Source organism: Convolutriloba macropyga, chromosome 12 (assembly GCF_964194025.1).
Source record: "Convolutriloba macropyga chromosome 12, txConMacr16.3, whole genome shotgun sequence".
Taxonomy (NCBI): Eukaryota; Metazoa; Xenacoelomorpha; order Acoela; family Convolutidae; genus Convolutriloba; species Convolutriloba macropyga.
This window is the reverse complement of record NC_134479.1, coordinates 43,240,085-43,312,173: the sequence shown is the minus strand read 5'-3', so window position 1 is coordinate 43,312,173 and position 72,089 is coordinate 43,240,085. Positions and strand designations below refer to the sequence as shown.

The following is a 72,089-nucleotide window of genomic DNA, read 5'->3' as shown; positions in this document are numbered from 1 at the left end:
AGTCACTAAATTGTCACAAAAAGGTGACTGAAGGAAAAAAACAAAAAAATCACACCGAGAGGGACTGTTCCTTGCAATAGTTGTGTTCTCAGTCACATTCTGTTCTCATTTTTCTCTCAACCGTTTTCATTTTTAATCATAATGTTCACTTGTTCAGCCACTGTTTGTGCTTGTTTGCGAAAAGACGGAAGCAAGCAGAAACAGTGGCTGAAAAAATGAACAATAGGATTAAAAATGTGAACGATAAAAAATTGGGAACAGAATGTGACTTAGAACGCAACTATGGCGAGAAGGGGTTCTTCTCTGTGTGCCTTTTTCTTGTTTTTCCCCTTCAACCAACTCTTTGTGATGATTTGGACACTTGTACAAAGTCAGTACTCTTTTTCCCACTGTCAATTAAAGTTCCTTGTGTCTCATGTTGACTTTGGCAAAACAAGTTTTTGCTTACAATCAAAAACACTGTTTGCCAAAGTCAAAGTGAGATACAAGGAACTTAAATTGACAGTGGGAAAAGGAGTACTGAATATGTACAAGTCTCCAAATCATAACAAAAAAATGGCTGAAAGGGAGAAACAAGAAAAAAACATACAGAGAGGGACTGTTCCTTGCAATACTTGTGTTCCCAGTCATATTCTGGTCTCATTTTTCGTTCTACCGTTCACATTTTTATTAATTTCGTTCATTTTTTCACCCACTGTTTCTGCTTGTTTGCGCAAAGACGCAAGCAAGCAGAAACAGTGGCTAAAAAATCTACAATAGGATTAAAAATGTGAACGAAAAAAAGGAAACAAAGGAAAGAAAAATGAGAACAGAATGTGAGTAAGAAAACAACTATTGAAAGGAACAGGTGTGCGCGGATCTTTTCTTCAATTTTGTTTCTGTGATAATATGAGTTTGGACATATTCTGTGCTTTTTGCTTCATTTGGTTTCGAGCGCTGCATCTCCTGCTAATTTTGGCCGAACATGTTTTGCCAGCAAGCAAAACATGGTCTGCTAAAATGAACAGGAGAGACAGAACTTGAAAAAAAAAATGAAACAGGCACGGCATATGCTCAAACCCACATAATCACAGAAATGCTGTTGAAGAAAAGGCAGGCACGCACAGGAGTGTCGTCCTTTCCTGAACAAAGAAAAATCAGCTTTCAAGAATTTAAAAACTTTTGTGCAGTGCGTGATTTCTTTTATCTAGTATTAATCAATTTTTTATCTGTTCAGGAACACGGAACTCCCTAACCGTTGTGACAAACAGCAAAAATCCGGCAGATGAAATTTTTTCTCAAATTTATGAGGCTATATTTATGTGTCCCTGACAGAGTACATTTTTTTCTTTAAATATGAAATTTTTATTTTTCCGCAACATTTATTGAACGACCTTAAGTTTTGACTTCTTAAATGCAATCTATGGAATTACGGTTTTGGTTTAACTTTTTTCGAATTTTTTTCATCGAGGACCCTATTTTTTCAATTTTGAAAAACCAAAAGACAGCTTTTACGACAACAGTACTTCCAAGTTTGAGGAAAATTTTTGCTTTCAATATCACATAAATTTTGATTGTCACTTCTTTCTTTTATTTTTCCAGAGTAAATACTTTTTTAACATCTTTTAGTCAAAATCTATCAAATTTTTGGAGCCAAATTTATGTATCCTTGACAGAGGCCATCTTTTTTTCTTTCCTTAATTTAAAATTTGGCTACGAAAGTTGTTTTTCCGCACGAATTATCGAACAATCTTAAATTTTGACTTCTTTAATGCGGCATATGGAATTATGGTTGTTTTGGTTTATCTTTTTAATGAATTGGTTTATCCTATTTTTTCACTTTTTAAAATACTTAAAGACAGCTGTTACGACAACAGTACTGCCAAGTTTGCGGAAAATTTTTGTTTTCAATCTTACATAAGTTTTGATTCTCGCTTCTTTCTTTCATTTTTCTAGAGTAAATACTTTTTTTTTAATCTTTTGGGCAAAGTAAATAATATATCTGATTATAATATTTCCACATCTTTTTTGTTTTTGTTATTTTTTGTTTTTTTGAATATTTTTTTTACTGAAATTGCTAAATTTTTCAACGTAAGGAAGAACTTTTATGGCTGTATAGAGTACTGGAACATCAAAATTTTTTTTGCCTTTTAAATCTTTTTTTGTTTCTTTGGCTTTTTCCTCTTTTTTAATTTTTTGAAACAAATAACATAATTAACTTAAACGTGATGTAACGGAAGCAAGAGAAAAAATAATTAAATTTGGATAAAAATCAACAACATCAATACTTTTTCTGAAGTGTTTGGAATACAAGGAAAGCAGCTAGAGTTTTCACATCCGGGTTTCACAGATTCGTAGGAACAACGATAAGACCCTCTTTCGTCCATCAAAGTTTAAGTGAGCTAAATCACGTCGACCCGGTACAAGGAAGTGGTTGTGGTGGAGTTTTCGGGGCCCGACATATGAGGAGCCACAAAAGTTTTGCATATACCAATTTGTTTCCCTAACCAGCTCCTAGCAAACATCGGGCCTTGGGAGTAGACCGACAATCTTTACTTTGAGGGGTGGTGGGAGGTTTTGAGGGGGGGTTGTGAAATTATCCAGCGTCTATTCGGGTGCCTCGAGATGTCATTATTGCCCAAGAACAAAATGCAGCAGTCAAATGGAGAACAGATCACGACATCATCTGCTTCAAGATGCGCCGCCCTAAAGCATGGCTGGCAATGTAGGGTTATTTTATGTTTTGCTAAAAGTTTGTCTTGGTAGACTTGATCCTCGAGACGGACTAGAATCGAGTCCCCGACAATGACGAGTGTTGACGTTTGGCTGAAACAGGAGAAATATATGTATATCATAAAAAGTTGTGTTTATAGACTGGCCCTGTCAGCGCAGTTTCCTACTTTTTATTTATAACATTACAAGATTTTCAGTTGTTTTATTGTTACAAGAACAAGACAATTAACAAAATGACAAAGTTTCTTCCTCCTAATTATGCTCAAATCCTTCCCTCATTAAACTTATTACCAAAAGTTTTTTTTTGACCAAAACCACAGACATATAGCAAAGGTCGGAAGCAATGATTTTTTCCAAGGGTCCAAGGCCAAACAACTCATTAAAAAACCACAATTTGGCATTTTCTCATCAAAAAGAGGGCTTTTACGACTTTGGCGGATTTGCGAACAGCAAAATTACCATCAGATTTTGAAAAAAAAACGCTAACGCGAAAAAATCTCCCGTCTTTTAATTGAAACAAGCAGTCTCCCAGATTATTGCCTAGCCTGGAATACGAAAAGATGCAAAGCCTTGACCATCCGAGCTAACAAACCTGGAGAAGCTTTTCGCAGAATAGTTTTACTTCCGCGTCAACATCTGTCAAACCTTTTAAACATTTTTCTGTACTCTCAAATATTGCAGAACTTGCAGCTGCTGGATGTTTTACAAAACGCTCAATTATGTTTTCTGGTTCCTTGATGGTACCCTGGACTGCACTAAGCAAATTGTGGTTTGCCGACTCAAAACAAAAAGCTGATAAGAGCCAAAGCGGTCCATTACGTCTTACTTGTTTGCCGAGATGCCGCATTGTGTGGAATTTGAAAGATTGAGATTATTCAATGTACAACTATACGAAATTTTGAAAGAAGTCGTGAATTAAATTTTCTGCGCTTTCAATTTTTGTGTCATCTATAATGATGTCCGAAAGAAGTCTGACCGCTGCACTTAGAAAACAAAAACTGTGCAAAATTATTTTAGGCACCGGAAGCTGTCGAAAAATTAGAGGACCGCTATGAAAAAAAAACAATTTAAAATCAAACGCCTTCCAAAAACTTATTTCACTTAAGGCTTTGGGTTTATGTTTTACATCGAACGGCACTTTTAACCTTTTGATCAAATTTTCTGCTGCCATCAAGGTCTCTCCTTTTAACAATGAAATCATCATTTTTGTCAAACCTTTTCCAGTACCCAAAAAAACCTGATGCATAGGATCAACCGGACAGTCCCAGGGTAAAGAAATTAAGCTGTTAAGGGGTGTAGAAGACTTAAAAACACAGCATTTTATTTCGTTTGTTCGATCAGCATACCAGCCGCAAGCTTTAAAATCAAGGTTTTCTCTGAGCTTAAATAACTTTTTAAATAAAAATAACATTCTTTGGTTACTGGAGAAACCATTTATATAGCAATGAGGGCAAGATGAGTATCCGTTAAACTGGATCATACAAGGAACGCAAGCTGTGACTGGCATATCCGCAACAATCGATCGCACTCCAAACTTAATGGCCCCTAACCCTTCGATGACAAGGTTTGCATCTCGCAGAGTTTCAATTTCAAAAACCAGAGCAGGAAGTGGTTTTTAAAATCTGGCTTCGATTTGCCGTGCCACAGTCCTAACAGCATTAAATTGGAAAACGCACTTCTCAATTTAGGTTGAAGGTTAAACATTTGAACCCAAATAGGCCAAACTGAAAGTTTTGAAGACTTAAATACAGGAGCACCATCTACGTTTAAAACAATCTGCACTTCATTAATTTTAATCTGATCCCAACGGGTTGCCCAAGAGCAGTTTTGGCTCCAAGACATAACTATCTTAGCGGCATTTTTGGCCAAAATTTTTTCCATCTGAGTCCCAATGTCCATTGTACAAAACTTAGCATCCCCAAAAACTGTTGTAACAATATCAGGAAAAAAAAGGAACAGCTAGCTTAGAGAAAAGATTATTTGGAACTGGTAATGCTTTGGAAAACAGCTTTTAAAAGTCCTGTCGAGATTTCTTTAATATTTCATGCTTATCAAACATTCCATCAGTAGTTGAGCTGGCGCCAGAAAAAAGAATTGTCCCGTCTTCTTGAAACAGAGCAAAAGGTTCAACATTGTCCCTTGTGTTTTCAATTTCTTCAGTTTCAAAATCTTGCAATCAAACAGGAGTAGAACTAACAATATCTGTCGGTTCAAGCAATGGTTCATCGGTTTGATCATCATTTGGTTCAACAGGCGACATTGATAGAGCAAGTTGCTGTGAATTTAAAGGCTTGCTCGTTTTGACTGGACCTAAAACAGCATCAGTTTCACCAAACACAGAATCATATGAAACGTATCGTTCTTCATAATCATCTTTAGTATTGCTAGAACTATTTGATATATCATACAAAGCACGTGTTGTTGGCAATCTTTCGATAAAAATTTTCCTGAGAGGGGTTTCTAAGTTCAGTATAGTTACATTACCTCTTGGCGGAGTTCCAACAGCTTCCTGTGGAGAGATCAGTTTCCGCTTTTTTGCGGCCTTGAGTGCTGTCGGAAATGAATCCCCATGCACAAATTTGTGTGGACACAACCAATCAACGTTAAACATGCCAAAAAATGCCTATTGTAGAAAACTGTTAACTCTTGCCCCATTGAAATGTATTTTATTGCAACGCAATAAACAATTCTACCCTTTTGACGATACTCAATGTTTGATTTGCACGACGCGTTAACGAAAGAAATGTGGCCTAGCATTAACCATTGCATATCCCCTAACCTACTACAAAGAATGGATACATCATTAAGGCCTGCAATGATTTCATCATCCCTAATTTCAGCCAACACACCAATAACGCCCACTATTATTCTACCCTTTGTTATGTCGTTTTTAGCAAACATCTCCAGCTGCAAAAAAAGAATCACTAGGAAGATAACTAACAAGTTCGTAGCTCACTGACTCCAGACTCTTGCAGTACTCATTGCCAAGAAATCTACTCACCTCGAAGTTTACTTCATTTTCCGGCAACAAATCATCAACGAAAATTTTATGACTCTTTTTACCTTCACAATCTATCCACCTGTCTGTAAGTTTTGCATCAATTTTTGCTAACATTTTCCAAATCAAAGCCAATTTCGAGAAATTTCTACCGGTGGTTTGATACAAATCTTCCAAAGCTCGGGACATTTTTGTGAAAGTCAACTAATTTGCCAGAATGATATTAACATTTGCAGCGCCAAATTTAAAAAAAATTCGAAGAGGTAAACACAAAAAAGAAGCATGAATGTCTTCAAAAAGATCTTTATTGAGAAATTGTGAAGACTTGCAGTAGACATAAATTTAATTGAACTGGCCAGCATCCCTGACAGAGCACTAACTATGTTTATTAACTTGATTACCAAATTCACTGCATATAAAGATAGTTTGAGAAACAGCAAAATCAATTCTCTAATCGCTCGTTTTTCTCTCGAAGACCTAGAACGTTGGCGGCATCCTTGACACTTCTGAGCGCGTACAAACTGTCACCGCAAAATCTTCGAGCCGCTTCTGAAACAAGAAAATTCCCTCCTTAGAAATAAATAGTCCGGTCAATGAAACTAGGAACCACAATTCAAGTGCAAAGGAAAACCAATAGTTATGAAATAAACATGCAAGAATTTATCATTTGAAAAAGTTTGCAAAAATTACAAGAGGATTAAAAACTAAAAAATAGTTTACCCCGAAAATAATTTTCTTCTTCCTCAGGAGCCGCCAATCGACCTTTCCTTGTTGTTCTTTGGGAAAACCCACAAAATTTTACTCTTTCCTCTTTGGTAAAGAGTGACCTGGCGAGGAACCTCCTGTATCCCTCATAATCGTCTAGGGCACCAGTGAACGAGAGGAGATTGATTTGGTTATAAATGAGAGGCACCGATTGCGAATCTCTCCTTTTTTCAACTCCTTTTGCATTCTAAGAAAAATTTTAAAAAAGTTATGAAGCTCCAATTTGTTGTTAGTAAACATAACATCCAATTTTACTTACAATTTGACGCAACGTTTTTGATATCCAGAGCATCTGGTTGCGGGCTTTCACCTCCGTTTTATTAGTCCTTCTCGAGGCTTCTTCCAAAATCTTTAGGCCCTCGACTTCTTTTTTGCTGACTTTAAATTTACTTTTCTGGTACTGAAAATTTTCGATGGCTCGTAGTCTCACTTATGATTTTCTGATTCATATCTGAAAATCATCTCTCAGCTGTTATACAAATAGGCGTATCTTTAATATCCTGAACATATCACTCAACACTCATCAAAAACTATCCTTTCTCCCGTTTTAATTATTATATGAATCACTTTTCAAATACACAGTGAAGAGAACCATATGAGCTAAACATAACCGAATAACGTCAGAACAATTGCTCTCAAGTAACAAGTCGCATTCATAGAAACTTAAGGACTAGTGAGCCGTAACGTTCTTTGAACGACAAAAGACGTAATTTTACAATACAAAAATGTTCAACCATAAAATCGCATAAGAAAGACAGCAGGACTAATATTATTGCTACAAATATTCCTTGCGAGCTTTTAAAACTAATTAAAATTACTTAAAGAAGACTCTTAGATACTTGGAGACTAGTGAGCCGTAAGGTTCTGAGAGATGTTAATGTCCTTATGCCTTTATTTGTATAGCTTGCTCTTGGAAACGAATTTTGAAAAACTTTAGAAGACAAAAGAGGAAGTTTTAAACGACAAATAATTTTAAACGAAAAAAAAATGCATAAAAAGGCCGCAGAACTAATATAATTGCTACAGACTTCCCTTTCGAGCATTTAAAAAGTAAAGCAACAGTTAAAAGTAATTTAAGTTACTAAGAGAAGTATCTTAGATACTTAGAGAACAATGAGCCGTAAGTTTCTAAGGGATGTTATTGCACTCATGCCTTTACCTGTTTAGCTTGCTTTTAGAGACGTATTTTAAAACACTTTTAATGACAAAAGACAAAAAAAGAAATTTTTAAAGACAAAAACTGTTCAAACAAAAAATCCCAAAAAGCCCTCAGGACTAAAATAATCGCTACAAACTTTGCTTGTAAGAATTAAAAAGTACAGCAGCAGTTAAATGTAGTTTCAACATTGTTTAACGCAAAACTGCGTGTCCCTGACAGAGCACCGGCTTTATTTTAAATACTGGTTATTATTTTCATCGGCGCGAGCTTTTTCTTTCTCAGCTTTTTGTCTTTTCTGCAAATCTACGCCCTGTTGATTTACGTATTTCAATACATCTCGGTATTTCTGGACAGTAAAGTTGGCCCCAAAAACTTTCTCCATCACTTCATGGAAAATCTCAGTCCGCTCTTTGTCTGCAGCTTTTTCTGTTCCCGGTCAGAGCTTTCCTCGGATCGATACAGAGCAACAGCCTCTCCTCTTCAGACCACAAGCAGTTTGCGATATTGATAGCACGCTCTCTTGGAGTACTACTAGAAAAACTTAGCAAGTTTTTTCCGCTCCACAAGAACTCCTCACTATTGCCCTCAACATCAACTTCCTCGCCTACGCCCCCATCAGTCCTATTAGACTGCGAATTTTCGTGCAGGCGATTTATTTCGTCCATCGCCCTTTGGGGAAAGTAATGAATTGAAGAGCAATTTCGTTTCCAGCGTCCAGACGAGATTCAATTTGGCCCATTAAGTGACGAAATTGTTCCCAAGTAGCATCCTACAAAATATCACAATAAAACAAAACCAAGCAGTTTCGAGGTTTTAATTTTTAAAAAAAAAACGTTTAATGAACTTTGCGTCTAAATATGCGTCAGCCATAGTAAAAACCACATTTTCGAATAAGTCAACCATACTATGTATATCACAATCATTGCAAATATGGGTCAACTATAGAGTTAATTCAAGTTTTGAAAAACTAGGAATGGCAATCTTTCTTGCGACTACGATTGGTAGAGTTAACATAAAGGAACTCAAAGTTCATCTGAGTTTCCGACGTCCCTGACAGAGCGCCCGAATCATTATATTTTCAAGCACCCTTCTTAAGAAACAGAAGCAATAACCTCATCTGAACTACTTGAAGGACCTGAAGATGTTGCAGCTTGTGAGTTTTTGTTTTTCGCCTGATGGTAGTCCAGGAGCACATTCAATGTTCGGGTCATCAGCAATTTCCGGATCATCGATTTCAGGGAACAATTTGGGTTTCTTAGCAGTCTGCGATCTAATTTCGGGGCTCCGATTCTCTCGCTCAAAGCAATTCCTATCATAATCATCATCTTCAGGGAGATTCCGTTTATTGTAGTTTTTGATGATGTCGCTCGCATTCAAATGGCTAACGTTTATTCCATCGTTCTTTTTCACACACATATCAGAAATAACGAAGTTAATCTTCTTTTCAGTACCAACCATTTTGAACTCACCATCCAGGGGAATGTTTTTAGGGCCACACTTGATCTTAACTCTATCGCCTTTGTTCAGTGAAATCTTGGCATCATTACTAAAACCTTCAGGCCAACGGGGGCTATCAGGTCTTACCCGACTGAACGTTCCATCGCATTCAAAATAGAACAAGAAAAGCCAATCAGTCGGAATTTCTGTAACTTCGATGGCTTTTTTGCCAAGTTCTCTTGCACTCTCGACGATCTTTTTGGTTGGAAAGAACTCATATCTAGGAGAAAATTTTCAAATTTAAATCTATGTTGGAGGAAGAATCTTTGTCTTAGCATTCTACAGGTTCAATTTCAGAGCCATATTTACCTTTTTTTTATGCTGGCTGGAAAAATTAAAAAGAAGAGATAAAAACTGAAGAAAGCAGTTTTAATGGTTACAGATAATGATAAAATTATCGGAAAATTTTTTTAAGCCACAAATTTATGTGTCCCTGACAGAGCACATAGATTTTTTATTTTGCTAACATTTACACGGCTTTTTTCATGTGCATACACAAAAACGTCCTTCTTCGTGGATACTGCTCAGAGTATCGGTATATTAAAGTCAAATTTTACTTAATTGCCTCTCTCAATTTTGACAAGCGTTATCCTAAACGTAGACACTGCTAGTTGTTTCTTGTTTTTGGCCAGCACTGATGTGCCTAGAGTGGCTGGCTGTGATGCCGAGAAGGTCACTAGGTCTAACGGGTTGCGTACAAGATGCGTCTTTTGAAAGAAAAGTCTTGAAACAAATTTTCGGTTATCATTTTTGTGTTTTTACTCTTATCTTTTGAACCATTCTTATCAGTAGACTTTTTTCTAACTGACCAAGTATAAGGCAGAAAGGCAGTGAGGGCATGAGTAGAATGCAGGGTAAACACTTAGGCCCTAGCGAATGCTTGGGGTGAACGAACAAAGATTAACAATGTAAACTGGAAACAAATTTTCTACTTGATCTTTTAATCGCATTGTGTCTTAGTCTTCATCATCCCCGAGTCTCTTCTACTTTCACTGTGATAACTCCACCGTCAGTTCTACCTTATACTTGGTCAGTTTGAAAAAAGTCTACTGATAAGATTGGTTCAAAAGATAAGAGTAAAAACACAAAAAGGACAACCGAAAGTTTGTTTCAAGACTTTTCTTTCAAAAGACGCATCTTGTACGCAACCCGTTAGACCTAGTGACCTTCTCGGCATCACAGCCAGCCACTCTAGGCACATCACTGCTCTCAATGCTGGCCAAAGACAAGAAACAACCAGCAGTGTCTACGTTTAAGATAACGCTTGTCAAAATTGAGAGAGGCAATTAAGTGAAATTTTGACTTCAATATACCGATTCTTTGATCAGCATCAACGAAAGCGCACCACCTGGAACGCAGAAATTCTACGTAATTGAGTAACGAGCTAGAGGATTGATCATTGCTTTTTTACCTGATTTAGAACAAGGTTGATGTTGTCTGGCTGGTGTTGTCTGGGTACAAAACTTGAAGGATTAAAACAGAGAGATCTTAAAACAAGACTAAATGAGTATCACATCAAGCAGAGCAACTATTGTTAGCCAGCGTCAAATTAAGGGACAGTAACTAGCTTGTTTATGTTAATATTTTGACTGAGGTGGTTATGAAACGACACAAAATGAAAATTTCGGGCGCACGTCATGGCCCGAAAATGGGCGGTATCCGTTATTGTCATGTTTTCAACAACCTGTAATCCTATTGCAATGACACTTTGACATGACCTTGGAAACCTCACACTGGGTCTATTATAGCACAATATAACATTGGTATAACACTTATATGTCTCTCTAGGGCCAAAATGATGGGGGGTCACAGAAACACACATTGTTCCCACAAATTCTTGCACGTAGCACCCTAAAATTTTAACACAACCTAGCAGACAGCAAACTGGGTCTAATACACCCTTATGTAATATCGAAACAACCTTTTTAAGTAGTTTTACTACCCTGTACAGGGGAGTTTGACACTAGAGGGCCAAAATGGGTGCGGTCATGGATACACACTTTTTTTTCAATAAATCTTTTACATGGCTGCCTGAAACTTTGACACAACCTAGGAGACATTAAACTGGGTCTAATACAGCATAATACGACGTTATAACAACCTTTATAAACAGTTTTACAACTCTGCACAGCTGTAGTGGGGCCAAATAGGGCCAAAATGGGCGGTTCACGAATTCCCCATGTTTTTTCGAAATCTTATACGTAGCTTACTGGCACCCTTGGAAATCCTAGGAGACATCCCAATGGGTCTATACCACCATAAAACAGCGTTATAACAACACTTATAACCGGTTTTACACAGCTGCAGCAGTAAGGGGCCAAATAGTGCCAAAATGGGTGGTTCATCGGATGTCCCATTTTTTTCCGAAATCTTACACGTAGCTTCCTGGTAACCTAGAACATCCTAAGAAACATCCCATTGGGTCTATACCAGCATAAAACAGCGTTATAACAACACTTATAACCGGTTTTACACACCTGTACAGCCACAGCAGGGTCATCTTGTCCCAAATGGGGGGGTCATCGAACGGCCCATTTTGTCCCCGAAATCTTACATTTAGCTTCCTGGCACTCTAGCACATCCTAGGAGACCTCCCATTGGGTCTATACCACCATAAACCAACGTTATAACAACACTTATAATCCGCTTTTCACCCCTGTACAGCAACAGCGATGTCAAATTGGGACAAAGTGTGGGGGTGAATGTACCGGCCAAAATTTCAACCATCCTACGGAAAAAACTATAGGGGACCCCCTTACTCTGAAACTACTGCTTAAAACAGGCTTAACCCAGAAAACGGCACCAGAATTGTTCCACTAGACACGGAGAATTTCCAAAATTATTGTTTTGTAACCCGACCCCAATATGGCCGGGTACAACCACTGCATAGTCAAAATTCATCCTGTAGATCCCGGAAAACGTAAAAAAAACTATATATACTCGAACTCCAGAGATAATGAGGCGTCTAAATCACTATAATATGTCCACACATATCACTTTTTTAGGGTACCGAATTTTCACGCCCCTGCACAATCATGCCACTGGCACAAGCCCCAAATTTGAACTTCAATAAAAACCCATCCAGCCAGTGCTTGTAAGTGACCTCTGCAGGGTTTAAAGGGGTGCTATGGATGTTGGAATGCCACTAACCCCGTACAATTTGGTTCAGGGGTTAGTGAGTAATTAACAAAAGCAATTTTTTTGAACACGAATTCTTGAGGCGAAATTTGGTACAGGGGCCTTTCTTTTGCTCAAAACAGAGTTCAGAGATATATAGCTTCACTTCCTAGTTGGTGCAACGCTTGTTTTTGAGTTTTTGCCACCAAACAACCTTTTCCCGCGTTGGGAAACTCTTCCCAACTCGGGATAAAGGCAAAATTACGTTTCGCTACTTACAAGTGAAAACACCATAATATCAACCTTGATGGATTTCGCATCAAACAAAAATTAGTAAACTGAGAACTTAAAATGGCATAATTGCCACTAAAACTTTGATCGTAATAGAGCAAACAACACTGGATATGCCAAAAATTCACCGTAATCAAGAAACACATGTAAGAACTGTTTATAACGAAAACCTACTTTTGAAGAATAAACTCATTGAACCCTACTATAGACTCTAGAAACCATTGCAAATTATCATTGACGAGCACCACTGGGTGCTCAAGCAGTTCATAATATAATTAAATGAACCGTTTTTAAAGTTGCTTTTAAGTTATTTGTTATGAAAATTGCTAAAAAGTGCAACAGAAGTGAATTTTCTTTTGAAAAGAAGAAGGTTAATATGTCGTTTATTTCGCACAAAACGTAATTTAACAAACTCCAAACTGAACGTAGGAGTAACTCCGTCAATAATTTGCACTTAGTATCACAACGAACTCTGGATATGCCAAAAACTCATGATAATCAACAAAAACATGTAAAACCTGTTCATAAAGAAAACACTTCCTTCTGCTCAAAAAATCACTGAGTATTGCTATAAACTCTTAGAAACCCTTGCAAATTATCACTGACAAACACTAAGGGCCCAGAAAATTGATAATATAACTAACACGACCGTTTTTATTTGGTTCTGATAGGTAATTGTAAAGAAATTTGTTTAAAAAAACAACAATATTCAATTTTCTTTGGAAGAGAAGAAAATATTATGTTGTTTATTTCGCACAAAACTAAATTTAACAAACTCAATATTGGGGAAAAGATTAGCGCCGTCAGTAACTTGCATTTAGTATCACAGAAAACTCTTGATGTGTCGAGAATCAATCATAATCAAGAAAAACGTTTAAAACTGTTTATAAAGAAAAAACTTCTTTTTTGCTCACTAAGCTCAATGAATCTTTCTATAAAAATCTTAGAAACAATTGCAAATTATCCCTGACAAACTCTAAGGGCCCAGTCAACCCATAATGCAACTAAAAGGACCGTTTTTCTTGTTGCATGATATGTAACTGTTATAAAATTTGCAAAAAAAAGGCAACAATAGTCAATTTTCTTTGAAAGAAGTATACTATTGAGCCGTTTATGTCGCACAAAACGCAAATAAATATACTCAGAACTAAAAACAAGATAAACGACGTCAGTGTTTTGCATTAATTATTACAGAAAACACTGAATGTGCCAAAAATACATCATAATCAAGAAGAGTTTGTAAAACCTGTTTAAAACGAAACCACTTTTTTTTGCTAACTAAGCTCATTGAATCTTTCTATAACCTCTTTAAATAGATTGCAAATTATCACTGGCTAACTCTGAAGGCCCAGTAAATCCATGATACAACTAAAAGGACCGTTTTTCATGTTGTCTAATATGTAATTGTTATGAAATTTGCAAAAAAAAATGCAACAATAGTCAATTTTCCTTGAAAGAAGTAAAATATTGAGCCGTTTATGTCCCACAAAACGAAATTTAATATACTCAGAACTAATAACAAGATAAACGCCGTCAAATCCTTGCATTGTGTATAACAGAAAACTCTGGATGTGCCAAAAATACATCATTATCAAGAAAAATTTGTAAAAACTGTTTAAAACGAAACCACTTTTTTTGCAAACTAAACTCATTGAATCTTTCTATAAACTGTTAAAAACGCTTGCAAATTATCACTGGCAAACGCTGAAGGCCCAGTAAATCCATAATACAACAAAAAGGACCGTTTTTTGTGTTGTCTAATATGTAATTGTTAAAAAATTTGCAAAAAAAATGCAACAATATTCAATTTTTTTTGAAAGAAATAAATTTTCAGCAGTTTGTCGCACAAAATAAAATTTAATAGACTCAGAACTAAAAACAAGATAAACGCTGTCAGTATCTTGCATTAAGTATTACAGCAAACTCTAGATTTGCCAAAAATACAACATAATCAAGAAAAATTAGTAAAATCTGTTTAAAACAAAACTTTATTTTTTGCTAACTAAACTCATTGAATCTTTCTATAAACTCTTAAAAACGCTTGCAAATTATCACAGGCAAACGCTGAAGGCCCAGTCTATCCATGATACAACTAAAAGGACCGTTTTTCGTGTTGTCTAAAATGTAATTGTTCTGAAATTTGCAAAAAAAATAAATGCAACAATAGTCAATTTTCTTTGAAAGAAGTAAATTATTGAGCCGTTTATGTCGCAAAAAACGCAATTTTATATACTCAGAACTAAAAACAAGATAAAATCCGTCAGTGCCTTGCATTAAGTATTACAGTTTTACAGAAAACTCTGGATGTGCCAAAAATACATCATAATCAAGAAAAATTTGTAAAACCTGTCTAAAACGAAACCATTTTTTTTAGCTAACTAAACTCATTGAATCTTTCTTTAAACTCTTAAAAGCGCTTGCAAATTATCACTGGCAAACCCTGAAGGTCCAATCAATCCATGATACAACTAAAAGGACCGTTTTTCGTGTTGTCTAAAATGTAATTGTTATGAAATTTGCAAAAAAATGCAACAATAGTCAATTTTTTTTGAAAGAAGAGAAACACACATTGTTCACAAGAATTCTTGCACGTAGCACCCTAAAATTTTGACACAACCTAGCAGACACCAAACTGGGTCTAATACACCATTAAGTAACATCGAAACAACCTTTTTAAGTGGTTTTACTACCCTGTACAGGGGAATTTGGCCCTAGAGGGCCAAAATGGGTGCGGTCATGGATACACACTTTTTTTCAATAAATCTTTGACATGGCTCGCTGAAACTTTGACACAACCTACGAGACATCAAATTGGGTCTAATACATTATTATATAACATCGTAACAACCTTTTTAAGCGGTTTCACTAGCCTGTAAAGTGGAATTTGGCCCTATAGGGCCAAAATGGGTGCGGTCATTGATACGCACTTCTTTTTCAATAAATCTTTGACATGGCTGCCTGAAACTTTGACCCAACCTAGGAGACATCAAACTGGGTCTAATACAGCATAGTACGACGTTATAACAACCTTTATAACCAGTTTTACACCTCTGCACAGCTGTAGTGGGGCCAAATAGGGCCAAAATGGGGGGTTCACCAATTCCCCATGTTTTTTCGAAATCTTATACGTAGCTTCCTGGCACCCTTGGAATTTCTAGGAGGCATCCCAATGGGTCTATACCACCATAAAACAGCGTTATAACAACACTTATAACCAGTTTTACACAGCTGCAGCAGTAAGGGGCCAAATAGGGCCAAAATGGGGGGTTCATCGAATGTCCCCTTTTTTCCGAAATCTTACACGTAGCCGAGTTTTCCGAAATCTTACACGTAGCTTCCTGGTAACCTAGCACATCCTAGGAGACATCCCAATGGGTCTGTACCAGCATAAAACAGCGTTATAACAACACTTATAACCGGTTTTACACACCTGTACTGCCACAGCAGGGCCATTTTGTCTCAAATGGGGGGTCATCGAACGGCACATTTTTCCCCGAAATCTTACAGGTAGCTACATGGCACTCTAGTACATCCTAGGCGACCTCTCATTGGGTCTATACCACCATAAACCAACGTTATAACAACACTTATAATCCGCTTTTCAACCCTGTACAGCAACAGCGATGTCAATTTGGGACAAAATATGGGGGTGCATGTACCGGCCAAAATTTCAACCATCCTACTGAAAACACTATAGGGGACCCCCTTACTCTGAAGCTACTGCTTAAAACAAGCTTAACCCAAAAAACGGCACCAAAATTGCTCCACTAGACACGGAGGAATTCCAAAATTAGTGTTTTGTAACTCGACCCCAATATGGTCGGGTACAACAACTGCAGAGTCAAAATTCATCCTGTAGATCCCAAAAAACGTATAAAAAACTATATATACTCGAACTCCAGAGATAATGAGGCGTCTAAATCACTATAATAGGTCTACACATATCACTTTTTAGAGTACCGAAATTTCACGCCCCTGCACAATCATGCCACTGGCACAAGCCCCAAATTTGAACTTCAGTAAAAACCCATCCAGCCAGTGCTTGTAAGTGACCTCTGCAGGGTTTAAAGGGGTGCTATGGAGATTCGAACGCCACTAATCCCGTACAATTTGGTTCAGGGGCTAGTGAGTAATTAACAAAAGCAATTTTTTTGAACACGAATTCTTGAGGCGAAATTTGGTATAGGGGCCTTTCTTTTGCTCAAAACAGAGTTCAGAGATATATAGCTTCACTTCCTAGTTGATGCAACGCTTTTTTTGAGTTTTTGCCACCAAACAACCTTTTCCCGCGTTGGGAAACTCTTCCCAACTCGGGATAAAGGCAAAATTACGTTTCGCTACTTACAAGTGAAAACACCATAATATCAACCTTGATGGATTTCGCATCAAACAAAAATTAGTAAACTGAGAACTTAAAATGGCATAATTGCCACTAAAACCTTGATCGTAATAGAGCAAACAACACTGGATATGCCAAAAATTCACCGTAATCAAGAAACACATGTAAGAACTGTTTATAACGAAGACCTACTTTTGAAGAATAAACTCACTACTATAAACTCACTACTATAAACTCAAGAAACCATTGCAAATTATCATTGCCGAGCACCACTGGGTGCTCATGCAGTTCATAATATAACTAAAAGAACCGTTTTTAAAGTTGGTTGTAACGTATTTGTTATGAAAATTGCTAAAAAATGCATCAAAAGTGAATTTTCTTTTGAAAAGAAGAAGGTTAATATGTCGTTTATTTCGCACAAAACGTAATTTAACAAACTCAAAACTCAACGTAGGAGTAACGCCGTCAATAATTTGCACTTAGTATCACAATGAACTCTGGATATGCCAAAAACTCATGATAATCAACAAAAACATGTAAAACCTGTTCATAAAGAAAACACTTCTTTCTGCTCAAAAAATCACTGAGTACTGCTATAAACTCTTAGAAACCCTTGCAAATTATCACTGACAAACACTAGGGCCCAGAAAATTGATAATATAACTAACAGGACCGTTTTTATTTGGTTCTGATAGGTAATTGTAAAGAAATTTGTTTAAAGAAACAACAATATCCAAATTTCTTTGAAAAGAAGAAAATATTATGTTGTTTATTTCGCACAAAACTAAATTTAACAAACTCAATACTGGGAAAAAGATTAGCGCCGTCAGTAACTTGCATTTTGTATCACAGAAAACTCTTGAGGTGTCAAGAATCAATCATAACCAAGAAAAACATGTAAAACTGTTTATAAAGAAAAAACTTCTTTTTTGCTCACTAAACTCAATGAATCTTTCTATAAAACTCTTAGAAGCAATTGCAAATTTCTCCCTGACAAATTCTAAGGGCCCAGTCAATCCATAATGCAACTAAAAGGACCGTTTTTCTTGTTGCATGATATGTAATCGTTATAAAACTTGCAAAAAAAAAATGCAACAATAGTCAATTTTCTTTGAAAGAAGTAAATTATTGAGCCGTTTATGTCCCACAAAACGCAATTTAATATACTCAGAACTAACAGCAAGATAAACGCCATCAGTACCTTGCATTAAGTATAACAGAAAACACTGGATGTGCCAAAAATACATCATAATCAAGAAAAATTTGTAAAACCTGTTTAAAACGAAACCACCTTTGCAAACTAAACTCATTGAATCTTTCTATAAACTCTTAAAAACGCTTGCAAATTATCACGGGCAAACGCTGAAGGCCCAGTCAATCCATGATACATCTAAAAGGACCGTTTTTTGTGTTGTCTAATATGTAATTGTTAAGAAATTTGCAAAAAAAACTTATCAATAGTCAATTTTCTTTGAAAGAAATAAATTATTCAGCCGTTTGTTGCACAAAATGCAATTTAATAGACTCAGAACTAAAAACAAGATAAACGCCATCAGTACCTTGCATTAAGTATTACAGAAAACTCTAGATGTGCCAAAAATACATCATAATCAAGAAAAATGTGTAAAACCTGTTTAAAACGAAACCACTTTTTTTTGCTAACTAAACTCACTGAATCTTTCTATAAACTCTTAAAAACGATTGCAAATTATCACTGGCAAACGCTGAAGGCCCAGTCAATCCATGATACAACTAAAAGGACCGTGTTTCATGTTGTCTAATATATAATTTTTATGAAATTTGCAAAAAAAAATGCAACAATAGTCAATTTTCTTTGAAAGAAGTAAATTATTGAGCCGTTTATGTCCCACAAAACGCAATTTAATATACTCAGAACTAACAGCAAGATAAACGCCATCAGTACCTTGCATTAAGTATAACAGAAAACACTGGATGTGCCAAAAATACATCATAATCAAGAAAAATTTGTAAAACCTGTTTAAAACGAAACCACCTTTGCAAACTAAACTCATTGAATCTTTCTATAAACTCTTAAAAACGCTTGCAAATTATCACAGGCAAACGCTGAAGGCCCAGTCAATCCATGATACAACTAAAAGGACCGTTTTTTGTGTTGTCTAATATGTAATTGTTAAGAAATTTGCAAAAAAAAACTTAACAATAATCAATTTTCTTTGAAAGAAATAAATTATTCAGCCGTTTGTCGCACAAAATGCAATTTAATAGTTTCAGAACTAAAAACAAGATAAACGCCATCAGTACCTTGCATTAAGTATTACAGAAAACTCTAGATGTGCCAAAAATACATCATAATCAAGAAAAATGTGTAAAACCTGTTTAAAACGAAACCACTTTTTTTTGCTAACTAAACTCATTGAATCTTTCTATAAACTCTTAAAAACGATTGCAGATTATCACTGGCAAACGCTGAAGGCCCAGTCAATCCATGATACAACTAAAAGGACCGTGTTTCATGTTGTCTAATATATAATTTTTATGAAATTTGCAAAAAAAAAATGCAACAATAGTCATTTTTCATTGAAAGAAGTAAATTATTGAGCCGTTTATGTCCCACAAAACGCAATTTAATATACTCAGAACTAACAGCAAGATAAACGCCATCAGTAACTTGCATTAAGTATTACAGAAAACTCTAGATGTGCCAAAAAAACATCATAATCAAGAAAAATGTGTAAAACCTGTTTCAAACGAAACCACTTTTTTTGCTAACTAAACTCATTGAATCTTTCTATAAACTCTTAAAAACGATTGCAAATTATCACTGGCAAACGCTGAAGGCCCAGTCAATCCATGATACAACTAAAAGGACCGTGTTTCATGTTGTCTAATATATAATTTTTATGAAATTTGCAAAAAAAATGCAACAATAGTCATTTTTCATTGAAAGAAGTAAATTATTGAGCCGTTTATGTCCCACAAAACGAAATTTAATATACTCAGAACTAACAACAAGATAAACGCTGTCAATACCTTGCATTGAGTATAACAGAAAACTCTGGATGTGCCAAAAATACATCATTTTCAAGAAAAATTTGTAAAACCTGTTTAAAACGAAACCACCTTTTTTTTGCTAACTAAACTCATTGAATCTTTCTATAACCTCTTAAAAACGATTGCAAATTATCACTGGCAAACGCTGAAGGCCCAGTCAATCCATGATACAACTGAAAGGACCGTTTTTTGTGTTGTCTAATATGTAATTGTTAAGAAATTTGCAAAAAAAAAACGCAACAATAGTCAATTTTCTTTGAAAGAATTATATTATTCAGCCGTTTGTCGCACAAAATGCAATCTAATAGACTCAGAACTAAAAACAAGATAAACGGCGTCAATACCTTGCATTGAGTATAACAGAAAACACTGGATGTGCCAAAAATACATCATAATCGAGAAAAATTTGTAAAACCTGTTTAAAACGAAACCACCTTTGCAAACTAAACTCATTGAATCTTTCTATAAACTCTTAAAAACGCTTGCAAATTATCACGGGCAAACGCTGAAGGCCCAGTCAATCCATGATACAACTAAAAGGACCGTTTTTTGTGTTGTCTAATATGTAATTGTTAAGAAATTTGCAAAAAAAAACTTAACAATAGTCAATTTTCTTTGAAAGAAATAAATTATTCAGCCGTTTGTCGCACAAAATGCAATTTAATAGACTCAGAACTAAAAACAAGATAAACGCCGTCAGTACCTTGCATTAAGTATTACAGAAAACTCTAGATGTGCCAAAAATACATCATAATCAAGAAAAATGTGTAAAACCTGTTTAAAACGAAACCACTTTTTTTTGCTAACTAAACTCATTGAATCTTTCTATAAACTCTTAAAAACGATTGCAGATTATCACTGGCAAACGCTGAAGGCCCAGTCAATCCATGATACAACTAAAAGGACCGTGTTTCATGTTGTCTAATATATAATTTTTATGAAATTTGCAAAAAAATGCAACAATAGTCATTTTTCATTGAAAGAAGTAAATTATTGAGCCGTTTATGTCCCACAAAACGAAATTTAATATACTCAGAACTAACAACAAGATAAACGCCGTCAATACCTTGCATTGAGTATAACAGAAAACTCTGGATGTGCCAAAAATACATCATTTTCAAGAAAAATTTGTAAAACCTATTTAAAACGAAACCACCTTTTTTTTGCTAACTAAACTCATTGAATCTTTCTTTAACCTCTTAAAAACGATTGCAAATTATCACTGGCAAACGCTGAAGGCCCAGTCAATCCATGATACAACTGAAAGGACCGTTTTTTGTGTTGTCTAATATGTAATTGTTAAGAAATTTGCAAAAAAAACGCAACAATAGTCAATTTTCTTTGAAAGAATTAATTTATTCAGCCGTTTGTCGCACAAAATGCAATTTAATAGACTCAGAACTAAAAACAAGATAAACGCCGTCAGTACCTTGCATTAAGTATTACAGAAAACTCTGGATGTGCCAAAAATACATCATAATCAAGAAAAATTTGTAAAACCTATTTAAAACGAAACCACCTTTTTTTGCTAACTAAACTCATTGAATCTTTCTATAACCTCTTAAAAACGATTGCAAATTATCACTGGCAAACGCTGAAGGCCCAGTCAATCCATGATACAACTAAAAGGACCGTTTTTCATGTTGTCTAATATGTAATTGTTATGAAATTTGCAAAAAAAATGCAACAATAGTCAATTTTCCTTGAAAGAAGTAAATTATTGAGCCGTTTATGTCCCACAAAACGAAATTTAATATACTCAGAACTAACGACAAGATACGCGCCGTCAATACCTTGCATTGAGTATAACAGAAAACTCTGGATATGCCAAAAAAAATTATCAAGAAAAATTTGTAAAACCTGTTTAAAACGAAACCACTTTTTTTGCAAACTAAACTCATTGAATCTTTCTATAGACTGTCAAAAACGCTTGCAAATTATCACTGGCAAACGCTGAAGGCCCAGTCAATCCATGATACAACAAAAAGCACCGTTTTTTGTGTTGTCTAATATGTAATTGTTAAAAAATTTGCAAAAAAATGCAACAATATTCAATTTTCTTTGAAAGAATTAAATTATTCAGCAGTTTGTCGCACAAAATAAAATTTAATAGACTCAGAACTAAAAACAAGATAAACGTCGTTAGTATCTTGCATTAATTATTACAGCAAACTCTAGATGTGCCAAAAATACATCATAATCAAGAAAAATTTGTAAAACCTGTTTAAAACGAAACCAATTTTTTTGCAAACTAAACTCATTGAATATTTCTATAAACTGTTAAAAACGCTTGCAAATTATCACTGGCAAACGCTGAAGGCCCAGTCAATCCATGATGCAACAAAAAGTACCGTTTTTTGTGTTGTCTAATATGTAATTGTTAAAAAATTTGCAAAAAAATGCAACAATTTTCAATTTTCTTTGAAAGAATTAAATTATTCAGCAGTTTGTCGCACAAAATAAAATTCGATAGACTCAGAACTAAAAACAAGATAAACGCCGTCAGCATCTTGCATTAAGTATTACAGCAAACTCTAGATGTGCCAAAAATACATCATAATCAAGAAAAATTAGTAAAATCTGTTTAAAACGAAACCACTTTTTTTGGTAACTAAACTCATTGAATCTTTCTCTAAACTGTTAAAAACGCTTGCAAATTATCACTGGCAAACGCTGAAGGCCCAGTCAATCCATGATACAACAAAAAGCACCGTTTTTTGTGTTTTCTAATATGTAATTGTTAAAAAATTTGCAAAAAAATTGCAACAATATTCAAATTTCTTTGAAAGAATTAAATTATTCAGCAGTTTGTCGCACAAAATAAAATTCGATAGACTCAGAACTAAAAACAAGATAAACGCCGTCAGCATCTTGCATTAAGTATTACAGCAAACTCTAGATGTGCCAAAAATACATCATAATCAAGAAAAATTAGTAAAATCTGTTTAAAACGAAACCTCTTTTTTTGGTAACTAAACTCATTGAATCTTTCTATAAACTCTTAAAAACGCTTGCAAATTATCACTGGCAAACGCTGAAGGCCCAGTCAATCCATGATACAACAAAAAGCACCGTTTTTTGTGTTTTCTAATATGTAATTGTTAAAAAATTTGCAAAAAAATTGCAACAATAGTCAATTTTCTTTGAAAGAATTAAATTATTCAGCAGTTTGTCGCACAAAATAAAATTTAATAGACTCAGAACTAAAAACAAGATAAACGCCGTTAGTATCTTGCATTAAGTATTACAGCAAACTCTAGATGTGCCAAAAATACATCATAATCAAGAAAATTTAGTAAAATCTGTTTAAAACGAAACCACTTTTTTTTGCTAACTAAACCCATTGAATCTTTCTATAAACTCTTAAAAACGCTTGCAAATTATCACTGGCAAACGCTGAAGGCTCAGCAATCCATGATACAACTAAAAGGACCGTTTTTCGTGTTGTCTAAAATGTAATTGTTATGAAATTTGCAAAAAAAAATAGCAACAATAGTCAATTTTCATTGAAAGAAGTAAATTATTGAGCCGTTTATGTCGCACAAAACGCAATTTAATATACTCAGAATTAAACAAAAAATAAACACCGTCAGTGCCTCGCAGTAAGTATTACAGTATTAAAGAAAACTCTGGATATGCCAAAAATACATCATAATCAAGAAAAAATTTTAAAACCTGTTTAAAACGAAACCAATTTTTTTTGCAAACTAAACTCATTGAATCTTTCTATAAACTGTTAAAAACGCTTGCAAATTATCACTGGCAAACGCTGAAGGCCCAGTCAATCCATGATGCAACAAAAAGCACCGTTTTTTGTGTTGTCTAATATGTAATTGTTAAAAAATTTGCAAAAAAAAAATGCAACAATTTTCATTTTTCTTTGAAAGAATTAAATTATTCAGCAGTTTGTCGCACAAAAAAACTTTAATAGATTCAGAGCTAAGAACAAAATAAACACCGTCAATACCTCACATTAAGTATTACAGTATTAAAGAAAACTCTGGATGTGCCAAAAATACATCATAATCAAGAAAAATTTGTAAAACCTGTTTAAAACGAAACCACATTTTTTGGAAACTAAACTCATTGAATCTTTCTATAAACTGTTAAAAACGCTTGCAAATTATCACTGGCAAACGCTGAAGGCCCAGTCAATCCACGATACAACAAAAAGCACCGTTTTTTGTGTTGTCTAATATGTAATTGTTAAAAAATTTGCAAAAAAAACGCAACAATATTCAAATTTCTTTGAAAGAATTAAATTATTCAGCAGTTTGTCGCTCAAAATAAAATTCGATAGACTCAGAACTAAAAACAAGATAAACGCCGTCAGTATCTTGCATTAAGTATTACAGCAAACTCTAGATGTGCCAAAAATACATCATAATCAAGAAAAATTAGTAAAATCTGTTTAAAACGAAATCACTTTTTTTTGCTAACTAAACTCATTGAATCTTTCTATAAACTCTTAAAAACGCTTGCAAATTATCACTGGCAAACGCTGAAGGCCCAGTCGATCCATGATACAACTAAAAGTACCGTTTTTCGTGTTGTCTAAAATGTAATTGTTTTGAAAATTGCAAAAAAAAAAATGCAACAATAGTCAATTTTCTTTGAAAGAAGTAATTTATTGAGCCGTTTATGTCGCACAAAACGCAATTTAATATACTCAGAACTAAAAACAAGATAAACGCCGTCAGTATCTTGCATTAAGTATTACAGCAAACTCTAGATGTGCCAAAAATACATCATAATCAAGAAAAATTTGTAAAACCTGTTTAAAACGAAACCACTTATTTTTGCTAACTAAACTCATTGAATCTTTCTATAAACTCTTAAAAACGCTTGCAAATTATCACTGGCAAACGTTGAAGGCCCAGTCAATCCATGATACAAATAAAAGGACCGTTTTTCGTGTTGTCTAATATGTAATTGTTAAGAAATTTGCAAAAAAAATGCAACAATAGTCAATTTTCTTTGAAAGAAGTAAATTATTGAGCCGTTTGTTGCACATAATGCAATTTAGTAGACTCAAAACTAAAAAAAAAGATAAACGGCGTCAGTACCTTGCATTAAGTATCACAGAAAACGCTGAATGTGCCAAAAATACATCATAATCAAGAAAAATTAGTAAAATCTGTTTAAAACGAAACCACTTTTTTCTGCTAACTAAACTCATTGAATCTTTCTATAAACTCTTAAAAACGCTTGCAAATTATCGCTGGCAAACTCTGAAGGCCCAGTCAATCCATGATACAACTAAAAGGACCGTTTTTCGTGTTGTCTAAAATGTAATTGTTATGAAATTTGCAAAAAAATATGCAACAATAGTCAATTTTCTTTGAAAGAAGTAAATTATTGAGCCGTTTATGTCGCACAAAATGCAATTTAATATACTCAGAATTAAAAACAAGATAAACACCGTCAATTCCTTGCATTAAGTTTTACAGTATTAAAGAAAACTCTGGATGTACCAAAAATACATCATAATCAAGAAAAATTTGTAAAACCTGTTTAAAACGAAACCACTTTTTTTTGCTAACTAAACTCATTGAATGTTTCTATAAACTCTTAAAAACGCTTGCAAATTATCACTGGCAAACGTTGAAGGCCCAGTCAATCCATGATACAACTAAAAGGACCGTTTTTCGTGTTGTCTAATATGTAATTGTTACGAAATTTGCAGAAAGAAATGCAACAATAGTCAATTTTCTTTGAAAGAAGTGAATTATTGAGCCGTTTGTCGAACAAAATGCAATTTAATCTACTCAGAATTAAAAACAAAATAAACACCGTCAATGCCTTGCATTAAGTATTACAGTATTAAAGAAAACTCTGGATGTACCAAAAATACATCATAATCAAGAAAAATTTGTAAAACCTGTTTAAAACGAAACCACTTTTTTTTGCTAACTAAACTCATTGAATCTTTCTATAAACTCTTAAAAACGCTTGCAAGTTATCACTGGCAAACGTTGCAGGCCCAGTCAATCCATGATACAACTAAAAGGACCGTTTTTCGTGTTGTCTAATATGTATTTGTTACGAAATTCGCAAAAAGAAATGCAACAATAGTCAATTTTCTTTGAAAGAAGTGAATTATTGAGCCATTTGTCGAACAAAATGCAATTTAATAGACTCAAAACTAAAAAAAAAGATAAACGCCGTCAGTACCTTGCATTAAGTATCACAGAAAACACTGAATGTGCCAAAAAATACATCATAATCAAGAAAAATTTGTAAAACCTGTTTAAAACGAAACCACTTTTTTTTGCTAACTAAACTCATTGAATCTTTCTTTAAACACTTAAAAACGCTTGCAAATTATCACTGGCAAACGCTGAAGGTCCAATCAATCCATGATACAACTAAAAGGACCGTTTTTCATGTTGTCTAATATGTAATTGTTAAGAAATTTGCAAAAAAATGCAACAATTGTCAATTTTCTTTGAAAAAAGGAAAATTATTGAGCCATTTATGTCGCACAAAACGCAATCAAATATACTCAGAACTAAAAACAAGATAAACGCCGTCAGTACTTTGCATTAAGTATTACAGAAAACACTGAATGTGCCATAAATACATCATAATCAAGAAGAGTTTGTAAAACCTGTTTAAAACGAAACCACTTTTTTTGCTAACTAAACTCATTGAATCTTTCTTTAAACTCTTAAAAACGCTTGCAAATTATCACTGGCAAACGCTGAAGGTCCAATCAATCCATGGTACAACTAAAAGGACCGTTTTTCGTGTTGTCTATTATGTAATTGTTAAGAAAGTTGCAAAAAAAATGCAACAATTGTCAATTTTCTTTGAAAAAAGTAAATTATTGAGCCATTTATGTCGCACAAAACGCAATCAAATATACTCAGAACTAAAAACAAGGTAAACGCCGTCAGTACTTTGCATTAAGTATTACAGAAAACACTGAATATGCCATAAATACATCATAATCAAGAAGAGTTTGTACAACCTGTTTAAAACGAAACCAATTTTTTTTGCTAACTAAACTCATTGAATCTTTCTATAAACTCTTAAAAACGCTTGCAAATAATCACTGGCAAACGCTGAAGGTCCAATCAATCCATGATACAACTAAAAGGACCGTTTTTCGTGTTGTCTAATATGTAATTGTTAAGAAATTTGCAAAAAAATGCAACAATAGTCCATTTTCTTTGAAAGAAGTAAGTGGTTATTGAGCCGTTTGCCGCACAAAAAGCAAATTAGTAGACTCAGAACTAAAAACAAGATAAACGCCGTCAGTACCTTGCACTAAGTATTACAGAAAACTCTGGATGTGCCAAAAAAACATCAAAATCAAGAAAAAGTTGTAAAACCTGTTTAAAACGAAACCACTTTTTTTGCTAACTAAACTCATTGAATCTTTCTATAAACTCTTAAGAACGCTTGCAAATAATCACTGGCAAACGTTGAAGGCCCAGTCAATCCATGATACAACTAAAAGGACAGTTTTTTGTGTTGTCTAATATGTAATTGTAAAGAAATTTGCAAAAAAAAATGCAACAATAGTCAATTTTCTTTGAAAGAAGTAAATTATTGAGCCGTTTGCCGCACAAAATGCAATTTAATGGACTCAAAACTAAAAAAAAAGATAAACGCCGTCAGTACCTTGCATTAAGTATCACAGCAAACACTGAATATGCCATAAATACATCATAATCAAGAAGAGTTTGTAAAACCTGTTTAAAACGAAACCACTTTTTTTTGCTAACTAAACTCATTGAATCTTTCTTTAAACTCTTAAAAACGCTTGCAAATTATCACTGGCAAACGCTGAAGGTCCAATCAGTCCATGATACAACTAAAAGCACCGTTTTTCGTGTTGTCTAATATGTAATTGTTAAGAAATTTGCAAAAAAATGCAACAATAGTCAATTTTCTTTGAAAGAAGTAAGTGGTTATTGAGCCGTTTGCCGCACAAAAAGCAAATTAGTAGACTCAGAACTGAAAACAAGATAAACGCCGTCAGTACCTTGCACTAAGTATTACAGAAAACTCTGGATGTGCCAAAAAAAACATCAAAATCAAGAAAAAGTTGTAAAACCTGTTTAAAACGAAACCACTTTTTTTGCTAACTAAACTCATTGAATCTTTCTATAAACTCTTAAGAACGCTTGCAAATTATCACTGGCAAACGCTGAAGGTCCAATCAGTCCATGATACAACTAAAAGCACCGTTTTTCGTGTTGTCTAATATGTAATTGTTAAGAAATTTGCAAAAAAATGCAACAATAGTCAATTTTCTTTGAAAGAAGTAAGTGGTTATTGAGCCGTTTGCCGCACAAAAAGCAAATTAGTAGACTCAGAACTGAAAACAAGATAAACGCCGTCAGTACCTTGCACTAAGTATTACAGAAAACTCTGGATGTGCCAAAAAAAACATCAAAATCAAGAAAAAGTTGTAAAACCTGTTTAAAACGAAACCACTTTTTTTGCTAACTAAACTCATTGAATCTTTCTATAAACTCTTAAGAACGCTTGCAAATTATCACTGGCAAACGCTGAAGGTCAAATCAATCCATGATACAACTAAAAGGACCGTTTTTCGTGTTGTCTAATATGTAATTGTTAAGAAATTTGCAAAAAAAAATGCAACAATTGTCAATTTTCTTTGAAAAAAGTAAATTATTGAGCCATTTATGTCACACAAAACGCAATCAAATATACTCAGAACTAAAAACAAGATAAACGCCGTCAGTACTTTGCATTAAGTATTACAGAAAACACTGAATGTGCCATAAATACATCATAATCAAGAAGAGTTTGTAAAACCTGTTTAAAACGAAACCACTTTTTTTTGCTAACTAAACTCATTGAATCTTTCTTTAAACTCCTAAAAACGCTTGCAAATTATCACTGGCAAACGTTGAAGGTCCAATCAATCCATGATACAACTAAAAGGACCGTTTTTCGTGTTGTCTAATATGTAATTGTTAAGAAATTTGCAAAAAAAAAATGCAACAATTGTCAATTTTGTTTGAAAAAAGTAAATTATTGAGCCATTTATGTCGCACAAAACGCAATCAAATATACTCAGAACTAAAAACAAAAGATAAACGCCGTTAGTACTTTGCATTAAGTATTACAGAAAACACTGAATGTGCCATAAATACATCATAATCAAGAAGAGTTTGTAAAACCTGTTTAAAACGAAACCAATTTTTTTTGCTAACTAAACTCATTGAATCTTTCTATAAACTCTTAAAAACGCTTGCAAATTATCACTGGCAAACGCTGAAGGTCCAATCAATCCATGATACAACTAAAAGGACCGTTTTTCGTGTTGTCTAATATGTAATTGTTAAGAAATTTGCAAAAAAAATGCAACAATAGTCAATTTTCTTTGAAAGAAGTAAGTGGTTATTGAGCCGTTTGCCGCACAAAAAGCAAATTAGTAGACTCAGAACTAAAAACAAGATAAACTCCGTCAGTACCTTGCACTAAGTATTACAGAAAACTCTGGATGTGCCAAAAAAAACATCAAAATCAAGAAAAAGTTGTAAAACCTGTTTAAAACGAAACCACTTTTGCTAACTAAACTCATTGAGTCTTTCTATAAACTCTTAAGAACGCTTGCAAATTATCACTGGCAAACGTTGAAGGCCCAGTCAATCCATGATACAACTAAAAGGACCGTTTTTCGTGTTGTCTAATATGTAATTGTAAAGAAATTTGCAAAAAAAAAATGCAACAATAGGCAATTTTCTTTGAAAGAAGTAAATTATTGAGCCGTTTTTCGCACAAAATGCAATTTAATGGACTCAAAACTAAAAAAAAGATAAACGCCGTCAGTACCTTGCATTAAGTATCACAGCAAACACTGAATGTGCCAAAAAATGCATCATAATCAAGAAAAATTTGTAAAAACTGTTTAAAAAGAAACGACTTTTTTTTGCTAACTAAACTCATTGAATCTTTCTTTAAGCTCTTAAAAACGCTTGCAAATTATCACTGGAAAAAGCTGAAGGTCCAATCAATGCATGATACAACTAAAAGGGCCGTTTTTCGTGTTGTCTAATATGTAATTGTTAAGAAATTTGCAAAAAAAAATACAACAATTGTCAATTTTCTTTGAAAGAAGTGAATTATTGAGCCATTTATGTCGCACAAAACGCAATTAAATATACTCAGAACTAAAAACAAGATAAAAAACGTCAATACTTTGCATTAAGTATTACAGAAAACACTGAATGTGCCAAAAATGCATCATAATCAGGAAGAGTTTGCCAAAACCTGTTTAAAACGAAACCACTTTTTTTGCTAACTAAACTCATTGAATCTTTCTATAAACTCTTAAAAACGCTGACAAATTATCACTGGCAAACGCTGAAGGTCCGATCAATGCATGATACAACTAAAAGGGCCGTTTTTCGTGTTGTCTAATATGTAATTGTTAAGAAATTTGCAAAAAAAAATGCAACAATTGTCAATTTTCTTTGAAAGAAGTAAATTATTGAGCCATTTATGTCGCACAAAACGCAATTAAATATACTCAGAACTAAAAACAAGATAAACAACGTCAATACCTTGCATTAAGTATTACAGAAAACACTGAATGTGCCAAAAATGCATCATAATCAAGAAGAGTTTGTAAAACCTGTTTAAAACGGAACCATTTTTTTGCTAACTAAACTCATTGAATCTTTCTATAAACTCTTAAAAACGCTTGCAAATTATCACTGGCAAACGTTGAAGGTCCAATCAATGCATGATACAACTAAAAGGGCCGTTTTTCGTGTTGTCTAATATGTAATTGTTAAGAAATTTGCAAAAAAAATGCAACAATTGTCAATTTTCTTTGAAAGAAGTAAATTATTGAGCCATTTATGTCGCACAAAACGCAATTAAATATACTCAGAACTAAAAACAAGATAAAAAACGTCAATACTTTGCATTAAGTATTACAGAAAACACTGAATGTGCTAAAAATGCATCATAATCAGGAAGAGTTTGTAAAACCTGTTTAAAACGAAACAACTTTTTTTTGCTAACTAAACTCATTGAATCTTTCTATAAACTCTTAAAAACGCTTGCAAATTATCACTGGCAAACGCTGAAGGTCCAATCAATCCATGATACAACTAAAAGGACCGTTCTTCGTGTTGTCTAATATGTAATTGTTAAGAAATTTGCAAAAAAAAACGCAACAATAGTCAATTTTCTTTGAAAGAAGTAAATTATTGAGCCGTTTGTCGCACAAAATGCAATTTAATAGACTCAAAACTAAAAAAAAGATAAACGCCGTCAGTACTTTGCATTAAGTATCACAGAAAACACTGAATGTGCCAAAAAATACATCATAATCAAGAAAAACTTGTGAAAACTGTTTAAAACGAAACAAATTTTTTTTGCTAACTAAACACATTGAATCTTTCTATAAACTCTTAAAAACGCTTGCAAATTATCACTGGCAAACGCTGAAGGTCCAATCAATCCATGATACAACTAAAAGGACCGTTCTTCGTGTTGTCTAATATGTAATTGTTAAGAAATTTGCAAAAAAAACGCAACAATAGTCAATTTTCTTTGAAAGAAGTAAATTATTGAGCCGTTTGTCGCACAAAATGCAATTTAATAGACTCAAAACTAAAAAAAGATAAACGCCGTCAGTACTTTGCATTAAGTATCACAGAAAACACTGAATGTGCCAAAAATTACATCATAATCAAGAAAAACTTGTAAAACCTGTTTAAAACGAAAATACTTTTTTGCTAACTAAACTCATTGAATCTTTCTCTAAACTCTTAAAAACGCTTGCAAATTATCACTGGCAAACGCTGAAGGTCCAATCAATCCATGATACAACTAAAAGGACCGTTTTTCGTGTTGTCTAATAATTAATTGTTAAGAAATTTGCAAAAAAAATGCAACAATAGTCAATTTTCTTTGAAAGAAATAAGTTATTGAGCCGTTTGCAGCAAAAAATGCAAATTAATAGACTCAGAACTAAAAACAAGATAAACGCCGTCAGTACCTTGCATTAAGTATTACAGAAAACTCTGGATGTGCCAAAAATACATCATAATCAAGAAAAACTTGTGAAACCTGTTTAAAACGAAACAACTTTTTTTTGCTAACTAAACTCATTGAATCTTTCTATAAACTCTTAAAAACGCTTGCAAATTATCACTGGCAAACGCTGAAGGTCCAATCAATCCATGATACAACTAAAAGGACCGTTCTTCGTGTTGTCTAATATGTAATTGTTAAGAAATTTGCAAAAAAAAACGCAACAATAGTCAATTTTCTTTGAAAGAAGTAAATTATTGAGCCGTTTGTCGCACAAAATGCAATTTAATAGACTCGGAACTAAAAACAAGATAAACGCCGTCAGTACCTTGCATTAAGTATTACAGAAAACTCTGGATGTGCCAAAAATACATCATAATCAAGAAAAAGTTGTAAAACCTGTTTAAAACGAAACCAATTTTTGCTAACTAAACTCATTGAATCTTTCTATAAACTCTTAAAAACGATTGCAAATTATCACTGGCAAACGCCGAAGGTCCAATCAATCCATGATACAACTAAAAGGACCGTTTTTCGTGTTGTCTAATATTTAATTTTTAAGAAATTTGCAAAAAAAATACAACAATAGTCAATTTTCTTTGAAAGAAGTAAGTTATTGAGCCGTTTGCAGCAAAAAATGCAAATTAATAGACTCAGAACTAAAAACAAGATAAACGCCGTCAGTACCTTGCATTAAGTATTACAGAAAACTCTGGATGTGCCAAAAATACATCATAATCAAGAAAAAGTTGTAAAACCTGTTTAAAACGAAACCACTTTTTTTTGCTAACTAAACTCATTGAATCTTTCTATAAACTCTTAAAAACGATTGCAAATTATCACTGGCAAAAGCTGAAGGTCCCATCAATGCATGATACAACTAAAAGGGCCGTTTTTCGTGTTGTCTAATATGTAATTGTTAAGAAATTTGCAAAAAAAAATGCAACAATTGTCAATTTTCTTTGAAAGAAGTAATTTATTGAGCCATTTATGTCGCACAAAACGCAATTAAATATACTCAGAACTAAAAACAAGATAAACAACGTCAATACTTTGCATTAAGTATTACAGAAAACTCTGAATGTGCCAAAAATGCATCATAATCAAGAAGAGTTTGTAAAACCTGTTTAAAACGAAACCACTTTTTTTGCTAACTAAACTCATTGAATCTTTCTATAAACTCTTAAAAACGCTTGCAAATTATCACTGGCAAACGTTGAAGGTCCAATCAATCGATGATACAACTAAAAGGACCGTTTTTCGTGTTGTCTAATATGTAATTGTTAAGAAAATTGCAAAAAAAACGCAACAATAGTCAATTTTCTTTGAAAGAAGTAAATTATTGAGCCGTTTGTCGCACAAAATGCAATTTAATAGACCCAGAACTAAACAAAAGATAAACGCCGTCAGTACATTGCATTAAGTATCACAGAAAACACTGAATGTGCCAAAAAATACATCATAATCAAGAAAAACTTGTAAAACCTCTTTATAACGAAACCACTTTTTTTTGCTAACTAAACACATTGAATCTTTCTTTAAACTCTTAAAAACGCTTGCAAATTATCACTGGCAAACGTTGAAGGCCCAGTCAATCCATGATACAACTAAAAGGACCGTTTTTCGTGTTGTCTAATATGTAATTGTTAAGAAATTTGCAAAAAAAATGCAACAATTGCCAATTTTCCTTGAAAGAAGTAAATTATTGAGCCATTTATGTCGCACAAAACGCAATTAAATATACTCAGAACTAAAAACAAGATAAACGACGTCAGTACTTTGCATTAATTATTACAGAAAACACTGAATGTGCCAAAAATACATCATAATCAAGAAGAGTTTGTAAAACCTGTTTAAAACGAAACCACTTTTTTTGCTAACTAAACACATTGAATCTTTCTTTAAACTCTTAAAAACGCTTGCAAATTATCACTGGCAAACGTTGAAGGCCCAGTCAATCCATGATACAACTAAAAGGACCGTTTTTCGTCTTGTCTTATATGTAATTGTTAAGAAATTTGCAAAAAAAAATGCAACAATAGTCAATTTTCTTTGAAAGAAGTAAATTATTGAGCCGTTTGTCGCACAAAATGCAATTTAATAGACTCAAAACTAAAAAAAAAGATAAACGCCGTCAGTACCTTGCATTAAGTATCACAGAAAACACTGAATGTGCCAAAAAATACATCATAATCAAGAAAAATTTGTAAAACCTGTTTAAAACGAAACCAATTTTTTTTGCTAACTAAACTCATTGAATCTTTCTTTAAACTCTTAAAAACGCTTGCAAATTATCACTGGCAAACGCTGAAGGTCCAATCAATGCATGATACAACTAAAAGGACCGTTTTTCGTGTTGTCTAATATGTAATTGTTAAGAAATTTGCAAAAAAAATGCAACAATTGCCAATTTTCTTTGAAAGAAGTAAATTATTGAGCCATTTATGTCGCACAAAACGCAATTAAATATACTCAGAACTAAAAACAAGATAAACAACGTCAGTACTTTGCATTATTTATTACAGAAAACACTGAATGTGCCAAAAATACATCATAATCAAGAAGAGTTTGTAAAACCTGTTTAAAACGAAACCACTTTTTTTGCTAACTAAACTCATTGAATCTTTCTATAAACTCTTAAAAACGCTTGCAAATTATCACTGGCAAACGCTGAAGGTCCAATCAATCCATGATACAACTAAAAGGACCGTTTTTTGTGTTGTCTAATATTTAATTGTTAAGAAATTTGCAAAAAAAATGCAACAATAGTCAATTTTCTTTGAAAGAATTAAGTTATTGAGCCGTTTGCCGCAAAAAATGCAAATTAATAGACTCAGAACTAAAAACAAGATAAACGCCGTCAGTACCTTGCATTAAGTATTACAGAAAACTCTGGATGTGCCAAAAATACATCATAATCAAGAAAAAGTTGTAAAACCTGTTTAAAACGAAACAACTTTTTTTTGCTAACTAAACTCATTGAATCTTTCTATAAACTCTTAAAAACTATTGCAAATTATCACTGGCAAACGCTGAAGGCCCAGTCAATCCATGATACAACTAAAAGGACCATTCTTTTGCGTTGTCTAGTATGTAATTGTTATGAAGTTTGCAAAAAAAAAATGCAACAATAGTCAATTTTCTTTGAAAGAAGTAAATTATTGAGCCGTTTATGTGGCACAAAACGCAATTCAATAAACTCAAAACTCAAAATAAGACAAGCGCCGTCAGTATCTTGTATTTAGTAACACAGAAAACTCTGGATGTGCCAAAAAAGAATAATATTCAAGAAAAACTTGTAGAACCTGTTTATAAAAAAAACGCTTCTTTTTTGCTCAATAAACTGGTTGAATCTTTCTACAAACTCTTATAAACCATTGGAAATTATCACTAACAATCCTTTGGTGACCAGGCACTTCATTATACAACTATAAAGACCGTTTTGTTGTCTGATAGGTAATTGTTATAAAATTTGATTAAAAAAATGCAACAATAGTCAATTTTCTTTGAAATTTATGAGTTGTTTATTTCGTATAAAAGGCAATATAATACATCAAAACTGACAAAAAAATAAACACTGTCAGAACTTTGCATTCAGTAGCGCAAAAAACTCTGGATATGCCAAACTTCATCGTAATTCATCAAAACACAAGTAAAAAATAATCGCGTTTTCTGATTCGAAAGCGTTCCAATGATGTGTTCTCTTTCAGTTGATTTTATTTTTTCTTTTCGGAATTTCAAACCGTGGACTTTTTTTAAATCAAAAAAAGTTAATCTTGCAAGATTCTTGCAGGATTCTTGCAAGATTAACTTTTTCTTGCAAGATCTTGCAAGATTAACTTTTTCTTGCAAGATCTTGCAAGACTAACTCCGTCTTGCAAGATCTTGCAAGATTAATTTTTTTTTTCAAGATTCTTGCAAGATCTTGCAAGATTAACTTCTGTTCTCGACTAGGGTAGTCTTCGTTGCCACTTCCATATGGCATACTTTTCCTGATCTCTATGTGTTTTTTTGCCGTGTTGAACCACACTTGCGTGACGAATCTTCTATATTTAATCGGGGAACAATGAGGAACAAAGAAAACAAGGGCGTCTCAGAGGTTGCTCTTTATCCGAGCTAAACTAAGCATCCAGCATTTCAGCAACTTTGTCGCTTTGAATCTACGGTATTTGACATTATATTATCTTGGTTAGATAAACTTGATTTTTGTAAACAGTAATCCAAATTTAGTGTTTGAATTTGACTTTTACAGATTTCTTCAATTGTCTGAAAATTCCTTCGGAAAAAGAATTACAATTCTTGTAGTTTATACTGTTTTCGAAACTAGTCCGCAAGATTAAACAGTTTTTAATGTCCCACTGCTCAGCAAACACGACACCTTGCATTGAACAGAAACTCAAAGATTAGTCAGAACTCTTACCTTAGGACTTGTAAAAAAGGAAAAACTTTATCGACAGTTTAAATTGATTAAATTAGGATAGATTATTCAAAATTTGAATGCATAACCAAATTGAACGTACATCTAATTTTTCTCTTACGAAACGAAACTTCTCCACATGACGTCAATGGCTTGAAAAAGTCATACAAGTTTGTGAAATAAGGCTAATATAGTTTTTTTATATATATAATAGATCTTTTTATTGTCTTCTTCCGAACTCTTAACCACCCCCAGGTTGGTTCGGCAGGAACATGAGGCCCAACTATTGAAATAATTAAACCGTCAAGGTGGGTTTTGATTTTATTTTTCTTCGGTATGGCAATTCCAACAATTCCGAAAGCCAATTTTCGTCATGCGGAGCAAAACTTATGAAATTAAGTTGATCATTTTTTCTTGTCGCAAATATCTTCGCAACTCCGAGTAGAAGTCACGTCTAAATTAGTAGCAAATCTCTGATACAAAGGCGGTGGTTTGGAATCATTCACAATAGCGGCAGTTATATTTCTGGGGGGTAATACAGGCGCGTGAGAATTGTTGGGGGGTTCGGGTTGGAACAGTAAATTCTCCTCGCTATGGTAGCTGTCAATCGTATTTGGTGCAGTGGGCGGAGCGGGCGCGGGGGTGGGAATTCCGGCCTCGATTCTGGCCCTCTCCAGTCTTTGTTGTTTTCTTTGCTCTGTTATTTTGATTCGGTGGAGCTCGAACATTTCCGAAAGCAGATCCGAGATGAAAATAGAGGTTGTATTTCTGCTCAGCATTCGAATAATGAAAACTCCATCTTGTTTTAGATAGCCGTGCAGAAATCTTTTCAGTAGTTTCTTGTCTTCTGGTGTCTAAACACAAAAACCAGCAATTTGAAATTCCAAATATTTTTGAGTTTTATCTAAATCCAACTTATGATATCCTGGGTCGAGGTTTAATATCCTTGGTGAACTTTTGTAAGAAATGCAGTGAGAGTGGTGAATATGTCTAAGAAATGCGTTGATTGCGGTGGCGGTGAAAAATGTATTTCACTACATTTCACCGCATTTCTTACAAAATTCACCGCATTTCTTACAAAAATTCACCGCATCGACCTTTGTGGCAAATTAATGTAAGAAACGCGGTGAATGCAGTGAAAAAAAATTCACCGCGTATTTCTTACCTCTTTTTTCCGGTGAATGCGGTGAATCGCGGTGAATTAATTTTTTTTTTCACCGCGTTATCGGTATTCTTACAGAAAAGACGCTTCTGCTTCTATACACGGGTTTGAACCTCTTACCTCCTACATGCATACAACTTCCTATTACACTGCGCAAATTGTCACTTACTTCAATGATATTTCTTTTGACTTTAAGTAAACGTTGGAAAACAAATGCGTTGAATGCAGTGGAAAAAAAACCACCGCATTTCACTGCATTTCTTACAAAAATTCACCGCTAAATTCACAGCATTTCTTGCAAAATTTTACCGCTTTTGTTTTCCAACGTTTACTTAAAGTCTCAAAAAATCACATTGAAGTAAGTGACAGTTGGCGCAGTGGAATAAGAAGTTAAACACAAAAAAATTCACCAAAAAAACTTTGACCCGGGAGACTTCAATGGTTCTCGAGCGTTTCATCATAAAAATGGTCAATGGAAATCAAAAGAACTTTGTGTTTTTTGAAATATAACTGGTAATTATTATAGTACTATACACACAATTCATACTTGAGCTAGTTCGTAGGCAATTACAACAAAGCCCATTTAGCTTAGTGGTTACGACTTTCTACTCGAATTAAATGTTACAAGTACCCACGCGGAAGTTCGAATCGCATATAAAGCAAACTTTGTTGGCGGTAGTTAAGCTGAACATATTGTTTTTCTTGAAGTAAATTTTGCTCAAAAGTCAGACTGGCCAGTGTAAATTGTGAAATGAACAGAGTACTGGGCATCCTAAAAAACAGAATGTCTTTTGACTCATTCAGCGCTGATTTGCTCTGCCACCACCCTCCATGTAGGGATTGCAGAAAAAGTACTCATATTTCTTTTATCAAAATATAGCAAGTTATCCTGAGTACTTCAAAACAATTCATTAGTTACAGAAAACACTTTCTACCGGGATTGATGATAATCGAAAGTGGGCAAGGCCGGTTTATACTTTTTTTTCAGTTTTTATACTTTGGTTAATTTAATTTTTAACGGAGAACTCATATTTTTGTCGCTATGGCCATTAAATATCAGTGGACATGAAGATGACGTGGTGACCTGTAATTTGTTGGCGAATTTGAGATGTTTTCTGACATATTCGTCGCCCATGTAGCTACAGTTGAGAAACCATCTTGTGAGATTGATACTCGTTACAACAAACACAAACGCCAACCAGAACCACACAACCTAAATTACCCACACATGTTTAAGTCAATCAAGAAAAAGCGACTGCATCAAATTAGTGCGACTGCAACTGATGAACAGCTACCACATTTGCCTGAGTTGAGCAACTACGAGAGACTTTCGTATTAGGTGCAACAGTGGAGATAAACTGAGTACAAAAAATTTATAGTCGCATAATCTTGTCTTTTTAGACGCATGCACCAGTGTAAACAGACGGATTTACTTTTTTTGTAATTTACGCCAGATTATGACACAGACATGAAATAATTTTTATCTTGCTTAATATCTGAGTTAGAATTATGATATGAAAGAGATGTTAATTGCAAATTACGATACCGAGATTAAAATATGTAATTAAAAAATTCCAGATAATTTTTGTCTAGAGATAATAGATGAGAAATAAAAGATAACAGGCAACAACTAGGCAGCTGAGTGGTAAAAAAATGCCTAAAATCAAACCATGAAATTGACAATTTTTTAGAATTGATGCGGCCATAGATGAAAACTTTGAAACTGTTCACAGACAGAAAAATATGATTGAACGAAAAAACGATAAGAATGATTAATTTGACTGACCAGGAAGACCATTTCGTTGAACAAGTTGACAGGCAGAACACAATTCATGTTGTGTGTCAGGATGCTTTCCTTTCCCCTCTCTTGTACCCTGCACCACGTGACCCTTGGGAAAAGAGTGGTGACGTCACTAAGTCGCTTTCCCTCCATTATCATGCTGAACATTATGTCGAATCCATACCAGCGGTAGCCTTCCCCTGAAAAGGTCACATAAGGGTAAACATTGGCGAAGTCACTGAAAGTTCAATTTTTAGATTTTGCTAGTTTACTATCCACGTATCCACTAGATTATTGTCTATTTAAAATATAGGAAAAATAAGAAATTGCTAATTCCTAAACGACCGCAGTCAACAAAATTCTCAAACGCATGAGAAAACTGAATAAGGTGTCCCCTAAATGTTAATTTCTCTTCAACTATTTCAATTTTTTTTTAAAATCGAATTCTTATTCTATCAGCAATATTTGACCCAAGATGGTAATCTTTTTCTGGTTTTTTTTTTTTTGGGGGGGGGGGGGGGGGGGGGGTTGAGAGATTATTTGTGAAAGACACGAAATGGTGAAAGCAAAAGTTCTGTAAAAATTTGTTGCACTTTTGCTGCTTTCCACTATATTACGTAAGAGTTATTTTCGATCAAAATCTGAAAAACCAACCCAATGATTAAAAACGAAATTCATTTTTTTTCTCTTCATTTTTTTTAATTTTTAGTTGCTGCGGATACCGGTACACGACTATGTTTCGCATTAAGTAACAAAAACTACATTTCGCATATTACGCATTTATAGACGTGGGATTGATCAGACGTACAACAGAGACAATAAATTTTTCTCAATAAATTATTTTTAAAACAACTTCCCCTCGTTTCTGAGACAAAGAAGTTTCTGAACTACTTGACTTTGTTATACAGGCTGTAGTGATATTTTTGCATAAAAATTTTCCATACACGGCAACTAAGAAATGAAAGTCATTTTTTAATTATTTAGGCGCAAAAAAGTGTTTTGACAATTTCCCTGTTTCTGCTAAATTTTTTATGATCTTTTTTTTGTTTACTGAGAAACCATTTTTGATCTTAATATGTCTGAATGATCAAGATTCCACAAATTTATAAACGATTTAGTATGATTACTGAGAATCATGACTTATGGTTACTAAGATTTTTTTAATGTGTTCAACCATCGTACATGCGAGAGCACAGTTTTTTAGATTTTTTTTTCAAAATCACGCGACCTATTTAGAAACTTACCCAACCATAATGACAACACAAACATCTGACCCACGATGTTGAGAATGAACAAGGCCTTGACAGCAGGGTACGTGTAAGTTAGAAAATTTCCATAATGTCGGCTAATTGAGACAATGCACCTTCCGCTGAGAATTGAACGCAGTTTGCTACACCACGTGTCGCCTGCTGACTTCTGAAGCTCTGAAAAGTAAAAAAAAATGAGGCAAAATTATATCCGATTTCAATTTTTTATGAAAATAATTAGTTGTATGAATTGGATCGCTTCGGAGGTTTTTCATTTTTTGAACGATCTTCACGTTATTATCTTTCAAACGATCTATTTAAATGTATAACCGCTACATACAAAAATTATTTATTACATAACTTAATTTACATAATCTTTAAAATCAAAAATAGATTAGTATTTTCAGGTATAAAATAGCGTTTAAAGAACACATATTTCTGTCCAAAAGCTACGAAACTAAATTGACGTGAATTATCTGCCGTTTTATTCAATAAAACAAAAGTAAAATTAAGTGAAAGGGATGTTTTCAAACTTTTGATTTCGTCGTAGAAAAAAGAAATAAAATATGGGCCAAAGTCTGCCAGTATGCGTTAAACCAGTTTGTCTAACCTAGATACCTGTCGATGTGTCTGGACAACCGCGTGATCAAAGTTGACCAGGCCATCTCGTCAATTTGCACTTGGAAACTGCTGGCATGTTGTGTCACTTGTTCGAAGTCAAAGCCAGCGTATAAGTAGATTGAGCGCCATAGAATGTGAGGCAGCATGAAGAATAATGCCTAAAAATTAAGGAATATATTGTGGACAAATAGTTCAATGACTGAATGAAGTTAACGTTTAGCTCTGTGAACCCACCGATTTAGCGCTACAACTTTCTCATACTCACGCCGGAAAAATAATACGCATTTCTCAGCTGCAATAAATAATATCGAAAATCTAAAGTTAGTTGGGATTTTTTTCAAGACTATCAGCTATTTTATTCCTCATACTAAGTCTGTTGAAGAGTTGTTTAAAATTCATGTTTTTTTAGGATTTAGTTTTTATGTTTCCCGGATCGAGGTTTTTAGGTGAATTTTTGTAAGAAATGCGGTGATTACGGTGAATGCAGTAAAAAAAAACATTTCGCCGCTTTTAACCGCATTTCTTACAAAAATTCACCGCCAAATTGACCGCATTTCTTACGAAAATTCACCTCATTTGCTTTCCAACGTTTACTCAATCTGATTTAAATCCACAAGAAATATGATAGAATTAAGTGACATTTGGCGAAGAGGAATAAGAATTTGAGGTCATGCAAGAGGTAAGAGGTTCGAATCCGTGGAAGGAAACTTCTTTATTGTAAGAATACTGAGAACGCAGTGAGAATAAATAATTCACCGCCATTCACCGCAAAAAGATGTGAAAAATACGCGGTGATAATATTTTTTCTAACCGCATTTCACCGCATGTCTTACGAAAATTCACCGCCAAACCTCGACCCGGGTCGCATTTGGCTTATTTTTTTGGTTATTTTTATTTTCTCGGTTTAGTCTTTTCGGCTCTTCCATGCTTCTGTTGTTCTCATTTCTACATTTTTGAGGAATTCACACAAATTTGAACAACTATGTATAGTACTGCAATAACTTACAAAATGGCTCTTATAGAGAATCAAAAGACTTTTCAGATTGCTGAATCCTTTCCATATCTCTACTGGGATAATTTTTGCATAGTTTGAAAAACTATTTTAGATACATCAGTTTTGACATTAATTGGTTTCGGAGGTTTACAGAATTTTGCCAAATTTGCCGCAAAATAGCTCAAATATTTTCGAAATATTCACATTTTTCTCGCCAATGAAACAGTTGTTTCCAACCAATTATTTCCGTGGAATTTAAAAGCTGAAGACACGTTGATGAGTCTTTATCAAAATTCTCGTGGAAAAGATTTACCAATTACAAATGCTAAATATTATTTTCCTCACTAAAAAAAATGAATTATATTATTCAACTCTCATCCAAAAATTTATAATTCTTGCGCTTATACAAAAATAAATTATTTGTCAAAATTGTTTGGTTACATGACTATTAACTGCAAATTAGCTCTACTCAAAAATAAAAAGAAATTTCTGTCATCCCTAAGATTTAGCAAATATATACAAGTGTTTTGAATGGACCTACCTCACTCAAAAAAAATGAATTACTTGATTAAGTCGCCATCAAAAAATTTATCTTAAGCTTTACACCTTTTGTATATCGGTTTCTTGATATTTTGTTATGTACAAAAACCATATCTAATTTGCTCTCTAGCTATTTATATTAGTCAGTTGGAGCGTTCAGTAAATTTGATTCTTAAGTCAGCAGAAAAAAATTCACTACATAAGCTGAAGTTTGGTTAGCCAGCAATTTTCACAAAAAATTATATGTGTAGCATATAGTTATTGGGCAAACATACAAAGGAGACGCGTTAGCTGAAAGCAAATTTTGTGTCGGCAGTTTTGTTGTCAATTTTTTTCTCTTTACATGGCTATTTACAGTATGAGAAAATATACAATATATCCATATATTTTGTTCTTCAAGACCAAGTTGATTTCTTTCGAAATTTCTCTAGATTTTCCGATCACAAACTAAGAGTCGGAATTACGAGCATGTTTTGTTGTGGTTCAGCATATCATTTGATCCCATGTTCATTTGTGATAGTTTCAGAGTATGTGTCAATGAAGCATTCTTTTGGGCGTGAGGCACCACCAAAGTATCTAACCTTACATTTATAACATGGCAAATATACTATGTTACACTTTAAATTATCTCACCTAGGTATTCTTTTGCTGAATAAACGTTCTTGCGCTTGTGACAACAGTGTAAAATATCGTTCAAATTTTAGGTATTTTGACATACTGGCAGTTTTTTTCCTGATATCAATTTTTCTAGTTATACAGTATCGTAATAAATACTGAATAACTAGATAATGAGACCAGATAAAAAACAGCCATATAAATGTTTATATGTTAACTTTGATTGAAACAAAAGCAGACATAGAACGGATAAGGCAACTGTTCCAGCTTATTTTTCAGCTTATTTTACAGTCTATTTTTAATACAGCTAGGCTTTTGTACAAACCTAAGCTAGAAATCTACTTTTTTGGTGGGACGATAATGTTAAAAAAAAACTGGATCTATAGCAAAAAAAATTCTTCTTATATTTAACTCAATAATTCTTTGTCGCATTAGAGAATGGAAATTTCTTCAGTTTCTGCTTTTATCTTCGTGATTCCCACATTTTCTCAAAAAGATGGAAAACTTAATGCTTTATTGCTTTAACCTGAAATGTTGAAGTATTAGACAAAGAACCAGTCTTTTAAAGATGAGTTGAAACCACAACAACATTAAAAAGCGAAAGAAATCTAACATATTCACCGCCTATTGCTCTCCCATTAAATGGGGCACTACATTTTGATTCAATAAATGTGTCAATGAGTTTACTTCAAAACCTACCAATGGTACAAATTCCTGCCATCACCTTTTAATAATTTTGGGAACATTTTTGGGTGAAAATTGTAGCGTTTAGTATTGCTTCCAGTTATGCCTTTTAATTGGGTTTTAAAACCTCATCACCATTCAGTCTCTACTGTCAGAATATGTAGTTTTCCTTTTAAATATAATTTCCTCTAACTGAAAAATTTGTTGGAAAGCTGAGCAAATTCAGTTGATGCTGAAGGTGAGCGTTGGAGTGGGTGACAGTTTTGGAGTGGTTGAAGACTTTTTGAGCGACTACGCTACAATCAAATGACCTGAACCGTGGATGTCATCAATTTTTTTGTTTCTTTTTACAATTAAATGCAAATCTGATTTTGTAATTTTACAAAAGTTTTCAAAAAAGTTGTTGCATTTACGAGTATTTGCAAACCAATCAGTTTTTGATGTTTCTTCAGAAGTCGAGGTCGAAACCTGGATTGACACGAGACAAGACAAATAATGCTAGGAAATGGGCGGATGGCTTCACGAAATCATTTGAAACAAAAGTGTTTTTCGGATACTCTTTGTCATTCAAAGTGTATCCGAAAAATAATCTTTGTCATTCAAAGTGAGCATTACGTGGCCATGATGTCAGAAAAGACAAATTTCAACAAATTTTGACTTTTGTGGAAACAAGCATGTATTTAGCTTAAAACTTTTTCAGCTTTTTTTTCGTTTCGGTAGATATTGTATCCCTGGTAAAGCAAAATTGAACTGAATTACCCTAATGTCACTTGTTTCCAATCACGCTTACATCTCTAACCTCAAAACATGGGTCGTGAAAAAGCAAAACAAAATTGAGCATGGATACTCAACTTTTCGGGAAAATAGTAATGGGAAAATAGTGAACAGGTCAAGAATCGAACCAGTGAACAGGTCAAGAATCGAACCTAAGCTAGAAATCTACTTTTTTGGTGGGACGATAATGTTAAAAAAAACTGGATCTATAGCAAAAAAAATTCTTCTTATATTTAACTCAATAATTCTTTGTCGCATTAGAGAATGGAAATTTCTTCAGTTTCTGCTTTTATCTTCGTGATTCCCACATTTTCTCAAAAAGATGGAAAACTTAATGCTTTATTGCTTTAACCTGAAATGTTGAAGTATTAGACAAAGAACCAGTCTTTTAAAGATGAGTTGAAACCACAACAACATTAAAAAGCGAAAGAAATCTAACATATTCACCGCCTATTGCTCTCCCATTAAATGGGGCACTACATTTTGATTCAATAAATGTGTCAATGAGTTTACTTCAAAACCTACCAATGGTACAAATTTCTGCCATCACCTTTTAATAATTTTGGGAACATTTTTGGGTGAAAATTGTAGCGTTTAGTATTGCTACCAGTTATGCCTTTTAATTGGGTTTTAAAACCTCATCACCATTCAGTCTCTACTGTCAGAATATGTAGTTTTCCTTTTAAATATAATTTCCTCTAACTGAAAAATTTGTTGGAAAGCTGAGCAAATTCAGTTGATGCTGAAGGTGAGCGTTGGAGTGGGTGACAGTTTTGGAGTGGTTGAAGACTTTTTGAGCGACTACGCTACAATCAAATGACCTGAACCGTGGATGTCATCAATTTTTTTGTTTCTTTTTACAATTAAATGCAAATCTGATTTTGTAATTTTACAAAAGTTTTCAAAAAAGTTGTTGCATTTACGAGTATTTGCAAACCAATCAGTTTTTGATGTTTCTTCAGAAGTCGAGGTCGAAAACTGGATTGACACGAGACAAGACAAATAATGCTAGGAAATGGGCGGATGGCTTCACGAAATCATTTGAAACAAAAGTGTTTTTCGGATACTCTTTGTCATTCAAAGTGTATCCGAAAAATAATCTTTGTCATTCAAAGTGAGCATTACGTGGCCATGATGTCAGAAAAGACAAATTTCAACAAATTTTGACTTTTGTGGAAACAAGCATGTATTTAGCTTAAAACTTTTTCAGCTTTTTTTTCGTTTCGGTAGATATTGTATCCCTGGTAAAGCAAAATTGAACTGAATTACCCTAATGTCACTTGTTTCCAATCACGCTTACATCTCTAACCTCAAAACATGGGTCGTGAAAAAGCAAAACAAAATTGAGCATGGATACTCAACTTTTCGGGAAAATAGTAATGGGAAAATAGTGAACAGGTCAAGAATCGAACCTGAAGGAATAGAATGATAGGGACCCACTGGTAGTACTGCAGCTCCACGTGGTCATACTTGTCTATCTTTGGGTTGTGATGGGAATCTAGAGGAGCGTAGAATGTGTTTGTCACCCAGCAGTAGGCATCACTGTACTTGATCCACTGCCCATTGAAGTTATTGGGAGACCAACATACTATGGCCTCTCCTGTAAAAAAAAAATCTCAATGATTTGCCCTTGTGAACAAACTTTCCCAATATAGCCCCTCATCAAATTTTAGCCCTCGCATTATAGTATATTTACATGGATGGAGGGGGTGGGGGGCTGCGATGTGAGTCGTTTCACCCTAAGCGATTTTTGCTGCCCTACGGGGGTCGTGAAGTACTCTTAATAATTTTGTGTAAAAAAATTCACAATGTAAGCGTAGTTCACGTTGAAGAAAAATGTAAATTGGACACCCGTACTTTGGTCGCAGTGAGTTTCATTGCTGTACCATTCAAAATCAAGTGTAACCATTACTGTACCAGACAAAAAGCAGTATAAATACTTTTGCCAGTCTGCCCAGAGACGATTAGGACACATCCCAATCTGTCCTTCTTCTTTGCAGCCTCATTTACATTATTGGTCAATACTGCACAGAATGTTTCACATCAGACTGAACATACAAAGAACTGACAGACTGTACATAGCATATTTTGAAAATTTCGAATAACTCGATCTCATGCATGAGTATTTTAAAGTGGCGATACCCTCACGAGCTTCTATTAGCTACACTTAACGACGAGAGCTTTGGCAGAGGCTGTGAATACAGCCCTCGTTGCAAATTTGACTTTGACTAGCTATACTTCTACTAACTACACCGCAACTAACTCGCACATCGACATAGAAGAGAGAATGAAAGAGTGAGTGAGTGAGTGGTAATTATCGAGCCGCCCACGCTAGTTATAATCGTGCTAAGATAAAATTCAGACGCTAGTTAGCTATGCTCTGGATAAAATTAGCCACTTGCCCTAACACTTCAGAAGGAGTTCATAACAAAAAAGTCATGCTCGAATGAATCACCCCAAAACGCAGACTGCGAATTCTCAAATGTGACATGATCATAGTAAGGGTCATGAAAAAAATCATAATGTTTTTGCTGCTGATTCAGAGCTGATTCACACTTAGTGATAGGTACGGGCAAAATAAATAGACAAAGTTTAATCTAATAACATAAAATAATTTGTAGTTGATGCGGATCTAATCTCTTAAATTGAAATTAAATTCGAATTAGATTAGAATATAATTTCAGAAATCTCCCTCATAAAAGCTGTAAATATTAAAATCATGGATTTTAATTACACAAAGCGTTAATTTCAATTTTTTAAGGCCAGATTTTAGTGATGATGCGCGTGGAATGTAATTTTTTCAACCTTCAAAAAGTACATACGTTGAGAACGTGAAATCTAACGACAACTTTCTGAACGTTTTTTAATATTTTCTTTGTTTTTGTGAACTCTGCTTACGTTTTCTCGCTTATATGCTTCAAAAACCGGCAATTGAACTTAAGGTAAGCGTTGTTCACAAGGGTTGTATTGAGATTTGTTTTGGAAGCAAATTCGTATCATAAATTATTTGGTGGAAAGAAATTTTGGTTGCTGAAAGGACTCTTAAACTATTTGGTGGCTCAAACGACTTTTATTTGGTGGCAAGAGATTATCCGACCACTAAGATGGGAAGCTACAATGAAAAAAAAAATACAAAAAAAATTTTTACAAAAATTTGCATAGACAAGTAACACATGTCTACAATGATTAAACTTTGTATAACCTAAAGGATTTGGACGAGTCGTTACTCACTGTGTATACAAAGGTTAATACAAAAATTTTATTAAATTTTTAGTTGATTATGGGCCTACTTTTTTGTTCCGACCCCTCTCCGAGGGGGAGGAACTATATACTCAAATGGGTTTTTTTGTTTAGACAATATTGGCCGATCGATATAATATTCGGAGAGTTGTGAGTGGTATCATTAGAAAGCCCGTCCAGCGTAGAATATGGAATTGAAAAGATTTTTTCAATTTTAGTTTTTATAGGGAGTTATTGAGATTTAAAGTTTTGCGAATAATTTGTGACGTAATTCAGCTGTTTTTATTCAAATTTTTGACCAAATTTTCGATAATTTTGACCAATTTTTGTCAATTTTGCTAAAATATGTCAAAATTGTTAACTTTATTGTTATAAATTTTATATGTTTTGATAGAATAGGGTTACTTAATTGTTCGATCCGAGTTTTTTTTGGCTAGCATTTAAGCTAAATTTTTCAAAGTTGAGCTAGTTGTAATCCCGCTGCTTTCAAGGGTCTTTTGGAACTATCATGTTGCCAATCTTTTGCAAATTTAAGGTCGATAATTATACAAAATACCTTATTTATTTTTGACAAAATAAAAAATATATTATACAATTGATCTATTTTGCAACCATTTCAACATTAAGAGTTTTGTTAGACGCTCAGTAATATCTCGGCCCATCCTGATCTCACCATGGATCTTTTTGATAGAAATTTTTTAGATTCTTTTGGGGCGCGATCTCTTTTTCAAAAAATTTTTGTTGCGTAAACGTTTTCTTATTAAATTATGACGATAATTCCAAAATCAGGGCTCAATTAACAATAGATCTTGTTTACAAAAAACGAGACCTAACGAGATTATATTATTATGGTTCCAGAATTAAGCTCATGGTTTTTATAGCTCAGACCAATTGTTTTCATAAAAATTTTATGAATTTCTTGCGTTTTGTTTTCATTTGCCATTATTTTTGTAATTCGATGACTTAGTGTCCTCAATCAAAGACCCAGTTAACTATAAGAAGTATGAAAAAATCTAGAGAATTTTTTCAGTTGTTATCTAATATCTGTTACGACTATAAATAATATTTTTTTTGAGAAAATGTCGGTGAATTTTTGAACTTTGCCACTATTTTTTCTTACTTGTCTCAGCTTTGGGCGCAATCTCAGTAACAAAAGACATAAACTGACTTCCTGGTAGTTTTAAACTAATTTCGGTAACGATTTTATATTCAACTAATCGTTTCTTTATTTTGGTACTAAGCGTTCTCAATTTCTCTTTTGTTTTTTGCCATAATTCCATATTTTATGAGATCATTTTCTTTCCTTGTCAAAATATCACATTATTGACATGTCCAATTAAAGGAAGTCAATTTAGGAAAAATTCAGAACGTTGGAAGAAACCGTATCTATATCTGTTATTTTTTTGCATTTTGGCTGAGACACAGTTATCTCGCGAAACTGTGGGTTTTTCCTTATTTGCCTATGTTTACCTTTCTTTTCGTTGTTTTACGCCATATAATCAATAACGATAGATCTTAATTGCATCCGCAAGAGGAATAATTCAATCTAATTAAAAATTTCAGTTTATAGATGTTTGTTTCAATGACTACTAAATTAAAATATAAAAAAAAGTTTTTTTTTCATCTGTCTCCTTTTTGCTTTTTTTCTTCACCATGTAATTCAACCTCACTCATTAAAATTCTCAACTAAGTTTGCTGATTCAAACCTTTTGTCAAGCTGGGTTATATGTTGTGACTGATTGCTTTGACCGTTTATTTTCAAAAAAGTTTTCGAGATTTCTATACTGTTCAGTTTTTCATTTTTTTTGTTATCATGTGTTAGTAGTCTTTTTATAAGGAAGACTCGTTGATCTTGAGATGAAATGAAATTGATGATTTACAGTTCCTGCAAGTAACATCTTGTAATTACAGTGCCTTGAACAGTGTCATGTCGTAAAATTGTTTCAAGTTTGGCTTCTTTATGAACTTGTTTTTTTTTGTGGGCTCGTGACTCAAACTCATTATTAATTGGCTTCCTTAGGTGTTGAACACTTATCCATAGCTTTTTGTTGTAATCCTAAGTCTGTTGTGAATTTTGAAAAAAAAATGTTTGCAAATATAAATTTTGGATTTTGAGCTTCGTCTTTTTTAAATAGTTTTTCGGTCGATTTGTAGCTCAGTCTCTGTAAACACGGGTCACAACCCGTTTCCAGTGAGCTATAACAACTTTAGCTTCAATTACTTCTTTCCCTGCTTTGTTACAACTGTTTTTACGAGATTTCATAAAATATTGGCTTTCTATTCATTTGTACATTTAAAGGGATTTTTGGTTTCTTTGAATTATAACAAAAATCGTTAATCCCATTGTTATTCCCAAAGTTTATTCAACTTCGCACCTATTTGCTCTTTTTTGTCGACCTGTTAACCAGTCGCATCGGGGATCAGTCCCAATTTTTTCCTAATTAGTTATAGGTTATATTGTTTTGGTATTTATCTGATGCAATTTTGATTTCATTATGTTTTTTTATTATAGATTTGGTTATTATATTTTATTAGAATTTATTATAATTTTGGTCGTTAATAATGTTTTTTGTTTGATTTTTATTTTTGTCTTTTCTAGGATTCCTATTATCGACAACATTTATGTGCCCTCTAGCGTGGCGTTATCGTTTTCATTGGTTGTTTATTGAATGATGTGTAAGTCTTTGAAAGTTTTCTATCTCTTCATGATTTGGTAGCCAACTAAGTCAAGAATGTGGATGAGTGGGGTCGGAACATTATGTGCGTACGCACATTACCGAGCCTCTTTGTTTTACTGTCTACTCGATAATTTTTAGTGAGCATGATAATTTTGGTTGAATGACAATTTAAAAAAAAATTAGCTGATAAAGCTTGGCTCTGGTTAAATTTCTTAAATATTCAATTACAATTGTTGGCGTATATTATGTTTCTAAAGTTATCTTTAAGGAAGAACTTTATTTCTTTTTTACAACATCATCATGACTTCCACGTTACATTTTTGGCTACAGAAATTGAATTGTAAAAAGCGGTAGATCAGATTGGACGCAGAAACTAATCATTAGCATTAACAGGTCAACAAAATACAATGAGCAATTTTATGATTTGCATGGAATCTTGGGAATCACTAACTTATCATAAAACTTTCCTTTTGTAACAAAAAAGATGCTGAACAAAACGTGCCGAGCAATATACGATAAAACATTCAATGCGATAAATTCAATAACATTCAATAAATTTTCTTTTGCGTTCTATCAAAAAGTGAAACTCAAACCTTTTAGGTGGCTGTTTGGCCAATTAGGCTTTCAAATAAATTCTCGGTTAGCTCTAACTTTAGAAATAGAGCTCCGGCGAACAATTTCAGCGCAAACACCGGATTTGGCTGTTGCCAAACAGAAAAAAACTTCAACAATCACACGAATGAATAATGGTGTATTCTCAGAGGGTTAATTCAGAGTGTTATGTAATCTCACGTACCACTTCACAACTCGCGAAAAAATTGTCCTGCAAAAAACTCAGCGATTTGCATCCAATTAAAGAGAAGTTTAACCATAGTCCAAAAAACCAGTACAACCTTTTGACGAACATAACTGTCAAATAAATCACTGTGAAAAATGTGGAACGGCATCTTGCAGAGATATAGGTTATAGTGTTCCATACAGCTTAGAATAAACTATTTGTAATTTTTCGAAATACTGTCAATAGTTTATAGACATGAAGAGAAGACATACCCACAAACTGTCGTGTTGTGACAAGCACCCCAAGTGTGATTAGCCCAAGTGAAGTGTATCTGAAGTTGAGTCTGTCTGCATAATCGCTGTCCAGTCCTGAGCCCAGAGTGCCCAGTTTAGCTAATATTGACTCTATCATTTTTACAGCCCCTCTTTCTCTAAGTGCTAAATTTAATTTAAAATTTCATGGATCGATTCGTTGAATAAATAAACTTCGAGATCTCCAATAAGAACGATAGTACTCAAATCTAAATAAAGGTAGAATATTGGAAAAACGGATTAGGAAATAACTGTTTAAAGCAGAATTTAATGCGTTTTCATTTCTGGTAAAACTTAGTTTAATTTGCTGAAAAATGGCAGTTTAAAGTTCGAAAAGGAAATAAACACGGGCTGAGTAATAAGACGTTGTAAGTAAAGGCTGTGTAAAGAATGAAAAATAAATGAACAAATTCAGCTTATGCCATCTGAACAAAAACTCAAATTATTATATAATTTGCTATTTTAAAAATCTGCAAAGCGCAAAAATATTATTTTAAAAACCGTAATTTAAGGAAATTTTAAGAACTGAGTTTTATCAATCATTATGATTAAAGTTGTAAAAATATTACTCTATTAGCGGAATTCAATGACTCAAAACGAACCGTAAAAGTTCAAATTCCCTAAATTATCAATAGAAATAACTTTCACGCCAACTTTCTCCAAAAGCACATTAAAATTTCATAAATCACAATTTTTATATCTTAGTTTAAGCATGATTATCGAGTTTATAACTGAGTTTATAATTTTGGAAGCTGATTTATGAATGATTCCTCTTGGGAATTGAGGTGGGAAGTCAATTTGCACTTAGGAGTGATCAGAGAAGGGAAGGAAGTGGGAAAATAAACGTGGCTCCCCTTTGAAGTTAATTAAGCAATATTGTCACGTTTGTTCACGTGGAGAGGCGACCTCAAATTAGGTTACTTGGTCTCGTGGGGTGACCGTAAAAAAATAGGGTGGGGGAAACATTTGAAACTTGTTTAGGGTAGTGAACTTCCGTTATTGTGACTGTTGAATAATTTCAGAAGTTGAAATTTAAATAAGAAGTCACCCTTCTGTTTCCTTATTTTACCAATGAAGAACGGAAAAAAATACTCAGAAAAAGAGAAAAAATTACCATATGTTCCTTGTATTTGCAAAATTGATAATACTTTCTCTTTTTAGCAATGTTTCTTTTCATTCTTTTTTGTAAAATAAAGAAACACAATAGTGCTTTCTTATTTAAATTCAAAAAACATTTAAATCAAAAAACAGTCAACAGTTTATATATGATATACTAGAAGTCATAGAGAGATCGTAAATGATTTTGTAGACTTCATTTGCTGGCTGATACCAACATATTTTACTCTATGAGGCCTTCTCAAATGCATCTCCCACATGAACTGTCACAAGGAAATTTCACGATTCTTTTGACTTCATATAAAAATCAGGAATGATTTCTTTCAAGTGATACAAAAAATCTTATCACTAAAAACTTTATGTTATCTTTGATATCCTATAAAATCCTTGTGTCACTACTAAGAGTTGTCCACCCAAAAAGCAAAAAAGCGACAAAATACAATGAGATTTGTTTTCCAAGGGCGAGTTTCAATCAGTAGTAATTAGTGGTGAACAAATCTTTTTCTGTGAATGGATACTTGAAAATTTTTGGGTAAACATTTGGCGAGCGTTGAGTAAAGTTTTGAACAAAACGTTGAAAACATTCAACAATGCGCACTAAATGAGAATTAATAATTTTCTCAGCTGTTTTCAAAACGAATAGTAGAAATTTACATTATCACACTTCCGACAGAAACTAACATTAGCCAATTGGAATGCAAGTTTTACTTAAATGGTCTCTGAGTTTTTTCGTTTTTATCAGATCTGCGGAAGAGCTTGCTCTTGACTCTTTTTTTATATTTGAACTCTTCTAATACAAGACAGTGAAAATGATGTCCTTATATTTTGTTGAAATTAAAGCGCCACAATAATATAATCTCGAAAATTTACTCAAGACCTTGTAATGAAGCATCTCAGCTACAGCTAAATTTGGCAAATTCTGTAAAAGTTTTGGCGGCTAAGCTCTCATCATTACATAATTTGGATATGGTTGTCAGAATCTGGCCAATAGTAAAAATTTCTTGATGCTAATTCAAAAACTTGATTTCCCTGAATTCTATCATTCAATTGTTTGAAAAGATTCGCTCAGTGATGAGTCTTCAGCACTATTTTTTATCCAGACTTGTAACAGAAAGATGAAACAAAATCGATATAATGACAGTTATCTCGAAAAATACCAAAATTTTGACATAATTACATGTACTTTGTTTACAAACGGTCTGGCAAGCTCCATAAATTTCCACTTTTTGCTGAAAAAAAAGAAATTTACCCAATTTTTCACAGGCAATGACTTGGCAACATCCAAAGCATAAAAGAACCTTTAATTAAATTTCTTGTGGGTAAAATTAAGAGAAAAGGTAAGATCTGTAACGCACGTGAATTGAAAAGTTTTCCCTGTTTCCCTGGTTTTCTACCCGTATTCTATTAAAAGTCAACACCTGAGAAAAGCAATCAAATAAATTGAAAAAGAAAAAGAAACAAATACGGGCAGAGAAAACACTTGAAGTCTCTAAGAACACTCTTCATTTCGAAAGGTTGAAATACTGCGAAAACGGAAAGAATTCGATTTAATTCAAAAATGGCTTTCGTTTTTTTTCATGCCGTTGTAAAATATTATCAAAATTTCAATCGTTTTGTTTCTTTTCAACGTAATTTAGCGTGAAATTCGGATAAGTTCTATTCCCCAGCCCCACCCTCACCCCACATCTTTTCAGTGGGCGTATAAATATTGCCCCTTTCAGACGCACGAGCTGTTTTTGAAATGGTGACGTGCTAAATAACAACACATAATTTGCAAGTGCGGGTCATAAAAACACTGGGGGGTGGGGGGGGGGAGAACAATTCTTTTTTCTAAACGTAAAATTCATCTAAAGCTACCATCAAAAATTCTTTGAAGACAAATTAAGATGGGTGGTAATATTTAAGTTGAATCAAAGTATTTTCTATCAGCAACATTCGTATCGGGGTAACCGCCATAAATAATACTGTTAATTTCCGCCCTTCCTCAAAATGTCCCCGGGTTTTTCAGAATTATTTCTCCGCTCATCTGCATTTCATTTATGGTTCACGTGTATTTATTTCACGTTTACCCCCACACGCTTGTCTGATCGAATTATGCGTGCAATCATTTTTGGTAATTTTTCGCAAAATTCGGAAAATTTTTTGATGAAAAAAAGCAAAAGATGGCTATATAACCAAATTGTAATTACTAACATGCTCGACCGGTGGAGTTTTCCAGTCAAATAAGAATAAAATGCGATAAAAAAGTTTGAACAACTGTTTTCGATGTATTTTATGGTATTTACCGAGCAGTAATTTCAGAGTTAAAATCGAAATCAGTTCCAAGAAAAACTAATTCCCAGGCAAATTTAATTTTCATTTTTCCAGAAGTTTACGGGATAGATTCCAGCTTAAATTTAGAAGGGGATTTAAAGAACGCGGGAATTTTGAAGCAAACAATTCAAGCGTGAAATAATTCCAGGCCTTCAGGGAATATAACCAGTAATTTATAGACGTGTGAATAATCTTCAATCAGTTATGAATCACAAGGGAATAATATTATAACTTACTAAACGCAAACCTACAACTATTTACCAGCAGAAATAACCTGTTATAGATATATTATCGCGCCGAAGAAGGAAATTTCCCGGAAATATGTTTTCCTGAAAAATAGTATACGTGTTCTACCTGTTCCAAGACAAAATATTATTCCTTGCCTTGTCAGTCTTCGTTGGAAAATTTAATGGCGCCCAAATTACTCTTGTCTCAGCCAGTAAAAAGAAACAGCAAAAATATTGGAAATTAATTCTAGAGTCGAGGAGACTAATTTTTCGTCCTGTGAGGTCGCATCTGAAGTTCGAAATTTGACTATATTAACTGCAAATAATTCGAAAGTTTGGGGGAAATACATATTCAGTACGTATTCAGGTATAACTTTAAATCAAGAACGGAAAAAATGGATATTGCTCCATTTAATAAAATTTATTAACGAGAGTAGACCTACGAACAGAAACAGAAAAAAAAATGAAGCATAAAATTATGTTTCCAGGCCGAGGTATACGTCTGACCTTGTTCTTAAATGGCGAGAACCAATATAAAATTACAAATTAGCCACATTCTATAAATTCTATAAATTCCAAATAATATGTTTGTAATTTTTTAAAAAGTTTTGTTTGTGTCTTTAATATGTGTTTCTTTGTCAAAAGACTTTTTTAGAGCCTTATTTTAGTGTTGAAGAAATACAGCATTGAGCTAAAATGATTGCGTTCTTATTTGTATTTGTTAAGAGCGTCAGATATCATAATTCCGTAGTTTTAATTTTTGATTAAAAAGATCAAAATAATTGACGCTTCGGGAGATGGCGGCGTTTCTTTCTCAAACAAAACTTTGTAATACTTCTGTTAAGATCATATATTTATTAATCATTGCTCTCTGACGTCAATTCCGCATTTTTTAATCTTCTTCCCCATGTTCGGCCTATTGAGCGAAAAGGTGGAGGAAATTATACTTAACGGGTATCTTTTTAACCGATCAATTAGGGCTAACTAATAGAAAACGCATAGAAAATCTATGAGTAATATCGTGAGAGAGCCGTCAAATGGTAGATCTCATCAGTTGTTGGATAAGCTAACTTAGCGTTTTTGAGTCGGCACAATTTATTGCACAAAAACAAGTCATTTGCAGCTGTATTCAGTGTTTTTTCCACTTCTAACTCAATTCAAAAAAATATTTTGTATACATATGTAGGTCTTTATGAGTGTTTAACACATTTTTGCTCATTTTTCGAGGATATATTTATTTAAGCCATACATTTAGCCTTAAATTTTGTGGTCAGATATAGCAATTTCTGACAATCATTGGCCTCAATTTTTCACAAACGCAACTAGTTTAGACCTGAATTTCATTAATAAACCCAGCATTTAGTTGATTAGCTTTGAATTTTACGCAAAATCCATCAGCTTTTAATAAACATCGTGGATTTTGAGCTGTTCAACTCCGTATTGTTTATGTTTTTTTTTGTTTTCATCCACAACTTTTTTGGTTCTTTTTTAAAATTAAAAAAAAAAACAAACGAATATGAAACAATTTTGTATTTTGTGTTATTTTCTGCATTGCAAAAACTGTAAAATACTTAGATTATTGCTGGCTTGATTCTATTTCGAATTAACAGTCTATTAATTGAGTTTACCGTCCCCCTCTTTTTTAAATTTCTACAATTGCTCCCGTCATTTTCGTTTCCTCAGGCAATTTGTTCAAATCTTTTTTATTAAGTCCCCTCCCATTGTGTGACATAGTGGATCAGCCTCAAATTTTGAGCAATATTTCTTCGACATCATCGCTCAATCTATTCATCTTCTATAGATGTCCCACTTATAGGTCAAGCTATTATGAATTTTGGGCAGTACCCTTTCTTGTCGGGCGGTAAAAGATCGAGGTACTTATGTCGCCTTTGGCATATCGTACCCAGCTCCTGCTACTCGCACACGGGTCTAAAATTTTGCTATCAGCATTATTGATTTCCTCGCTTTGGTGTGCCTGAAACCGATTGAGCAAGCCTGCTGAAGGCAACTGACAAACAATCTGGGTGCCAACTTCTGTTGTCAGTGAGTAGAGCTATTCGCGTCAATGTCTTTCTCTCCAATTCAGTGAAAACACTTACTGATTCAAAAGCCTCGTGAATGAAATGAACACCTATGTTGGCATTTTGTTGGAAAAATTGTTCAAACTTCCTTTCATCAACAGCTCTCGGGGCAAAACTAGACCTCACCGCAATAGAAAATATACTGGGTTGCAGTGGTGACGTAATCGTTACATCTAGAGCTGCAGGCTGTTCAGCAGATCAGCAAGTTAAATACACATCACTAGGTGGAAAATTTGTTTCTGGTATCACGCTTTTCTGCTCACAAACTGACGACAGATTGGCACCGCTGCACGCGGACAACATTTTGTCCTTTAGCCGGTCGTGCCGCAAAATCATATCGCCCCAGCCATGACCTTAAATGGCTTCATCAACGACTGAAACTATGAAAGAAGCGAAACTATGAAAAAGAGTGAATCGTGATAGCTATGGATATCAATTTTTGTATCAATAAATCTTAGTTCCGTAAATGCCAAAAGAGCATCGATTTGCTGTAAAATGGTCTCATGAAAATTGTTAGATTTTCGGTATTTTAATTGTCATTTTTGTGAGGAGTGTAAGCCAAGAGGCAGATCTGAGCTCCAGTCGTAAAAAATGTGCAAAAATGCTGGTTTCAATTTATTCACTAATCTTGTCGACACGATATGAAGGTCGATATCATCACCACAAATTTTTATTTAAAAACCTCTTCATAGAAAAATTTTTTTTTCTTTTCTTTACATGTTCGCAAGTGGCAAAACGTGCAAGCTCTTCGTCTCTGTCTGTAACTTTTGTACAGAATGTCAGTTGTGTTTTTATTTAAAGATTCTCCCCAAGAAGGCTTTGGCATGGTTTTTTCTTAAAAAAACGTATTTCATTTTAAAGGACAAAATTTGACCTGCTGTCATTATATCAACAGATTTGTGCAAATACTGATAAAATGCAATAATCAGCTGGACCATATATGTCAAAAATAATCTATAATTTGTATTATTTTTTCATTGCTTTTTAATTTTTTTAAAAACCAGCATCTTTATCGTTTTGTACAGAAATTGTGATAAAAATTTTTCATTATTCAATTGCAAGAACAACTTTTCCTCGTTTTTATTGTGTTTTAGGAACATGGGTTTATATCAACCCCAGATTAGATTTTATGCAACCTATAATTCGGATTGTAGTAAATATACCCGAGTTGTGATTATTTTGTGTTTGATAATAACACCTGTTTCAATTTACAACTTAATTTATCATCGTCATTTTAAATTTAGTCTTTTTGTTATTTCACTTTTATTGAGAGTGCAATTATATTATAGAACTTACAATACGGAAGAACAATATTGCTGCTAAAGACCTTGAATTCGTATAATACCAGAAACGCCTAATCTATGATAACCTTTAGTGATTTTCATTATCATAGTTGAAGCCAGAGATTGTTTGAGAAATTTACAAAAGTTGGCTTCCCTTTGGTTCTCAATAAATCTTTAATCCGCAGAAAGGAAACATTGGAACCGATTGGAAGTATCCCTATAATGAAGCAAAATTACTCGCTAATTTTGGGACTAGTTTTATGCTGGGAGACAAAACTTTTAACCCATTTCTCAATTGAAAGTTTTGATTTTTTTAGACAGATAAGAGAGAATTTCTGAGATTAGATCTTTAGTTTCTCCACGCAAGTTGATATAAATTTAGCAATCAAACCATTTTTTTTGAATTTGTAAGTTCAACGAGTTGACCTTTCGATCAGTAAAACAATTTGTTGATACCGGTGGAATCTTTTTGCTGCAATAAATTTATAGCAATAGCTGAAAAGTACAGTTATATTAAAAAAAACAATTAAAAAAATTTTTAACCGAAGCCTTGGTTAAAAATGTAAATATTAGTACAAAAAAATCATTTTTTATTATCGATTTTTTTTTCAATGGGTTCAACACTGAAGACTTAATGGTTTTATCCAGAGCTGCAGGCTGTTCAGCAGACCAACAAGGTAAATACACATCTCTAGGTTGAGAATTTGTTTCTGGTATCAGGTTTTTCTGCTCACAAATTGGAGACAGGTTGGCAGTGCAGCAAGCAGACAATTTTTTGTCTTTTAGTCGGTTGTGCTGCAAGGTCATATGGCCCCGGGCATGACCTTGAATGGCTTGATCAACGACTGAAACCATGAAAGAAGTGAAAATATGAAAAAGAAAGAAATGTGATAGCTATTTTTCTCATTGACATCAAATTTTGTAGTAATATATCTTAGTTCCGTAAATGCCAAAAAAGCATCGATTCTTTGTAAAATGGTCTCACGAAAATCTTTCAAGTTTCAGTATATTTAATTGTCTTTTTCGTGGTGAGTGTAAGCCAACAGGTAGATCTGAGCTGCAATGGTATCGAAAAAAGTTGCACAAATGTTGGTTCCAGTTTATTCACTAATCTTGTCGACACGATATGAATGTCGATATAATCACCACAAAGTTCTTTTTCAATCGGTCTTCATAGATAATATTTTTTATTTTTTGTTTAAATATTTGCGAGTGGCACAACGTGCAAGCTCTTCGTCTCTGTCTGTAACATCTGTAGAGAAGGTCAAATCTTTTTTCATTTAAAGATTGTCCCCAGGAATGCTTTGGCATGGTTTTTTCTTTAAAAAAGGTATGTTAATCGAGATAACAATATTTGTCCTGCTTTCATTGTATCAACAGATTCGTGCAAATAATGATGAAGTACAAAAATTAGCTGGAACATATATGTCAGAAAAAACTCTCTATGATTTCTATTATTTGTGCATCGCTTTTCTTCAAATTATTTTTTTCAAAGCCAGCATTTTTATCGTTCTTTACAGAAATTGTGATAATTTTTTTTATTTTTCAAGTGCAACAACAACTTTTTTCCTTGTCTTTATTGTTTTGTAGGAACATGGGTTTTTTCAAACCCAGTTTAGATATTTTACAACCTATAATTCCGATTGTCGTAAATACACCCGAGTGGTGATTATTTGGTGTTTGATAATATCATCTGTATTTGTTATTTTAACCTTCCTCGAGAGTGCATTTATAATATAGAACTTGCAATACGGAATAACAATTTTGTTGCTAAAGACCTTGAATTCAAATATTACCAGAAACGCCTAACCTATGATGACCATTAGTGATTTTCATTATCATAGTTGAACCGTGAGTTTTTTGAGAAATTCCCAAATTTGGCTTCCCTTTGGTCTTCAAGAATCCTCTAATCCGCAAAACGGAACCATGTGAACCAATTGAAAGTCTCTCTTATAATGAAGCCAAACTATTCGCTTACTTTGGCACTACCTTTATGATGGAGACAAAATTTTAAACGCATTTTTCAATTGAACATTTTGATTCTTTTTTCAGAGAAATAAGAGAGCTTTTCTGAGATTGGATTTTTAATTTCTCCACCCAAGTTGGTAAAAACTTAGCAATGAAACTATTATTTTCGCAAATTTCAAGTTCAGCCAGTTGCCCTATCGATCAGTAAAAATGTTTTTTAATGCCAGTGGAATATTTTTTTGCTGCATTAAGTTTTATAGCGATAGCTGAAAAGTACAGTTAACATGAAAGATGATAAAAAATATTTTTAACTGACGCCTTGAGAAGAAAATGAAAATATTAGTACAAAAAAGCATTTTTTTGTTATCAAATTATTTTCAAAGGAATCAACACTCAAGTTTGGTTTCAATATATTCCCACCTGATTGAGTAAAAGTAATCTTAGGTATTGTGCTTGTTGTTATTTAAAACTTTTTTTGTAGATGTCAGCCGGTATCAACTCAAATGATGAAACAACAGATCGGTCGCAATGCTTATCATGAAGTTTACTTAATAACGTGGGAGTATATTAAAACCAATATCCCTTAATATTAATTGGGCAACAATAAAAACTGTTTTGCTTATATAAATTTTAAATTTTAATTGGCTAAATTAAAGCAATAGTTTGCATCAGAGGTTTGATCCCAACGTAAACTCTTCCTGATTAGATTTTTTAGAACTTTAAGCAAAAAATGCAAAAATTAGCGCAAGCAAACTGCTTTGTTGATGTGCTTTGTCGAAAAAGGGGAAATTGGAGAAGTTTTTGACGCTGAGAGCGCTTGAATTAAAGGAGAGGAGTTTTTTTACTGGACTAGTTGTCTGCTGAAAAACTTGATCTAATTCGCCTCTGTTTTTATACAATCCTCATTTTTTTAATTTAACTTAATCAATAACTAAAAAGTGAAGTCGATTTAATTGGTGTTAATAATTTGTCGACCAAAATTCTCAAAAAACGTGCCCAAGTCGTTAAAAAAAGGTATAATGCTCAAATCAAATACTGTTATCTGTTGTCGCATAGATCAACGAATTTTGAATTGAACCAAAACAAATTTTACTACCCGGGTCAACGATCATACAACATTCTTTGATTTTGTACTATGTCATATATGATTCTTAGTATTCATACTAGGTCATGTATGATTTGTATGAATTCTTGGTAGTCATACAAGGACCATATATGATTTCCTAGAAATCATACAAGGATCATAAAAAAAAATTCAAAGACTAAAAACTGTATAATTTTGATTTTCCGTTGAAGTTGAAAAAATTTCTCGGATTTCATACAAGGTCATACATGACACATAATACATTGACTGGTGCCACAAATTCTCGTATAATGTAGTCAGAGGACTAATTAAATTATTATGTCGCATTTGCAATCCACATTTGATTCTTTGTGTGCACTAAAAGAGTAACTTTGTGGTTTAAACGTTTTCAGAAAACGAATTTGACGTGATATCCAATTTTTTTCTTGATTAATTTTTTTTATAAATGAGCATTTATATGTATAAACTGGCTTCAGAGTATGTCAAAAATTTTGTTATTTGTTTGGACTTACTCCTTTATTTTGTGCACAACTTGCAATTGATATTGAACGTTAGGGTCTTTTGGCGGATCACAATGTGATGCCGGGGTATCATATAGGTGATGCCCCACCGAATAAAAAAAACTTAAATGGTTAAAGATTTTCGAAAAATAGATGTATGATTCTTGGTATTCGTACTAGGATCATATATGATTTCTTGGTAATCATGCAAGGATCATATATGATTTCTTTGGTTTCATAAAAGGATCGTACTAAGAAATCAAGTGTGGACAGTATGAAATCATATATGATCCTTGTATGAAATCAAAGAAACTTCAACCCGGGTACTGTTCTTACTGTTCATTGTTCAAAGAGATCTGCTTTATAATTTTTTTCACAAGATACCAAACAGCTATTGGAACCCTTGCTTCGTTATAAAATTTAAAACCTTAATTCTCCTAAGTAACTATATCACGAGTATGATTCATACTGAAATAATAAATTTTGGAAAAATATCATAGAAAAAAATCTAGAAAGCAATTAGGTCTAGTTTTGATCATTTAATAGTATCCAAGAGAGGGGTGTCTGGCAGCAAAATAAGACTTGAAAAAAGTCAGACGCATGAATTCTGCGCGCATATATGAATCTATTGACGAAAAAGCGAAAAACAACATTAAGTAAAAAAGACTTAGAAAAACTTGCCCTCAATATTTATTCACATGAGAACAAATCAGATCAAATATAATTTTATTTATAAAAAACGCAAAATTTTGCTCAGCAAAAAAAAGATAAGCTATATAGTGCAAAAAAACTGGAAAACTGAACAGCACTTGATTAGAAAGTAATCCCGTAAAACAGGTAAAATTGAAGATAACTCTAGATAATAGGCTTTCGTGAATAAGACGCTTATTGACAATCTCTGCTGTCGATTTGCGCTTTCACCCACGCAGCATTCTAAATTGATGGAAAAAGAGAAGCACAAATAATTACCTGAAGAAATTTGACCCTTTTATTTTGTGCCGAATTACCGCTTTGCAGATTAAATGTAAAATACTTTTTTTAAAGCTGAACAACAATTTATTTCACGAGCTTTCTTTTCACAAAGTTCCTTGAAATTTTCCCGTTAATAATGGCGTCATTTTTGACTGATTGCGAATAATTCTCGTAACAGAAATACATTTAATGCTAATGACTAAATGTTTCTGAAAATTGAGTAAATAAATATTCCATCCATAATTTAGGAAAAGCAGTTTATGTTAGGGAAAGATAAATCGATGTAACATTTGAACGGACAGGTTAAAAACGATTGGACTAGACTGGAAAAAAATAAATCAAAAGTAATAAATTCGCTCGGTCACGTAAAGGCCCTAAATCGTGAAATGTGCGTATAGGGGTATGGCTTAGCTTTATATATTGTTGGTCAGAAGACAAGTAAAATTACACTCGCTTCGTTCTGTTATAGTACTATAAGTCCCTTAGGAGAGAAAATGGGAAGTATAAGAAAAGAATTATTACCCACAGAATACAGCAAGACTATATTTTTCATTTGTACGTACGTATAAGAAATGTTTTACATGCGTGCATATACGTATGCAAGGATTTCACGCTGATATAAGACTGCGGTATTTTCCTTGCTTCAGTCTTTTTCCCAAGCTAACGTTCTAAAATGGCATTAGCGGGACACGTGAAAGCTCGCTCTATAACCAGATAGACACAAATGAAAAGAGTATATTTTGCAATTCCTTGTGCAAAATTCGATGGTAGAATTTTTCCATGGCCTTTCAAATCAAGGTAGACAAATCAGCTACGTAAGCGGAATCAATGTGTTTAGAGGTATTCACCCGGCAGGAAAGGTAAAAAGGGAAAAAAGAAAGCAGGTTGGAAAGCCATTTTGAATGATCGAGTGATTAAACGTCTTAAAAACGCGGCTGGCTTCTACTAAGTGAAACGCTTGAAGCGATGAGAAATTGTTTATTTTGAAGATTGTGACGCGGTTCTATCAGCTTAAAAACAAAACAATGATTGTACTGAAAATCCATAAAAACTCAAAGGAACACAAAAAAGGATATTTTCGAAGTGTATTCAGTCAATCCTAGTCTAGACCTGGACTTATGAAAAGACTTCCTAGTTGGGGATGGGGGAGCGTGTGTGTGCGTGCGTGTGGAGGGGGGGGGGTATTATTGACACTATAAATACACGGTCCAGCGTCACATTTGTAGTGGAGCTAAAGTCATTTCATGGGTCAAGTATGGTCTTTTTATGCATACACTTCAAATTCCCAAAATGACGCGTAGATTTTTGATTTCAAATGCTCAACTTTTTATCTTGTTTTCTGTTTTAATCTCCAACTATGTACTTTAAAATCTAAAAACAGCCAAATGACTGGCTTGCTGCTGATGAGTCATGTGTATTGTCAAAACTGGCAAAGTACAAAAAGAATCCATTTAAAATCGGTTAAAATCCATTTTGTAGCCAAAAAATGTGTTCATTATACTGGTTTAATTATGATATTTCAGTCGACAATTTTCATCAATTATGGAAGTTAAAGTTAACGGTCCTCCCGGACCTAACGCCAAGTCAGTTTCAGTACTGGGCAAGTCTAAATCCAAGTCTTATTTCATTACTGATTCAGAGCTATGATCATGTCACTTTTTACACTTGGCAGTCTAAATCCAAGTCTGGGCTGAGACTTGGCAAGTCTAATCCAAGTCTGATTTAAGACTTGGCAAGTCTAATCCAAGTCTGATTTAAGACTTGGCAATTCTTAATCCAAGTCTGATTTAAGACTTGGCAATTCTTAATCCAAGTCTGATTTAAGACTTGGCAATTCTTAATCCAAGTCTGATTTAAGACTTGGCAATTCTTAATCCAAGTCTCGGCTAGCCGAAAAAATCGCCTAAAATAGCCGGGAAAACGTCAAAAATAGCCGAAAAAACCGTCAAAAATAGCCGAAAAAACGTCCAAAATAGGTCTAAAAAACGTCAAAAACATTGCTAAACTAACAGAGGGCAGGATTGGCTCTTCTGACAATCTGTACATCGGCACTGCCATATGCCCATTTTCGTCCCCATTTTGACCATTTCGTGGCAGACCATTTTGACCATTCCCACTACTATCGAGCAGGTTTCCACGACTTTGTAAAACTGGGCCCCTTGACAGCATGGGAACCGTCACAGTCTTCTTCATAACTTTTCCTCGATTCGAATACCCAGACATTTCAAGATCTGAAATATATATATGTTGATTTTCGGCTAAAATTCGGCTCCAAACGGCTGAAAAATGGCTGAAAACGGCCCAAAACACCTGAAATACCCTCAATAGACCCTCCCGGGGTGCTAATATCACCCAATAATCAATTTGGTATGCCCCCGGCATCATTTTCTAGCACCCCGGGAAAGTGGCCAAAAAGTAATGCCAAAATCGTGGCACGTTGCGAAATTTTTTTGAATTCAAAAATTTCACTCGAATTTTTTTGAAAAGTTGGTTTTGACTTGGGAATCAACTTCCAAGTGTTATCCAAGTCTTGGTTAAGACTTGGCAGACTTGTAAGACTTGTATTTAGACTTGCCCAGTACTGGAAACCTAGATAAGACTTGGATTTAGACTTGCCTAGTACTGAAATTGACTTGGCGTTAGGTCCGGGCTACTTCTTTTCACCCCGACTCATTTAAGCTCGCACATCTTAATACCATGTCAAGTAATCCCACAATCATTTCACCCCTCTATCACTTAATCCCACCAATTTCAGTCAAAATTAAAGGCATATTTCGTCTTAGTGCAGCGGATAGGCTAATACCATCTTCAATTGTACTGGTATCATATTCAGGTACCATGGCCCGTGAGAAACGGTTATGTGATTATTTTTTTAAATTTAATGGTCAAGTTTTATAAAAGATCAAAATTGGGGTGTCAATAAGTGTTCACAGGGAGTTGTAAATAAAATTTTCGAAATCGTGAAATACGCTTCCATTTTGTCGTAAGTATTTCTCACATTCAAATTTTCTCACTGTAGTTTTCTTGCAAGCAATTAGCAGATTTCAACTTTTCGTGTGATATAGAATTTTGCTTTCTCGGTGTTAAGGAGACTTTAAAGTTATCAAATCACAACCGTAAATCTAATTCACAAAGTTTAAAAAACAACTTTAAAAACATAGGTCGTGAGTATTTGTCATTGCGCGAGTGGGAGTCCTGTGGGAGTGAGTTTTTTATAAAAAGAGATTTTTTCTCAAAGTATTGCTTAAGATTTAAAAGCCTGAATTTTTAGTTGGCTTTTTTCAATTAGTTTTTATTTTTTGAAACGTGTTTTAAATCCACAACTTCGTCGTTTTGCTAAGCAATAGCCTTCAGTAGGGTCTTGGCCAACATGAGCCAACTAAGCTCTCTTCTATCAGAAGCAAGAGCAACCGCTTACGATACTTCCCAAGATGAACACATTTTATTCAAGTTCGAAAAAAACGTAAATTTTTTTGAAATCCAAACGAAAGGATTTCGATATCAGTGCCAGTTAGACCATTAGTTATAACAATCAATCCGAAACCAACTGAAGTTCAATTTGCCCGTGCTAAGAAGACAAAGTTCCCACAACTGAAAATACAACGGATTAGAGAATTGCGAAACTCATTTGGTTTCTTTATCCAACCGGAAAACAAAGCCTCCAGAGATAGTCTCTTGTCAAGTATAAACCGGCAACAAGCATTCCTAAACGCAAACGTAAGCGCAAGAAAAACACTGCCAACAGCCAAGTACAAGCCAGATTTTGTTATAATCAATGTACATCACATCATCCAAGAAGACAAAATAAAAGAGGAACTCTTGAGCAATAATGGAATGAATATAGTAAAAGTGTCAAAGATTATAAGCCCAGCAAATGGAAAACCTACAAAGATTACCAAAGTAATAACAGATTCATTAAATCATGTTTCATCAGCATAGAAACACGGAGTGATGATTGGTTGGCTGATCCTCAGATTTGAACCAAGGAAAGAGCCGCCACATGTTAAACAATGCGTCGAGTGTGACACTCCGCCAATGAGAGTAAAAACGATCAGCGTTGCCTACTGTGCTCAGGACAGCACACAGTGAAGCAATGCAATGACCAAAAGAAAAAGCCAAGTATGCTAATTGTGTGGATCGCACCCACCTGTGTACAGAGGACGTTCCTCCTATCAAAACGCAGTTGTTGAAGCAACAAAAAGAAAACAAGATATCAAGTAAACAGCAGTAGCAAAAAGACAACCCCAAATATTACACCTAAACTAAACTGTCTCAGCGTTAACAATAAGTGTTCTGTTTTCTGAAGTACTCAGCAAAATCCGATTAACCTCAAATACAATATCTTACAGTGATATACTCAGTGTTGTCAGTATTGGTGCAAGCAGAGTTTCAAAAAAACAAAATAAACAGTCAAAAAGTACATGACGGCATCAAAAATGCTAGTAATTATTTCACAATTGTTCCAAAGCCAAAAATTTTAAGAAAAAGCCACCAAATCAGGCAACATGGATAAAATCAAAATTATTCAGAGGAACTGCCGAGGTTTATCTAAAAAATAACAGAACTGCTCATACTTTTGGAGGAAGAATATTTTGATTTTGTGTGCCTGAATTAAGGCAAGAGCTGTTATAATGAAAATCTCACCGATGATTTTTTAGTAGTAACAGAAACACGAGCAGTTAAGTCACATGGTTTACTGATTTAAGCAAAGAAGGTAACGATAATAAGTGAAGGTAAACCAGAATAATTTAACAGAAATGAACGAGGAGAAGTTTTGGAAACAAAAAAGGCATGCTTTGAAGTCCCTGTTATAGGTCATCTTTTGGTTAAAGCTCCCTGCAAATCATCAGGTCGCAATTTGAGTCTGTCAGAAATTTTTAAAACTGAAATTAAGAACTTTTTTTATCCGCGGAGATTTTAACATTCACTATCAGGAGCTGAATTGCACATATAACACTGAAAATAATAAAAAAATACTTTTAACGAGTGAAACTGGAGTTTTAAAGCTTTTAAATAACGGTTTTCACACATAGCAATCACATCAAGGAGACTGTGGAAATATGCTTCGTCTACACTTCACCGATCAATCAGTCTTCAAATTTTTTGACACATTTTATGTTTCCGACGACTTTGGTAATGACCACAGCTCAACCCTTGCAAACTTGAATTCAAAGCAGATATGATTTGAGTGCGAAATTTATCTTCTTCAGATTCAACCAGATTGTCGGACATGAATATAAAAATCTGTGTTATGTCCACCAAATATCCAAAAGCAGAAGAAATGAATTAACTTAATGAAGTACTTGTACAGTTCAATCAATTCTCGCTAGAGAAGTTTTGTATCCTACAAAAAAGATTTCCCATTGGATATGAAACTATTAATCCCAGAAAAAGGAAACAAACTTCCTCCAAAGAGAAATAAAGATGTTCATGGAACAATCGGAAAAAATCTATCAATCAATTTCGTTGCATGTGCTCAAAATAGGGGGAACAAAAACTTTGGGAAAGCAGTTAAAGCATTGTGTGGTGATATAAAAATACCAAATGGAAATGAATAAAATGTTGAAGTCTCATATAAACAACTCAGAGCAATAACAGACATTGAAAAACGCGAAAGATTCAGAACTCTTCTACAGGATACAATGAAAGATCATAAATACAAAAGCTTGGACCCAAATGGAGGAAAATCAAAAAAAGACAAAAATGGTTCCCCACTACCAAAAATATTGAGCCAATTAACTACTGTTTTATAAAAGTAGACCAATGAGATGAAATTCTGAACAAAACAAGTATATCAAGTCCAGGACCCGACAAATTCAGATATGACATCCTAAAACGTTCCCTAAATGCCTCAAAGCATATATCTGTCTCCTTATGTTCCAACTACATGGAAAAAGTCACAAGTCAGAATGTTACCAAAGCCGAAAAAGAACAACAAACAGAAAATTACCGGCCAATCAGCCTAACTAATTGATCGTAAAAACTTGTAAAACAGCAGTAAAGAATATTGTCCTATTGCACTATGAAAAAAGGTGTTTTTGGTGAAATGCAAAGTGCGTATAGAAGGAACCGCTACACAACTGAAAACTTGCTCAATCTTACTCAGCACGTAACAGAAGCATTTAAATGGTCGGAAATGGTGGGATTTGACTGCCTAGATATAGAAAAAGCGTTTGATGCAGTGTGGAGAATACGACTTCAAAACAAACTGCAAAAAAACTAGTGTACATAAACTTGCGAAAAATTGGGTTAACTCTTCTCTCCGTCTGAAGAGTACCTTCGTGAAAATTAATAACTCAAAAGGTAAAGCATTTTCGAAGCTAGTTGGAGCACCTCAGGGCAACGACATTACGAAAACGCTCTTCCTGGCTTGTGTCAGCGGCAGTACCAATTTACCTGCACTCAAATTGCAGATGTTTCTGCCCTTCACTGCAGGACGAGCTCCTGTAGAACAACTCAGGAGGTATTTCAGTGTTTACCAGACAAATTGATCAATTGATGCGAAAATCTTTAAATAACAATAAATCCTGGCAAAAAATGGTTTTTGAAAATTTGTCACCAAATGTTTCCAGTCTATATCTCTTTATCAACAGTACACAAATTGAAGGCGCAATTTCAATCACATGTTTTGGCATAAACCTTACCCTGCATCTAAAGTGGAGCGAACACTGCAAAAGTTTGGTGTCAAGAGCAAACAAAAGAGGCTACCAATTATGGCGGCTCAGTCAGATCAACATTGATGAAGAGTGCTAGCTGAAATTGTATAAATCATGGCTTCAACCCCTATTTCTCTATGCGAAATCCTGCTGGATGGACCAATCTAATTCAATTATCAAGAACAAACAACTGAACCAAAACAGAGCATTGAGAATTTGTATGAGGAAACGCCGCTGGTAAAGTGTACAAAAACGCGCAAAAAAACAAGATCTAATCAATACTTGACCTCATCAAAAAAATGAGACAACGTCCAAAAAACAGTTATCAAAGCACAGTGGACCATCAGTCCTTCTAATGTTTTCTACAATTCATTTCGGCAAGATTTCTGTATGTACGAATGACGATTAAAAAAAATTCCGTCATTGACAACAATCAGAGTACATTGAGCGAGCAGTTAACGCTCTTGGATCGAAACGAATGAAGCATTGAAAGATGGTTCTCGTCACAGCAACAGCTTGCAGTCTTCTGTTCTTTTTTTTACTTAATCTAATTTCCTTTTCATATATCAAAAAAACAGCCGTCAACCAATGACTTTTTGACAGCCGCTTGCTTAGAACGTTTGGAGAAAAAGTCAAACAAACGACGTCCTAACGCTGCAGCTAAACCAACCGCTCACCAATTAAATTCGGGGCGTAGCTGTGAAAAACACAAGGAAAACACCAGCAGTTTACACAGCTTTATCTACTGAAAAAATTTAATTGATTAGCATTTTTTTCAACCACGATATTTTTTTATTACTCACACTTTCTCCATTAATATCTTTATCACAGTTTAGTTACAGTTATACAACTAACAACAAAACTTAGTGCTATGCGCGCTTTGGTTCAGTGGTTTAAGGGTTTATGTTAGCATAGCTCTTTCTACTGCTTTCAATTCTTCCTTCTTAACTATACTTCACTCTTCTAAACGCTTTTTTTATGTTTTTTGAGGCTCATTTAACAACTGTTGCAAATACGCTTTTTCTTTCTTATTTTCCCTCATTTTATTTTAACGCGTCTTATCGCTTGCCTTCCTGTATAAAATTACACTTTTTACGCTTATAATTAGCGATATCTAGCGCAGTTCTCTAATCCTTTGATCAACTGGTGCGCTGTAATTCAATCCTTACCACGAGTGCAGCCTTTTTTTCTTGTTTAGTTATTTTTATTTTCTTTTATTATTTACTCTTCCTTCATTCACAATTTATTTCTTCTTGAATATTTATATTAATTAATAAATTTTTCTATGATTAAAAAATATATTGATATCCTACCACGCTTGGAAGAACGACGAGCAAATCAACTTCTACGAGGCTAACTATGAACACCAAGAAAAATAGTAAAAGCAAGCAGAGCCAGCAGAAGCCTTTCCCGGCGCTTGAAATGGCTCCCAGCAACAAGAGCAATCAAATAGTTTTAAAGGAAAAACTCTGTAAAAAAACGAGAACATAAACTCATATTTCAGAAATCGCACTTTCTCTTTCACCTATTGATGTATTTTAAATTGATTGAACTTGATTGTACATACATTAATAATACCAGTGTTCTGTGAAGTCAATTCGCGAACCATGTGGGGATTGACGGATCAGATTTCAGTTTTGGAAGTCCTATACCAGTTGCAGACCCAAAACCCAATTGAGTGTTATCCTAATAGGCGTGCTGATCTGGAGTATTGCTAGCAGCTTTGCGTCAATGTGAACTTACTGAATTTTTTTGTATTTTTTTTTCTTTTCTCACTATTGAGTTAGAATTTGATTATTCTGAATCCATCATCAGTAGTCATTAGTCTAGTTAGTGTACGATTGCGTCACAAAAATTTTTAAAACTAGAAGAAAAGAGTTGCACCGATATTTATCTTTGTGTGCAGTTCAAATTATGCATAACAACAAGCGCCTCTCAAGATCTAATTGCGCTTTTTCTAATCTTGGAATTTTGGTAGTTATTCCCTATGCAGCTATTCAGAGTTCCCGAAAAAAGTTTCATGTAAAAAATTGGTGCAGAACGGGCTTTGTTCTCTGTCCTAGTCAACTCAGGTATTTAATATTTGTGCACCCAAAGTTACATAAAG

At 33.9% G+C, this 72,089-nt stretch overlaps 1 protein-coding gene across 11 annotated transcripts; it reads right to left on the bottom strand.

The window, feature by feature from the left end:
* Positions 1–36,683: 36,683 nt before the first annotated feature.
* Positions 36,684–63,941, bottom strand: LOC142350584 (innexin unc-9-like). 11 transcript variants are annotated; one of them, XM_075402460.1, is made up of 8 exons: positions 63,324–63,941; positions 51,744–52,207; positions 46,188–46,375; positions 41,158–41,326; positions 40,545–40,724; positions 39,307–39,500; positions 38,605–38,733; positions 36,684–37,212 (listed from the first exon to the last, which is right to left on the bottom strand). In XM_075402460.1, the coding sequence occupies exons 2-8, from the start codon at positions 51,880–51,882 to the stop codon at positions 36,763–36,765; spliced, it is 1,449 nt and encodes a 482-aa protein (XP_075258575.1). In that variant the 5' UTR covers positions 51,883–52,207; positions 63,324–63,941; the 3' UTR covers positions 36,684–36,762. The 11 variants fall into 11 exon arrangements, with proteins under 11 accessions (XP_075258575.1, XP_075258577.1, XP_075258576.1 ...); XM_075402462.1 differs by having other exon boundaries at positions 63,362–63,941; XM_075402461.1 differs by having other exon boundaries at positions 51,744–52,252; positions 63,388–63,941.
* Between the last annotated feature and the right edge of the window lie 8,148 nt (positions 63,942–72,089).

Bases quoted from the DNA above. Each gene is read 5' to 3' on its own strand.
- LOC142350584 (XM_075402460.1), bottom strand. From the start codon at position 51,882: ATGATAGAGTCAATATTAGCTAAACTGGGCACTCTGGGCTCAGGACTG. The intron at 41,327-46,187 runs GTTCGATTCTTG...CTTAATTTTTAG, and splicing joins CTATCATTCTATTCCTTCAG to GCATTATTCTTCATGCTGCC. The intron at 39,501-40,544 runs GTAAGTTTCTAA...TGACCTTTTCAG, and splicing joins TGTGTTGTCATTATGGTTGG to GGGAAGGCTACCGCTGGTAT.